General features: G+C 33.9%; 1 protein-coding gene across 1 annotated transcript; it reads right to left on the bottom strand.

Moving 5' to 3' along the window:
• Nucleotides 1-36414: 36414 nt before the first annotated feature.
• On the bottom strand, nt 36415-55872 carry LOC121126277 (uncharacterized). The gene is made up of 3 exons (XM_040721613.2): nt 55666-55872; nt 37577-37749; nt 36415-37516 (listed from the first exon to the last, which is right to left on the bottom strand). Exons 2-3 carry the CDS (start codon nt 37738-37740, stop codon nt 36721-36723), a joined length of 960 nt encoding a protein of 319 aa, XP_040577547.1. The 5' UTR covers nt 37741-37749; nt 55666-55872; the 3' UTR covers nt 36415-36720.
• Nucleotides 55873-72089: the final 16217 nt, after the last annotated feature.

The raw sequence follows: 72089 nt of genomic DNA, 5'->3' as shown, positions 1-72089 counted from the left end.
CAGTGATGATGAAATGCCTCCATCTAACGATACTTCTGAAGATTTTGCCAACTTTAAATTTCCTTTGACTACTAATTTGGACGTCTTTTTGTATGTTTAAACCCACCAATACTGATCAAAAGTAAAAATTAACGAAATAAGATCGTTCTAAAATATTGATTGTCGATATAATATAATAAAATTTATGTTTGAATTATGAGACGTTCAAGATTTTTCTCATACTCATAAGAATATTTTGTTAAATGACTAAATGCAGATGTAATAATCATTATTCATATATTGACATAATCTAAAGAAAAAAACCTTTGCTATTGTTGGTCTATGAGATTTAATTTGATGCCATTTGAATTTGTAAAGACATTTATTTTTAATAGAACGACGGATTTATTATGTAATGATTCTCATAATATGTCAATGAACAGAAAGATAGACAAAAAACAAAGCCTCCATGGCGAAAAATTTACATTAAAAAGTATATGTATATTATATATAAAATTGCCAAATAATGACTACGAGATGTACTCAAGCGAAAATATAATTCAATAGCTCCGTGAGTGTATGTACATCGATTGTAGGGCTATATTTCCGGGCCTGTTGAAGTAATCCCCTTATTCATTAGTGTTAATAGTATTTCAATCATGGAAGTACCTACGTAATTAATCAATTTATTAATACTTATGTTTGGCATTCCACTTTTAGGAGTGGCAAACTTGAATTCTACAAATGGTTCCATACAATCTATTTGAAATAATAGATTAAAAAGACTAGGCACCTTCATTGTCAGATAATATAGATTTGAGCTGCACATGTTTGGATTTCTGTACAAGTTGTAACTTGTATGTAGAGGGTGGATATTATCTACTGTTACACACATGATTATTTTTAAAATATCAAGAGTAAAAGCTATATGAGAAGTTTCGTGAGGATATTTATTTTACTAAATCATGATAAAATAGTGAATGGCACTACTTTTATTCAATATGTGGACCCTTGCCTCTAATAATAGCCTCAAAACTAGGACTATTTCCATCGCAGGGCTTGCATTCAAGTTGGACTAGAGCTTGGTCCACTCCTTCTTGATAGAAGGCTCTAGAGAATCGATACTCCCGTGAGAAGAAGGGAACACCTTCTCCTCTAGACACGACTAGATAAAGTTGTCTAAGGTGCTCATGTCTGGAGGGTGGCCACATGTTGAGGTCCCAAAAGTCCGTAAAGTTGTCAATCAGGAACGACTGGAGCTTAGCGGTACAATGACACAGAGCTCCGTCTTCACTGAAAACCATGTTTTCACGAACTTTTCTCTAGCCAAAGGTGTAGCGCTTTCTCATCCAAAAGTTTAATTTAAGCAGCTGCATGGAGCCACTCCTTCCTCCCCAAAAAATGGAGGGCAGACGTCGCCTGTACTGGACAATACACCCAAAACCATGATGGTGGGGAATACATCCTTTGCACGATAAACAGTTGTACAGCTGTACATGAGCTCTTTGGATACGCCCATGGGACATGCCGTGTGAGAAGAGCTTCAATATTTCACTCATTTGTTGCTCCATTGTACTTTTTTTCGTTTGTTTTCCTTTTCATTGAGTCACATCTGTCCATGAGGAATCTTTAATCACAAAACCTATCATTCAGAGAGTTTACAGACAATTGACGAATAAATTTTGGATTTATTAAAATTTAAATTAAGTGTACCATTAGATAAGATCAACCTTGTATAGAAGTGGGGTTTGCTGAGCAAATTTTTTCACATTTTGATTAAGGCTAGTCCAGAAAAGTTGTAATACGGTAGGCAAACAACAATTGCAAAATTTCAATTCCTCACTATGTCATTTAATCTTTAGATAGCACATCTAGGTCAAAGTTAAGAAGGATGCAAAAGTTTTTAAAATTATCGATAAACATACGAATGCATGATTAATCAAATTATTTGATAATTGATTATGATAGGTACTATTCTGACCTATAAAAATATTTTTTTTTTTAATTACCCTATGGAGCTAAAAGAAATAATAACATGAGACAATTTTGATCTTTCCATTTGAAAATATTTATATATATAAAAAAGGTAAAATTTTACTGACTTTTTCTTCTTTTTTTGATCCGTAAGAGAATAAAAAAAAAAAAAATACTTTCAAACACTTTAAATAGCTTCATAAAAGATACATTAAAATTGGATATCTTCTTAGTTTATAAAGAGTTTTTTTTTTTTTCATAATTTGATCGAGATGTGTAAACTAAAGATGATCTGATAAAACAATGGAATTTTGCATTGGATGTTTACATACTATATCACAACTTTTTTGCATTAGCCATAATCTAAATTAGAAGAAAGTTTTAAAACAAGTTATAATTTTCAGAATGGGTATATTAGATACGGAAAATTACGGATAATGTATATTACAATAATTTCCCCACAATTAAATAAGCCATTCACAAATCTTATACTCTAACATGACAAGGGTTCATAGTGGAAAAAACCCAACCATCTCCAGCTTCAGCCAGAACTTCCAACCTGGCACAAGCCTTGATAAGGAATTCATTGTCCATGTTGGGCACTGCCTCGTGAATAGAAGCTCCAAGGAGTTAAGAGTTGTACGTTTAATTGACTCTCTTTCTTTAGTAGTCCAAGGAGTTCCGATTCGGGTAGGTAGGAGGCCCCATTTCCTTTCCAAAGAATAAAATAAATAAAGGTCTTAAAAATATTTGTTTTTCCGGAATATATACGGTTCCCATTACCCGATCTGGATAAACCTCTCCAATTTATAACTCTATCATCATACCAGAATTGATATCCTCAACTTAAAAACCGTAGCGTAATCATCTATGGATTTATTAGCGTCCTTGGGATTGTTCCCTGGACGGAGACACACATTCATAGCAGTGCGGCGTTTGTATTGAGAGGACCTCTAAAGGATTTTGGAGTTTTCCGTAAATATTTTTGTTAGATGAATTTGATGAGCACACTTTCATAGGCATAAATTTCACAAATGCAATGATGTTGAGGTGTAAACTTGTTCCATATTTAAAAGCCTCACCCTCTATAAGTAGATGCTACAAATTTATATTTCTTTGTCTCATTACACTTGATTTAATTAGTACATCCGTCATCTTAGTTACGGACCATTAGTCTATAATTACCTACTACGTCGTATTAGCATTTGAGGTGATGTACCATAACCTTGTTTATTTGAGGGTGCTAGTGTCACGTAAGATTATACCAGCTTTGGTTTGTCTCCCTCCTCCTCTTCCTAGGGGCGTTCATGAGGAGGAGGGACTGTAGCTGACGTTCTCAATTCTCCCGCAGAATGTGTGACAGGCTTTTATGATTTCCACAGAGAGGATAATTTGTAGATGTTCCCTTTATGGCGCCATTGAGAGAATTCAAGCTGATGTCTGATGTGGTGCAAGCGTACCTTTCCAGCCCCTTTCAGGCATATAAGTCCAAGGATTTCAGGGTTTGATCTAGATAGGATAATTTGTAGATGTTCCCTTTATGGCGCCATTGAGAAAATTCAAGCTGATGTCTGATGTGGTGCAGGGGTACCTTTCCAGCCCCTCCCGGGGAGTTCAGGGGTTGGTCTAGATGGATTTCTTCAGCCATGTCTTGAACGTAGGAGACACATTCTTCACCCAAGACACAGTGATATTACCAGAGGTCTCCAGCTTCTTAACGAACTTGCGAAATGTGTTTCTGGGGTAGGCAGTGAGTTTGTTGATGGTTTTTGTCTCGTGGCCCGCGTGAAATAATTCGACAATAGTATATTTTTTATGCTGCCCCATCTCGACAACTGAATCAAAATGAAAACAAACCGAAATTTATTTTATTAGTCACTTAACCTCTTGTATGAGATAGGGATACACTCATCAGTGATGCACTCATACGGAACAGGGATGATGTCAAGACTGTTCCAATTGTAGTGCACAATTCTGTACTTATATTTATCTATTCTTTGAAAATCAAGGAAAAAAAAAAAATAAAGATTATTAAAGTGTAAATACCATTACTACATCTTACCCCATCTTGTGTTGATAACAAACTTCTCGCTCTGTATACCCTCTATGCTTCCTTCAAAGAGAAAACATACTTGATGTTTTTATTAAGGATGCATTTGGCTAGAACGTAGATTACTCAAGTGTTATAAGTTTATTCTATCATTCATAATTATCTTCAATCCTAGGCTTAGAGTGAAGATAACAAAAATATAGCGAGCCCCTTAGGACCAACTAATCGGGCCTTATGACTCTTAAATGTTTAAAAAGATTGTACTAATAAAAGAAAATGCCGAAAGGATTGACTTCTTAGTGAATATAATATATGTCCTTGGACCAATACAACAACTACAAACAGCTGTAGTGAAGGGTAAGGGGAAAGAGAGTTTGAGAAATAAATAAACAATGTCATTGGCAATAATGACTCCAATGTTATTGATACTCTGATCCCAAGAAGGACATATATGTATAACTTCAAAACAAATCTTCAAGGTTAATCCCCGTCTTTTATGAGGTGACAATAATATACTATAAGGAGTTTTCCCCCTTAATTGGTCAGATGGAGTTGCGCTGATCAAGTATATGTAAACATTATGGTATTTCATTTACTCCTTTTGCATAGGAATTGTATTTGAAGTCCATATACATTAGGTATATTTTCTAGGAAGGATTGAGACGTGAACCTACGTGCATTGAATTTAAGGGAATTTATTTCTCCCAAGGGCATTGTCGTTTGAGCTCCATCAGGTTTTAAATATAATTGAGTATAGTAGAATATGAAGTTCAAAGACAGTTCATACTTCAGATTACCAATTAAAAAAACAACAACATAAGCCATCTAAAGAATCTGATATATTTAAGGGCTATCATTTTACTGCAAAGTAGCTTCCAAGTTTTGCTCCAAGAAATGGATCCATTAAAAACGTCACTCGCTTCATATGCATTGGAACACATTAACTTGGTGCCATAGAGTAACTTCATTGACGTCATCATGGATCTATTCTACCTTCTTTAAGGACTATACCCTCCATAAAAAAATGGGAATACAACAAAACGGAACAACAATTCTTGAAGATTCCTAAATTCGATTATGGTCTTCAATTGATTTGTTCACCCCACCCCCGTATTGTTTCCCTGTGTCACACAACAGCTTTTTGATCATATTTTTCCGGGGAAAAGATACGTTCCAAATCCCTCCTTCCTTAAGCTCTCTTTTTGGAGGTTAAGTATGTTTATAATGAAATCAGGGTTATAATTACATGATTGGATGAGTGAGTGAGCCATATTCCGAAAGATCCAATTAAAAGAAGGATAAACTTGGGCCCCAACTCCCTGTGAAATAATTCCCCTGAAATCTTGTAACAAATGAGAGATATATTTGCGCCAAATAGATCTTCCATTTACGTGTTTCATTTTAATACAAAGTAGACTTCAAGTTTTGCTCCAAGAAATGAATCTATTAAAAACTTCACTGGCTTCATCTTCCTTGGAACAGATTAACTTAGTGTCATGGGTATAGATATGTACTCCATTTTGAAGATTAAGAGCCACATTGTTTACATAGATTGCAAACAAATTAGGGCCCACAACACTCCCTTGAGGAACACAAGAGATACTTGAAGAGAGGGGGTGCTTCGCAGAGTCTATTACGATTTACGACATATTGAGTCCTGTATTCCAGTCATGATTTAATCCACCTGAGGAGACCCTCATCTAATCCTTATTCTATTGAGATAAATCATATATCCATATACATTTTGCTTATACAAGTTACAACTTGTACAATACCGTAACTTGTACACGAGACCTTTATACAAAAGACCCCATGGAGTTAGTATACTTATTGTGTGCACTTTCACCAACTAATGGGTGGGGTTTGGCCTCCTAACCCATCACGTGTTATTTGCTATTGACCTTTGGGGATCAACAACCACAAAAGGCGTGCATACATAGCAACAAAGATACATAAAGATACATTTTAAGAGGCAACATGCCTCTTAAAATATGTTAATAATAAATCAAAAAACAGGTAATTAAAATATGTCACTAATACACACACCTCAATTAAAATAAAACTAGGGATAAATCAAAGCACAAAAATGTAAAATCGAAAATTAGTATGGTCAACCTAACAATTTGAATAGTGTTATAGAGAAAAGATCAGCTTTGTCGTGATTACATTTTAGTACGTCAGTTGTAAGGAGCTGTGAGAGAAAGTATATACACATAAATTCAACTCCTTATCACTAATAGTTCCTTTATCCTCTCTCAACCTCGACTGTCGAAACGGAGAGGAAACATTTGAAAAAAATAAAATATTGTAGCCACACTTTTTTATTTTACTTCTAGTCAACTGTTAATTATTATTCAGATAATATATAATCAGCAAAGAGTAGCAAACGTCAATTCCATCCTATAGGTTTTTTTACGTCAATTCGCGTGTATCACCCGTACATCGATATTTTTTTATCGAAATTTATGCAAATGGTTCCAAACAATTTTTCGGCTAACTTTTAGTTCCTGGGCAATGAGATAATTGCTCGCATGCGGGTCCTACTCGATGATTTCCATTATTTTATCGATATTTTCGATGATTGGCCTACCAGAGCGTCCCTCATCCGCTTGGGGGGGGGGGGCATATGATACTGTATTGGGTCCATAAACAGCAATTTTTTTTCTTCCCCCAACTGCTCCGCCTTTTCTCTCTTCTTTACTTCCTTTTTGGAACTCCGTAACACACAATCGGTTACACCGAACAAAAATCTGTTAGAACTACTGAATCTGAACCGTGGACAACCATGAATATGGACTGAAAATTCCCGGGCATAACAAAGAAAACACGTTTTCTTTTCGTTCAAAATTGGGTCTTTTTAAATTTTTATTTTTTTATTCGCTTGTTAGAGTATAGTTCCCATAACACTTTTCAAGCCATTGCTTAGCTACAACAGGGTTTTTTCTCATCAAGAAGCAGAGTAAAGTTATAACATGAATTTGCATTGGATCCATGGTTTTGATAGTGACAATAGTAGCGTCACAAATTTAGCACAATCACCAACAAACTAAAAAACAGAGTATGATGAAACATTGAAAGCTGTCTTTTGAAGGTTGGTAGTTAATTGAAAATGAAGTGATCTTAAAAAATAGTGCCATCTATTTGTGAGCACTTGGACTTTTCAACCCATTTCTTACATTGAATTGATAATCCTATCAATGACTGAATATGAAATAATACAATTTTTTAACGCAGGCCCTTGATTGATATGAATTAATATAAGTATACCTGTTTTGACTTCATAATAGCCAGAGTCAGCTGTTTTAAATACATCAAAAGTCAAACAGCTGCAAGCAATGTACACTACATCTTTGTTTATTTCAAAAAGGGATCCATGTACAAAGATTGGCCAAATAGCCAAATAGTTAGGGGTTTTAACAATAAATAAATAATTATTCTTATGTTAAAATAATCAATTTTTATAGTGTATACCAATTTTTAAGAAATATTTATGACTTTATTCGAATTTTGGGAATCAAATTAGAACCTATCAATTTTTGTCAATGTATTAGAAAATATATAATAGGCCCAACATTTGTGTGGCTACCGTTGTACGTCTTAGTCCTCACAATGAAAAAAGAGGAATCCTAGAAATCAATAGGAAGATTTAAGCATAAAGGTTAATCAAATTCACCATGTTGGATATAAAATAATTAAATATATGAATAAATTATAAACTAGGTAGTTTTAAGATAAATAACAAAAATTGCATTTAATCAAAAACTTGATGGATATCTGAGGAATTTTGTGAATACACGTCCAAAACAAATATGTTGTATCCATTCATGGACTCCGGCAAAAAACTTGTTCCGATAATGAATTTCCACCTCCTGGGATCCAACAACGAGGTCTTTCTCCTTCTGAGGATTAGAAACCGGGACAAGCAGACACATGATCTAGGAGGTTTCAAGGATTCAAACTAATAGGTAGATCGAGGAGAGTATCATTCCTTCAGAGTAAAGGGTGAGACATGACGTCCTGTGGAGGCTCATAACGACTTTGAGCTAGTACTCAAACTGTAAAAAATTGAAAGTTTGGTTATGAGCGTCCTCTCAATCTTCTACGCGATCCCATGTGGGTTTGATAAATTTATAAAACGGTCAATTTATGTTCTCGGATATTTCTAAGATGAGGAAGTCCGGGTTGGACCTAGAAAATGGACAGACGTGTGTATAGAGGGAAAAAAGGATGAATAGGAAGAAAATATTAAAAAAATACGTCATGTGTATGTATTTTTTCGTTAAAAAGAGGCCACAACACAACACGACCATAGAGAATAAGACGGCTCTAAAAAAAACCCCATCATTAATGCAGATGCCCTCAAGGACCCCATGATCTCGTTCCCGTAACATTACAGGCCCACAGTAGGGGTTTAGATCGACTTTTTCAAGGCCAATCTGCTCCCCTGGGCCCAGGCAAATTTACCTAACGTCAACGTCGTCTTTCAGCTAGATGGAACCCCCACTCACACTACAAAAATTATTCGTACCTTCTAAGCAAACACAATCCCTTTCTGGTTCAAGAGAATGTGACCACCATTCAATCTGGATGTCAATTTCATCAACTTTTCTTTCTGGCCACAAACCTTGTGCCCTTGGAACACAATTAGGACAAATTGTATCAACTTAAAGATTACTCAAATTCTACATCACGGTTATATTATTAAATGCTCTAATTCCCTTAATGGAACCTCCTTTTAGATTGAAGGAAGCAAGAGTTGATGTTAATATAAAAACCCAGTAGTGCAATTTTGTTTCATTAATGGAAATGAGCAAGGGAGTACTTCAGTCTCTAGAGGGCACCCTCGGTGGGCCTTAGCTACACACTCAAAAAGTATACAATATACATCAGGGATCACTATTGACAGAGCGCCCTATATACACACTCGATAATAAATGCAAAACGCCTGCGAGATTTTATTGATATGATTACATTGCTATTTCTTAGATCAAAAATGGGTACAAGGTTATGCAGAAAAACTTGGATTTTTCATTAATGTTTATTTAATCATTACAATCAAAAGGTTTAGTAATTATTTTGGGATCTTCTGTTTCCCCTGTCCTTTTTGCATAAATAAAATATACTAATCATTTAGTAACAAACAGAAAGGCAGCGCATCTCAGATCTCCTAAGATGCTGGAGTTGATGTGATGAAGATTAAAGACATGGTTAAGTGTTCTAGGAGCCTGATTTATAAATTGGCCAAGATGAAAAAAAAATGGATAAAACCTCTCCAGGAAGTCAGGAAGAGGACGTTATAATTTAAAAGGTATACGAAGTACTTGTTGAGTTTGAAGAAGAATACAAAGGAGGATCCCACTTAGTCAATGAATTGCCTCGTCAACGACTTCTCTGTGGCTCCTCGTACCCTCAAGGAGGTCTATAAAGCACAAATTGGGATTATTTCCTTTCACAAGGACCCCACTTCACCTGCTGGAAAAGAACATGACAGCAAGGAGGCCCGAGAGGTGCAAGTGCCAGAAAATCTTCACATAAATCGAGGTAAATGGGTTAGCTGTGAAAATTCTCTCAAATAGGAAGATTTTTACAGTTGATCAATTCCTCAACCGCCTAAATGACACCTGGCTTGCAGAAACAAAAGAAGAGCTCCAAGGGGTTTACCACACTAAATATCCGCCCCAAACAATGGTTTTAGGCAATGTTGCCTCGAATGAAATGAAAATGCCTCCATTCTTTTTAAGGCTGGACAGAAAATCGGCCAGGTGCCCTACTATAAGGTTCTTAGGTACACCAGCTGAAGACCAACTGCTGGGAGGGTAACTACCTGTGGAATCAGGACGGCTCACCCTCTCACACGTCCATCAAGTGCGAAAAGTTCTGCCTCGATTCTGTGCCAAAGAGATATGGCCCCTTCCTCACCAGATTTGAACCCATTGGACTTTTCTATTTGATGCACTTTAAAAGGGAAACCAACCGGACCTCACATCCAAAAATGGACTCAATGAAGTCTTCCATAGTAGCTGCATGGGACAACTTGTCAGAGGAGTTTGTCATCAGCTCCTTTATTATTTTCAGGGGACGCGTTAAGGCTGTGATTGATAATGAAGATGACCATATTAATTTAAAAAAAGGTTTTGCTAAAACATTGTCAACATGTTTTGTTAACATTATTTTTCTGCCTTTTATTGAAAATATTTAATTGTTGATGTATTTCCAAATCCTTCTCTCGAGTCCATGTTTTGCTGTCCTACCCTGTATATGAATATGATATATTTTCATTCGAGCATACCTTATTTATTAATTACAAAATGGCTCTTTAAGTTAAATAAATGCTACTTATTAAAGACTTTGTTAAAAATTATCTTTTTTGAAGAAATAAGACATTATCTTGTGTCTACATCGTACTTCAATTAATATAGTGAGGATTTCGAATTGGAACGAGATGAAGAGTACCTATGTCCGACCACCTTTGTCAAGTTATTCTAATTTTGATGCCTATGCTGAAGTTTTTGACAAGCCTGATGGTATGTAATTTTGTTAAATGCCATTATTAGTTTTTTTGTAGATGCTATTTGTATTTATTTACAATGAATTCGCGTATTTAAGATTTCTAAAAAATGCCAGGATGCAATCAAATGACTCAACTCCCACTTAATAAGAAACATAAGTTTACCGACTGATTACATGTATACAATCTGGGACTAACAAATAGAAATAGAGAGAGTTCAGTCTGTTTTAGCCAAGAACACAATTCGAATCAAGTACAAAGTCCATCATTATTAACAAAACTTAACATAATTACAGATACAAATATTAAAAAATAAATGGCTATCATTTTTGATTCCACCGTTGTTTAAGGGGGATCGTTACCATCTGTCGAGTTAATCAAAGTTCAGAACCGTGATAAGGAGGAATGAGCAAAAGCATGTGCCGTTAACAACAAATTAAGCCGCATATTTATGTGCTTGCAAAGTAACATTATGTTAAGGGTTATTGTATATTTTTATATAGATTAATCATTTTCACAAAATTTCAAAAATAATTGTATAAGTGGACTATAATCCAAATTTACCTTTATATCTTCTAATCACATTCCTTCAGATAACATTATATAATGTTCAATGGAAACCATTTTTTATAGGGCCAAGGCAATATACGATATTCATGAAGTGGTTCCTAGCTACAAACACGTACCTACAAATTATTTAAAAATTGTAATGATACACATGCTCTATTCTAACCTCGTAGCAAGTGCAATAAAATGAAAAAAAAGTGATAATCCTTTAAAGCAATTATATATTATTATAAGTGAGCCATTACATAATAATATTCAGTCACGACGTAATCAAAATATAAGATTGATTGGGTTGGAACCCTTACAAATTAATTCTAAAACACTCCACCATTTTTAGATATGGTAATGTTTGCATCAGCTATGCTCGTGAAAAAAAGAACATGTGTTGACAAAAATTTTATTGAATTGTATAACAAGAAATAATTATTTGCTTTACCAATACGAAAACAAACTATAATCATTCTGCTCTCAACGGAGTATTCGTACTCAGGGACGCAGTAACGATTATCATTAGTCTTGAGGAGAGAACATCGAAGTATAAAGTGTAACCACGAGTGCTTTTGCTATTGAATGTCAGGGAGTAAGACTGATGATTTTTTAGGGTGTTATACGTTCAAGTCCCTGTTAAACTCAGTGTAGAAATGAGGATGAAAAACGGAGACGTTCCCACCTATTGAGTAGAGACCCAAAATTTGCAGTGACTTGACTAAATTACGGAAACCTGCTTGATATGGAATCAAGACAAGACAATTTAAAACTAATCTGTGACGTATAAAAAAGAGGACTATATGTTCTCCTTCATAAGCAACAACAGCCTAGATACGGGAGAGAACAGATTGATAGCGTTTGACGATGAATAGAAAAAAATATGAGAAATTAATTTTTTTGGAAAAAAAAAAAAAATCAAATTTTTTGAAAAAAAAGAAGAAAAATTCATACTTTTTTTTTGTAAATAATACGATAAATTAAATTTTTTGGCAAAATATAAAAAAATTAAATTTCCTATTATTAAATTTTTGGAAAAAAATTTCAATTTCCACAACTGTTCACAATAAAATTAAATTGCTGCTCAACAGAGACCTTGAATTCATCCCATCTTTGGTAATGGATAGCACAAGTTCTCTTTTCAGCAATGCCCTAAATGCCATAGTCGAAGATGGACCATTCTTGAGAGGAGGGTAAAGTCAACAATTTATGGCCTCTCCTGACCTGGTTGACCTTGGTTGCTATTGAAAGCAGTTGCCGATTTTGTATTACATAAGGGGCTTTCCAAAAATCCTTCCCATACCTAATCCACAGTCCCATCACTGACATTGATAGCCTGGGGATGCTGCCTCATCGAAATGGCTGGACTTCTGGTGGTCGTGGTGTACACCGTCCTTCCTGATTGCGATTTAACGGCCTCCACTCCTTCCATGTGTGCTGTCAAGGCTCTGAACTAATGCCACCATTTGTTCCATCTTGTAAGCATGACTCCGGGAGTACACTATGATCTCCTGGATACTCACTTGGGGAAGACCAGATCTTTGTAATTTATTATTAACCAAAATGGTCCCTACTTAGTAACGCAACCAAGTATTATATGTAGAATACTCACCCTAAAGTCATCCGGATTGATTGAAAGTCAAGTTCATTATGTTTCCTTGCACACTGTCACCATTGGACATTGAACCACGAAGAGTCATTTTTCGTTTTCTTTGTTTTTAGTATATCGACAGATCATACATATTTTTTACATTTCTATCGATATCACAGATCTGTCTAAACTAATGAAACTTTCAAACGTAGCTTTTTTAAAAGTATTGCATTGCATGTATATTTATAGACGGAGTTTCTAAAAGCCATTACTTATCCAAGATGTGTAAACACAAACGTGTCTTTAAATCCATGTTATTGTCATTTAAAATATATTTAGTAAATATAAATTATGCAATTTGCAAAGGGGATTTAAAATGAATTAGAATTCTTAGAATTAACAAATTATTTATATAAATTTATTTAAGTGGATTATTCTTTAATATGATACTTTTTTAAAAGTTACTTTTTTTTTAGAGTTTTTAAAGAAAATGAATTAACTATTCTATATATTATGGTGTATATATTTATTGCATATTTTATAACTAGTTAATTAAATTGAATAATTTATGATGTGCGTCAACATAAAAACAATCTAGAACAAATATCAAGAAAGGAGAAAATCCGAATTAATTTTTATACTTCATGTAAAGGGAAGTTCGGACGTTTCTCTGAAGTCCGGTACGAATGTAAATCGATTTGTCCAAAAAATCAGAAAAAAACGTGTAGAGAAAGATAGTAAGTACCCACTTACGATGATTTTCCGTAGGCATTTTGAACCGGAAGTGGCCAGAATCGTCCGAAATCCTGCATTGACGAGGAAAATAAACACAAAAATGATGAAGAATGTAGGCATATCGATGAATGGCAGACAAAATCAGCGTAGCATCCTGTTCAACTATATATCGTGCCATCAATGAAGACCCACGGTACTACAGCTATTTACGTTGCAAGGGATAGCTTCTAATACCATCAAACAGGGAAAAATAATTGGAGATCCAATTTTTTTAAATGGATTTTTTAAAACTTATACGTTGAATATTTTTCTATAATATTCTATACTGTTCCTCATCCCTATGTATTATGAATAAGTTATAAGGGTCTAAAGAAAAGTATCGTTTTTTATCGATTTATATGTCGAGTTCAGAACTAGATAAATAATCAATAAAACACTCTTATTTTCGTTTTTTAATCCTACTTTTGATTTAGGGATTATTTTAAGGGTAAAATGACTCTGAACGATAACAGTGCCGAATTTTCTATAATCACAGATAAATTAGAACTCATATGACTGAGAGAGAAAAACTGGGATCCTTTTTGGATTCTGCACTCATAGATGAATTCGATTATTTTCTTCAATTCATTTGTACTAAATTTCCTCCCCCCCCCTCCCTAATTGTTCCCCTCTATTATCAATAAAAATGGAAGCGAAAAGTTTAGAGACTGCCACATCGGTTTGCGCTGGACTGAGCAACTATGATGTTATTAAGATGCTGAAGGTTAACCGCCATACAGAGCAGAAGGTCAAAGAGGTTGTGGAGGATGGAAAAGGGTTCAAGGATCGTCCTAAAAGTGGTATACCAATATAATTAAATGAGAGAAAACATGAATTTACAGCCCAATGAATTTGCCTCCCCAGTATCCTGACCTTAATCCTTTGTACTTTTCAATATGGGGACATATTGAGTCCGCCACTGCAATATCACTAATTTCAAATCCTCTTTAATGTCTCATAGAAGGACAATGTCAAAAACTTATATTGTTAATGTATGTACTGCATTCATACCCTGTCTAGAGGGTGTTACTGAAGATTTGCGAAATCAAATTGATAAATAATAATCGTGACAATGTTTTTTAAGTTAAGATTAGACTTATATATAGATAAACATTTAAGTGTAAACGTATTTATACATAACCATGTTTTTGAAGGAGCTTCATATTAGGATTTAACATATTTTAATTATTGTTCAGGAGGGATATTATCGTCCATTAAGATCTTTGTTGCTGAAGAGTAAGTAATTTTGTATCTTTGAAGCTATACATTATGTGGTAATTACCATGGAGGGATGAACCCAAAATAGATCATGCACCTCTTTTTTAAGTAGACCTCATTATCATAAAAAAAGAGCAAACCCTCAATTTGAGGGAAGGGTTCATCCTTTACACATACAAAAAACACAATATTATATCAATATTAATTAGTTGAAAGGAAAAAAAAACAACTATCATAAATTGTATAATTCGGTCTTAGAATAGGACAGGCATTATACTGTAATTATCAAAAATTAGCACGTAATTTTCACAGCCCACAATTCTTTTTTAAGAGTTTATTAAGCAATTATAGGGTCATAAATATGGGACATGCCAAGCGTAGGTTCCATCAACTTACTAAAATAAAGGGTTTGTTAAATAATAGGTTGGGGAATATGTAATTTCGTATTTTTTGCTTTATTTAAATACTTTATAAGAAATGTTACACTCTTCCGATTTAAGCCGAGTATCCCCTGTTCTGTTCGATAACTTGCTGCCAACGAAAATTCAAGTTCATAATGCTCTTTTTGTAAAATCCCTAGTCGCTTTTGTCAAAAAAACTAAACAAATAATTTTTACAGGCCTTTATTAAGGCCAAACTTGTACCCCCAGCGCGTTGGCTATAGACAGGAACAAGTGCTAGTCACTTGGTATCATGTCTAGACCGTAGGTTGGATATACAATAAGATAACATCCGAGCTCCTGACGCATCATCAAAATTGTGTGCGCCCTGGCATTGTCTTGATGATACCACGTTATCTCCTATTCAACTTTGTTGGCCGCTTTTGTTCGATCGCTAGCTTCAAACGGTATAGTTGCTCTCCGTAGAGGCCAGAATTGAGCCCGGGGAAAAAATTGATCGAACCACTTTTCTGTAACACGAACCGATAGATTAAAGGCCCTATATACATCCAAAATTTTCTTGCTTGGCGTTTGACGTGTTTTATCCTTTTCAGATAGTAAAAATGCTACCAATGGCGAATTTACTCCTATGAGACATACATATTCGACACAGGATAATTGACGACTGAAGTAGCCAAGCGCTATATTGTTCAAAAAGAATGTCTGTAACATATACTCTCACATTTATAACACTTCATCCTTTGATCTGACACATACCAATATTGAACAAGACATACTTGGTTAAAAAAAGGGGTAGAAAATACGAAATTACTTTTTCCCCGCATCTAAGGTAAATTCATAAGTTCAATAGTTTTACATAATATTGAAATGAGTTTGTGACCTGTCAACACAAAAACAAGCTATAATGATTAGTCGTAAAATTGAGCTTGGATTACCTTTGCATTTTTAAACAAACTAATGTTAACTTTTAGCAATAAATTTAATATCCTCTTGATATGCACCAAATTGCACTTAAAATAGCAAAAATTAAAAGCCACAATAAAAGAATGTGAAAAGTATTTATAATTAATTTGGGAGGGGTCATATTGGGTCAAGTATCAGTATCTTCAATCAAATAAAGGGTTTCAACTATAGCTATAAGTAATGGGTATCATTACTCATCCTGCAACCTTTTATAATAGGCCTATAATTGGCTAAAATATGTCTATGACATATTGTGTAGTATTTATACTGGGTTCTGCAAAAGCTTTGAAACTAAAATGAGGGAGTTAAACCATGATGTATAGATTTGTATTCATTGAATAACCAAAGTAGTTTTATTAATATAATTATAATAATAAGGATGACTAATTTTAAAAATGACCACTTTAGGTAGCCCAATGCTCAATGACAGAGTTATTTACACTCTCAACATTTTGATGTCGATTTCTGAAGGTGTACTATGTATTTTCAACAGGACTAACTGGTGGGTTCTCTGACTCATATCCGAAAAACATAGCATCTTTATACTTTTATGTTTGAATAGCAAAGGTTTATTATGGATTCCTAGGACAAAGAGCGGGAAGTCACATTGATAATGGTCAATATTGAAAGTACTATATCGAAATTTTTCTGTCCCATACGCATAGTTTTGTGCCATTTTTACTAAAAAATTGAAAATTGACGTTTGATAAAAAAAAAAAAAAAAAAAAAAAGCGGAGAAAAAAACGAAAAAAATAAAAAATTATCCAAAAAAGTACAAATTGTTTAATTAAATGTCTATTTTTTTTGGTCAAATTTACATACACACGAATCTTCAGAATCTACACGAAATTCCAATTTTCACCGATTTCTTTTTTTAGCACAACTTTTTTGATTTTGAATAAATATAAAAGAGTGGTTATACATATGGTGTTTTTTTTAGACTTTATTTATTTTTGGATTTGTAATTGAAACCCTTATTTGGTCCCCTGAAAATAATGGTTATTGTGTTTTGAGTATATAATGAGTCCCCTTATATGACCTCCCTTAAAAAATCGACACCCCTGTCTTAGTGGTCCAAAAGAAGTACCTATGCAAAGTGTCGGCTTTCTAGGTCCAACGGTGCGTCCACCCATAAAGACACACATACAAACAAAAACTATATTTTATATACTTACAGATTAAAGATGTGCTTAAAGCTGAACTACATAGTATGACAATTAAAAATTTGGCTTTGAAACAGTATCAATACTAATACAGAAAAGTTTGTCTGTATGTATGAAAATGTATCATATAATAATACAGCAGAAAATAAATAAGGAGCACTTTATAAAACGAATTAAAAATCGTAGGTTTTTAATTCAACTTATATTAAAGAAGAAGAAAAAAAAGGAAGTACTTTATATATATAAAAAAGGAATGTTACTTATGATGAGGTTAATCAACGACCTTAAGTATTCCCAGGCTCATCGTATCATATCATTTAAGAAAAAAGTCTTTAACATTATTATTATATTCTTGAGGAGATAACGTCTGAGTCTTGAGGGAGTAGCTATGTCTGAGTTTGATCATGGAAAACAAAAAATATCATAAAGGATTGGTTGGTGACTTACCTTTTTTTTTTTAATGCAAAATTTGTCAAATAGCCGAAGTCTTATTACTCCGTAGAATATCAGGTACCACTGTTAGCTATGAATATAGACAAATTAAGGAAAAGGAAATAAAACATTAAAAAATTAAAAAAATTTAAATTGTCAGGGTCACCCTGTTAATTTTCCGTTTCTTTTTTTATACCTTATTTAGAGAAAATGCCTACAATACACAAGACTATGTACATAAAAGTCCTTGTACGACTCACAGAAAAATTATGGTTAGTCATCAGAGTAACAACAAACAATTGAAGACCTAGATATGGAGTAGGATTATCATTTATTTGCTTCCTCTCATAGCTGTTTGTAGCTAATGTAATAAAATCATTGCAACTAAGCTTCTCTACTTCAAATCCTTCTTCCAATTGTCAAAGTTATCATGTTGATTTTCATTTGGAATTTTTTTCATAACAAAAGTATGCAACAGGAATCAAGATTGAAGATAGGGATAAATTATGTTAATATATTATAAAGCTGAATGTTAAAAAATTCTAAAGCTACATATTTTTAAAATGTCTGCATCATACTAACAACTCTTGTTATCTTTATTTAAAGTGGATAATAGGTACTTTTAATTCAGATAGCTTCATAGCTTCAAGATAAAAATAGATACCATAAGTTTAAAAGTATCTCATTGTATAGTTGAAAGTATGACCTTTAATTTAAAAAAAGAAAGAAAGAAAGAGTCTCCTTAAAAATGCTACTAAATTGTTTTCAATTGGAGATAAGGCCACAACAATATTTCAAGGATAAAACTCATTTTTGAATTGATCTCATAATAAAAGTCCATATATATCGCTATGCTCTAGCTAGAAGAAATAGAAGAAGAAACGAGATATAAACAAAGAGAGAATAAACAAAAAAGTAGGGGGAAAATTTAAAAAAAATGTAATCCATTCTGAGAGTATAATTCCGAATTCGGTATCGGTGTTCATCAAAGGAGAAAAGTGCATATACGGAAGGAATCCTTGATGAACTATCCCCGCTACTATTTGCTGCGAGGACTTCCTTGAATGTCCGTTTTTTGGAATCACTGGCTCACTACCGAGGTAGCTCCGATGAGTTTTAATCCCGTCGTCTCTCGTGGAATAAGAGTTCTGAATTCGAGCATCTCTTGAGAATGATGATCAATTTAGAAAAATCTTCTTTCTAAGCCCTCTATTTTCCTTTATTCCTAACTCTTGGTGAACATACAAGTCCACCTATTTATAAAACTAACCAATGTGCAAGGAAAGAGATTTTTAATTCTTATTTCTTATAATATGACTTATTACGTATTACACAACTCAACTGCTTGTAATAATCGAAATGAATAAATTTATATTATATTTGTACTTGTTCCAGAAAATATCTTGTACTTTTGAGAATTTTTTGAAAAAATCAATGACGGTTAATCTAGAAAAAAAAGAAAGAAATTTGGTCTCATACTATATGAGACCGAGAAAAATTGGTCTATAACGAAAACTGAACTGTATTTCATTACATTATACATATATGCAATATTATAGCCCTTAATAAGTTAAACAAGTTCTTATTTTAGATGATATTGATTGATTGATTATAAAAGTTATTATTTTATTAACCAAATTGCTTTTTGACGTTACATCTATATATATAAATTTTAAGATAAATCGAAAGGATAATTCACTGTCTCTTAAGTAGGTCACAGAAAGTTTATAGTTGATCCATTTGTACGTATAACTTTGACCATTTGTTAACAAAACAAAAAAAAACTTGAGTTATTTGTTTCAATTGGATATGTTGTACCTCAAGATAAACTCAGTTTTAAACAAAAATCTTGAAAATGTGAAAATCACAATTATTTTTTTTATTTAATATATACAGCGTGCATCAGCAAATTGCAGAAAAAAAAGGTAGATCCAATGCCTCATGGAGGCTGTCGTATTGGTGGTAAACATATGTAAAGATTTACATCTTTAACTTTCATTTCACAAACTGTTCATCTTCTGCCTCAACCATATAAAAAAAGTGAGTTCTACAAGTTCCTCCGACTCGGTCTAGAAAGTTTGCATGATGTTGATTTGGAAATTTGACTACTAATAGTTGATTATTTTATAAATGACATCATTAGATTAAGGTCATTGTAAGGAGCGTCCGAGGAATTAGATGCATTGATTCAAAGTTTTATGCATATTCGTACCATAAAAAACACATGAATTTCGAAATCTTCGCTCTTTTCTAGGAGTTAATTTAAATTCACATTTAATCATCCAGATTTTAAGACTATATATTTTGATAGCCAAGGGGCATGGTTTTAGGCACCAGATTTCATTAGTTTAACTACAGCCATAGGAGCATCCCCAAGTAATATTATGAATAAACTAATTATTCCCTATTACCGCCCCTGGTAAATGTATTTTTGAGATGTTTGTTATCAAAGTCAATGGTGTCTTGTCGTATGTTTTCATTAACCCTAGTCACCACTTTATCTACAATTCAGTATTCATACACAAATACTCTGAGAAAACAGTGCCAATAACTAATTCCATGATATGGTGCCTATATGCAAAGGGTAAGAGTTTTTTAAGTAATTTTTCAAGCATCCCACAAGTTCCAGTTTTCCTACCTGTGTTTGAACTTGATATCGATAATAATGCCCCATTCTTTCATTGTTTTGAAAATATATGTTTCATGTGCCTTCCCTGTCCCTAAAGGAAGTTTGGGAGTAGATATCACCTTTGAAATAGATATCCTAAATTTTTGAAACATTGTACGTGTTTGCCTTCGGCGTCAAATGGCCTTGGAGGTCATTTATTTATAAAATTAGCTCATACTAAATTTTCATTGGAATATATTTTTATTTTACACAATTTTTTTATTTATTTAATAAAATTTGGTATAGATGTTTTTCCTAAAAAAGGTCATAAAAAGATCATCATGGTTCAGGTCATCCAAATTGGCACTTTTTTTTTGTTAATCTAAGTAAAAAAACGTATTTGCAATTTTTTTAGATACACAGGTGAACTGACAGATAGGCAAAAGGGCTTCATTTCATTTAAATATTTTTATCGTTCTTTCAGACACACACAAAAAAAAAAAAAGATTTATCATACACATTTATAATTTTTTTAAATAGAAGTTTAACTTAATTTAATTTGTTAACTTTAGTAATTAGCTGTAATGTGTAGTGTACGAATGATATTAAAACAAAATCACGTTTTTCCCCCAAAATATGTAAAATTTCAAAATTTTAGTGTCGTTGAGATACCTCTAAATATTCATAGAAAATGTTCAAACTTTGTGAATCGTATTTTTTATCAAAAGGAACACATTTGAACCCTCAATTTTTCCCTTTTTCAAAAAAAGTGATGAAATTTGCACCTTAATATAGAGGTCAGATACATTCTACTTTTCTTGTTGCCAAATATCTTGGTTTGATGTCTTGAACTTTTGGACTTAGCTCAATGTAGTTTTTGGGCACATTGTATCAGGTCAAAAATTCTGAAAAGGACGCGATTAAAGATAAGAAAAGTTCCAATAATCCCGTTGTCCCTGGAGTTGTTTCATTGAATGATGGGTCACCGAGTGAAGCAGTTAATTGTATTGGACCTCCTTCATTTATCGAAACAAAATGTGTAGGTACACCACATGTTCGTAAGGAATGTTCTATTGATTATAATCAATCAATAGAGAGTGGCATCACGATGGCGAAAATACATAAGTAATTCATTTTCTACCCCCTAAATTAATTATTAGGCAGCTGATATTAACAAATTTATTTATGCAGTTGTACCAAATTTGTTGCTCAAACCTTCTTCGTGTACATTTTTTCCTTAGAATAATTTCAACTTAAGCTATAATATAATTATACTCTTTTATTAGACGCCCAACTCGACGATGTATATACATTATCGTTTGTAAATCGTCGAGTTTGACCGGCATGTAAGAACTTATTCCATTGCTCAGGAATGGAAAATTAGCCTGACCACCGTTTGGGAAAAATTTAAGTCAGATAATCCTATAAATGTTCATTTTATTGTCAAAATTAAGTGAAACCCCCCCTCAGAACTCTTTACTTAACCTATTAATGCTATGAAGAAAATTAGTCAATCATATACGAATACAAATGTATATCTATACTCTTAATCAAATATTAGCAAGCAATAACAACGTAAAGTGTCAAGTAAAATACTTTGTTGGATTTAATTAAATTCATCATAAAAGAAACGATATGAACATGTTCGTTTTGAATAACTTAACTGATAAATAGCAGTTGGTATAATTGACTTATTTGGCTAACTACTAAATGATTTCGGGCCTTTTTTCTATTTCTGTTTGGAGGAAAGGTTGCGTGATAAAATCAAGGTAACGATCTGTTCTTTCATTCCAGAGTAGAGAATATCAAAGGATATGTTGTAAGCACGAGTGTGTGTGCTCATGAGGGACAAAGATGAGAACGAATGAGCTGTTTGGGAGTTGTAAGATTTAGTCCTTGTTGGACTCAGAGTCGTAATGAGGATCTTGCTGAATACGGAGTGGGATTTATGTTTATTTAATTCATCCGACAAGTAGCAGCTAATTTAATTAAATGTCATGATAGTTAATCTGCTCTCCTTCAAAACATTCTACAAATCGTAAGGATTATCATGTTGATTTTCGTTTTTTTTTTTTTTTCATACCAAAAATGCTTACAATTTACAACCTTAGGTAGCATGTTATTATTTTTTTTTACTTTTTTGTCTCAAGAAACTCTAGTGTACATATAATTAAATACGATTGGTAAACAATTCCTTACTCTTAGATTATCCCTTTATGAGTCAAAATATTTATTATTTTTAAGTACGGATTAAATTTGTTAAACAAGTATACCAGGATTTTTATAACTACCTGTATTTAATCTTCAAAATAAACCTTTTTTTAAATCAAATTAAAAACTCGCAAGGTTGAAGATTATGAAGGATAAATCTTATTAGAGAATCATATTTACTATATATTTATTGATGATGAGTATAATTACAAAGCGATTAAATCTAATAAGATTTGTGTGTAAATGCATTTAATCTTTAGTGAAATTCTGGTCTTGAGGAAATTAAACATATACATATTTAGCTTACAATAAAATAAATTATGGAAGTTCCAGCATAGTTTACCTTGAAAACACTGGGCCTAATAAAGTAAGTGTAACACTTTGGCTTATTTGATTTGATTTAATTATATTTTGACTCATTTGTCTAGTTTTTTGCTGAAACTTTCTGAAAATCTTTCAATGAGCGTCCTCCAATCAATCATCAATGCCTCTTGCAGCTGTTTCTTAAAGGCTCTACGCCTGTAGATGATTATCTCCTCGGCCACTGCGGTCTATTGTTGCTCAAAAGAAGCATTCAAGTATGTTATATTTGGGTGCCGAACACGACAGGACTTAAACTTAACGTGTTGCCACACAGCAAAGTCCAAGGGATAGGGTACGGAGCAGTATGACGATCAAAACATCTTCCATCAAAAGGGCAAAGTTTCTGGAAGGAAGTTTTTCGTAGATTGGAAGTATGAGCAGATACTCAATCCTGCTTGAGCAATACATCAAAGAATGAAATTGAACTTGATCCCGCCCATGTAGTCGTCCACTGTGAGTTGGTAACCGACTGGGAACCATTGGAGAAGCTGGGAAATTCTAAAAGAGGCTTCACAGCCAAGACTCATAATTGAGGTTAGATGTTTAATCGGTGGGATTATGTCAACCCCTTCCTTGTGGTTTCCAATTGAAATGAAATGGTCATTCTGGCGATTAAAGTTCCGCATCTACAGTACAATTTTTTCATCGCTGAAGATGATGAGGTGACCAGAAAAGATGGACTTCAAGTGGTTCAGGAGGGCCAAGCAACAATGGAAATGTTCCTGCTTTATTCCAGGGATGATCAATGGGTTTTTTTATATCATAAGACTTTTCCTGTTCTCATTTTTTAAGTCCCTGGAAACCGCCATGGCCGAGTTTTCGAAGTTTTCAGTATGGCGTTGCATAGACTTCTTTAGATAGTTCTCCACCCTCCTTTCGATGTCATTTGAGTTGACATTGGGCTTACAACCGCCTAAAGTTTTCCTGTCAAAACTGTTGCAATTATTTCGTTGGACACGGTAGGCTGAAATATTTTGGTATTTATTTAAAATCGGTATAAAAAGTGTAGTCATTTACGAAATAATATTTAGGGACCTTAAGCCCGACTAAGTACATAAATCTACGTCCAGTGCATAAGGACCGCTTCCTACTTTTCAATAAATTTAAAATCTCCATGTTTCGAAGGATGAACTACTTCCAAACCCCTTTTGATTTTATAGTCGTAAGTAAAATTTGTGATATAAATGATTAAGGGGTAGAATTGGACCAAGAGGTGTATTTTAATTCAAAATTTCCAAGAAGAAGTCAAATCTGAATCTTCCTAGTATTGAGTCCGCATGATAATGAGTTCAAGTCCCTTCCGAGTTTATAAAATAATGACTCAAGTCCAGTCTGTATTACAGCTCATGGGATCCCTCAAACAACGACATATTTTTCATGAATGATTATTTATAGTAATGAAAATCGCGTGTATTTTGTAGCTTGCTGGTTCTTTGGAGTTGGGTAGTGGAAGAATACATTTTTTTTCACTAATTTGCTGTCATTATTATTTAATTATTGTAAAATATACTTCTTTTCGTCTACATACAGCAGCCCAGTGATGAATACGAAACCGGATTCAACATTTGCGTGAGACTTTAAAATCTAAACACTTTGAACTTTAAACTTCAAAAAGATTTAGTTTATTAATTAACATTAGAATTTCAACAAAATTAATACTTTCATTAGATGTGTGTGTAGCCTATCTTAATCATTAATGAAGCTGCCCTTAACGGCAATGATGGCTTCCAGGGGAGAGTGGAAGGCCTGGCATTCGCTGCAGATATAGTCATCTGTCATGGCTTCCCAGTACTGGTTGAAAGTGGCTTTAAGGGCCTTGGTGTTTGGATATCGGACGCTGCAGGCCTTCTCCTGGATATGCACCCAAAAGGTCTAGTTGATGGGTTGGCATCACGGTTGTAGGGGCTAAAAGTGTCGAAAAACAGTTCAAAAGAACTCAAAAGACTAATTTAAAAGAGTCCTGTTTTGCTGGTTACAAAAGTGGCCTCTCCTATTTCACAAGGCTCCTTCCACCAAATTTTTTAATAGCTTTCCAGACACTCTGGTGTGAAACACCGACATCTCGTGCATGGCCCAGCATGGACATGAGGTGATTGCCCTCGGCTGTTTTCTTTAACTCCTTCCGATCCAATTTGGTCTCCTTGATAGAGCCCTCACTCCTCTCCAATGTTTCAAACTAGCTGATGGCGTAGATGGTGGTACTGGAGAAGAATTGAAATTCGTTGATCATTTTCAAGTGCCATTTTCTTGGCTTGTACGTAAGCTAGAGACCTCATGTGTAATTTGTTTTGTAACTAATCGGTTATGCTTTAATATATTTAAATATGAATCTATTTCAATCACTAAGCCTTCAACAAATATTGAATTAGTAAGTGGTCGGATTTCAATGTACCACTCAGTATATACAAATTACACTCATCTGTCACCGTTTTGAGGTCTGTATCAATGAGAATGGTGGAATCTGTGAATAATAAATCAATGATACAACTTTTTTATTTTTATTTCAAAATACTGTTGTAGCAAATCGTGAAAAAGTTGTGTGTACACCTGGTATTTAATTCATGAAATCAGTCAGTCATGCTTCATTAATTCTTGCAAACTTGCATGATGTGTGAATCTGTATACGAATCATGATGGTCCATTTATGCGTTATTAGGACATCCTTTTAATTATTTTGTTTCTCATATTGGTAATATCTTTTAAGTAAATATGTACAGGGTACAGCTGTGAAATATGAACACTTCGTTAGTGGATAATTGAAATGTTCTTGGGAGTGTTCAGCGACAGACAAAAATAAAGTTTGGTACTTTTTCATAACGTTATGCAGTAGAAATTACATTTAATTATCTTTTTTAAGTGATCAAGAAAATGACACTCGAGTGAAGGTCCGCATATTTCTTGATACAGGAAATAAAATGAGGAGACTCATTTCCCCTGTAGGATCGGGCTAACTTCCCGGATGATATTGTGGTCCTGCAACATAACAGCACCCTTGCACACACTGCCAAAGCTGCTCAAATATGTTTGAGTAATAAAATCATTTTCTGGGCAAAATAAATATAGCCTCCGATTGACTATGCCTTCTTGTCGTGTGTAGAGTCCAGAGCTTGTATAACAAAAAGATCATGGACATGAAGGCCACCGTAAACATAGTCTGGAACAATATGTATATTGTATACATAAGAAAGACGTTTCCACCCTCCATCATGCCTTTTGAGGGCATTGTGGACTCCAGAGGGCGTCTTTGAAGAATAGAAGAGACAATACAGGGTGTCCACGATAAATTGGAACTACTTTAAACTTCATTCAGATCCATAATGTAGATATTCGGGGTTAAATCATACTAATATAAAAGGTTGCGTGAACAATACACTATAACTTCCACCACAATTGTTTAGACAACAAACAATATTCATCATGGAACAAGCAAGGAGAGACACCATCCTCGAATTAGCTCGCGCAGGACACAAGCCCTCTGCTATCTACAAGCTTCTTAACTACCCCAAAACCACGGCGTACCGCGTCTTCAATGCCTGGGAGGTCGAGGGGAAGGTCTGCCGCAAGGCCCGCAACATGAGAAGTGACCGAATCCATACTCCCCGCTTCCTTGAAGGCCTCCAGAAGTCCATCATGCCGGGGACTTCCTTGTTCAGGTTGGCCAAGAACCGTGGAGTGAGCAAGCAGCTGGTCTCCAAGGCTGTGTTGAGGACCTCGGGTACAGGTCATACCGAATGGCCAAACAACACATCCTCACGGCATCCATGAGGCCACCAGGCTCACCAACGGTGAGCGTCTCCTCAATGACCTGAAGAGCCATGGAGGAAGAATCATTTTCATCTCCGACGAGAAGAACTGGACTGTCAACAGAAGCTACAACGTCCAGAATGACAGGTGGCTTGGCAAGGAGAGAGAAGAGGCCCCAGCGGTGTTCACCACAAAGTTCCCGGCTTCCGTGATGACCCTGGGTGTCATCTGCAGCACTGGTGAGGTGATGCCTCCTTTCTTCTTCAATCCCAATGAAAGAGTTAACGCGAAAAGGTACTGCGAAGTCATGGAGGAGTTCGCCATCCCGTGGATAAAGGATACGGCCGCTGGGAGGGAGTTCATATTCCAACAAGACTCAGCGCCCACACACATAACCATGAGGACCACTAACCTCTTCAACTCCCACGACATCACTTTCTGGGATCGCAACACCTGGCCCTCCAACTCACCCGACCTCATTCCATGTGATTACTAGTGGTAGGAGAAGTTGGAGAGAGAGGTGTGCAAGGTCCGCCACAAGAGCATTGCGGCCCTGAAGGGCTCCATTACGAGGGAGTGGAATACTGTCGATTCCGCGAAAATCATCAGGGCATGTAAATCTTTTAGGGGCAGGATGGAGAAGATGGTGGCTGCTGAGGGAGGACATGTTGAATAAATTTATTGTTTAATATCATGTCTAACTTTTTCATATTAACAAATACACTACAAATTCCATTATTCAAGCAGGTTGAATTTTAAGATAGTTCCACTTTATCGTGGACACCCTGTATAGTGTTACACCTGGTCTTTAAATATGTTTTGATCATGTTTGTTGGCTCTAGAAATATATTAAGTCAAAGTTAAAAGCATTGATTGTTCAAATTTCACCGTCACACCCCGTAGTTTTCGAGTAATGACAGGAACATTCTGCTAATGCCTAAGTAATAATAATTTACAACAAACAAAAAATAATAATTTTAATGTCATTTTTCTTTTAGTAAATCCGTGAGGATTATTAGCTTTAGAATAATATATCTTATTATCTTAAAGAGTTCCTCCTACATCCACACACACAAACAAACGTACAAAAATGAAGTTTGTCGAAGAATGGACTAATGGTAATAGTTTAAAACCTTTAAAAGTCAAATTTTTAATAGGTGAAGTTTCCACAATTGATCATCATGAATGATACAAGTGTTTGTACAACATCGGAAGATAAAGATTGTTCTACGTATAATGAAGTTAAACATATTATCAAACTGATTGGCAATTATAGAATAGTATTCAGTGGAAATACAGGGTGGGAATTTAAGAAACGGAAAATTTATTGAAAATCTATATTACAATTATATGACCATTTCATAAAATTAATTAAATAATTCGCAGATCTTCTTTTGCTCTTCTATGTATGGGTCCATGGTGAAATCAATCACTCACTCTAACCACTTTCTTCTTCAAACACGGCCTCAGACCTAGCCCTAAACCTAGCACAGACCTTTAAAAACAAAATATTGTCCATATTTGTCACTGCCTAAAAATGGAAACCTCCAAGTAGTCAAAAGTGTTATGTGCTCTGTAATGCCTTTGAGCTTCAGAGAGATTAGGAGTCTTCCATGCAGTTGTTCCCAATCCATCAGACTCCATGAAAGCGAATTATTATGTGCCTCCGTGTCGGGCACACGCCCAAGGACGCAAATAACTTCATACTTATAAATGATGGAGATCTTTAGTTTATTTTAACAACAATCGTGCCCTGCCATAAATTTAAACTAATATTTTTAAAAGGTTTATGTTTCTAGTAAAAGAAATGTGGTCTCCTAGGTTCCTGGATATGTAGCTCTTGGACTATTATGTGTGGAATCTCTTGGATAGAGAGACCAATTGAAATCTCATATACAGTTGGAATTAGAAAACAAATGTGATTTGTTCATAACCTGCCACCGCCACTTGTCTGACCATCAAGATCCCCTTAAAAAATCCTATAAAATACCCGACCTATGGGCTGTGCAAGAAAACCACTGGTCCAACAGGCGGGTCAAGCCCCATTTCCGCTACTTTCCTGAGTATCAAAGACGCTCGTTTATTCTACACAACTCAAGGGATTGAACTATTTTTGGTATCATACTTAGAGGGCTCTGTAAAGGTACTTGAAACTTTGTTGCTGGTTAATGCCCCTCTATGGCTCCTCTACAATCGAAAGGATCAGGTGTTTTTTAGTTCAGAAATGTATTACAAACAGGGGAGGAATTTGAATGAACCTGATAAAATTGGGGGCATATCAGGATGGCTAAAACAAAAGTAATTGATATAATAAAAATCTATATTAAAATCGTTGATCCTATTTAATAATATTCGAGCTACACGGTTGTATATTTCATTTGAATATCGATAGTTTCTTCAAAATAGACAAATGCAAGAAATTTTTTTTAGAAGGGTTTGGGGAACAGAAAATGGTTGACCAGTTTAACCTCCTCTTTTGTCTGTGGTTTCACTCTGAGGATTCTGTAAGTTTGGCAATCATAGAAACAGGGATGGGGATTGATCCCCATGGGGACCAGTCATCCACTTGCATAAAGTGTAGGCCGGGGTGTATTATGGTATATTAGAAGGTGGCCTACATACTTATGATAAAGGAGAACGGCAGCGATTGGTTTCTGGGAACTACTGTCTACCTACACAACCTGTCGTCCAAGCTATATTTTGCAAAAAAAAAAGAAAAAAAAGATGGCGTCTCACGTGACAATTTCTAATCATTCAATAATTTGATTGTCGTAATATACTATATAATTCAATGACATTTGTACACGATTATTAAATGGGTTGATATGAATTTGTATACTAATCAAATCCTAGAAAATCAAATTGCTTTTAATTAATTGTTTAACAATCAAATTGTTCACAATCATTTAACCTGACAATATAAATGAACGTAAAATGATTACTCTAGGTATTGGAAATTTTATAGATTGCCCTGGTATTTTGCACTTTTCTTTTATGAGAAAAGTTTATGTGATACAATAAAGGTAACCTCTTGATAAACATAGATCTCAGGGATGTTAAGATATTTAAGTATAAACTTGTTTCGCCTTTAAAAGGCTGTACCAGCCTGTAGGAAATGAAATGACTGATTGAAGTACATAATATAAAGTGTTTATTCTTTAAATATATAGATAAAAATGAGATGACGGATTTATTTTGTAATTATACTTTTGTCAGCAAATTACATTTCTTACACTTTACAAAAACGACGTTACTCACTTAGAAGGGATCTTGATTTGCATAGTGCTCTGAAGCCTCATGTATGCATAATTTATATACATATAAAGCACATGTCGGAATTTTCTCAAGGAAGTACGTCTTGTATTATATTCACAATCATGAAAGAGATGAATTAGTTAGATGTTGATGAAACGTCTATTAATTTTCATGTCTTTTTGTAGGATTATATATCCATTTCCTAGAATTGAATTAGTGATATTTGTAAGAACATCTATGTAGAGTTTATTCAACTTCACTTATTTAATTATATATTTTTGGTTCATCAACATACAAACAATCTGCAAATAAAATCAAGAAAAGGAATAGATCCCAATTTATAAAACTATTCAAAAACAGGCTTCGAATTTTAAATCAAGGACATGTTTATACCTCAATATCCTGGTAATCCTGAGAGATTTATTTATGAAAGTGTGTTGATCCCTACACGTGAGCTGGTGTCAAAATATTTTGGGATCTGATATTTTATACATCATTTGACTTGTATTGTTGTGTCACAATATGAATGAAGGTTGTTTAATTTACGTTAGTTTGTTAATTAGGTGACATAGAGTGGCACCGTATTGCAACAAACTGATACAACTCCCGTAATGATCATTCTATTAATCACATAGAGCAGGCAACAGCACCTTCAAGCAATTTATACATATATTAGCCCAGGCTATAGAAAGTCACACTACCTTGCAGATTGTATATATTTTTTTAGTTTGCTCGTTTTAGATTGGTTCATTTCACTTACGAACAGATTAACATCTTAAGGATACCAGGTGGTCCATTGAAGTCTCTACGCCTTCTAGTTCAATAATTAATTAATCTGGAGAGATTTAAATTAATTCATGTTTCGATATATTAAAGTATAAATAAATTGTTACAAAACCAAACTAACCAAAGCTCTTTAACTTACGTACAACTAGAAAAATGATACTTGAACGTGAATTTCCATTCGTGCACTACAAGCAGTTTGGCGTATCCAGAACAACTTTCTACGCCGTCAGCATGTCATAAACGTTGGAGAGGAAAAAGTCCTCTGTTAAAAAGGCCAAACTAGATCTGGAAGAGTTAAAGAAGGTAGCTCTTGTTTTTATTAAGGATTCCATGAGGACAAATGTAAGAGATCCCGGAGTTTTGTGAGGGCGGAGAGGCCACATTCGGCCCAGCAATGAAAGAAACCACTCTCTCCGTTGGAAGAGTCTTTTGAGGTTTTTATACCTTTTTTTCGACAGTTTGACCACCCAAAGCACTGATGCCAATCCCTTCGACTACCCCCCTTATAGATGCATGTCGAGGAGAAGGCCTGCTGTGTCCGTCATCTAAACACAAAGGCCATCAAAATCACTGTCACCATTCACTGGGGTCCTATGACAGAGGACTACATGCATAGAGGCGCTAGTTTTCTATCGGAACCTGGATTTCATCATGGCTACATTAATGATTGAGGGACCTCAGATAGTCATCTACTTATAGTATTAATTTTGTTGAAATTCTATTGTTGATTTATATATTATATTTTGTTGAAATTTAAACTCAAAGTGGTCAGATAATCATGGACCACTCGGTAAATCGTAAAGAATAATCTTATTTTGGTTTTTTACCTAATGTAATAACCAGGGAATCAAAATTTGCGTTGCGCTATTTTTAAGAAGTACATAAGTCTCTCCTTGTATGAAGCATTATCCGCCTACATAAGTTGAACTAGAATTATTTTCTATGCTTTCCTTTTTCTGAATTCCTCATATAAATTATTGGAGAAAATATCGAAATTTCCAAGTCTTTATTCCAATACATATAAAATTGGTAATTTTACCCGATAGATCGTTTTTTCGATTTTGATACGATATATCAGTCCACGTCTACCTATAACATATAGCACACAAAACTGTATCAGAAAAAATACAAAAAAAATTCCGATTACAAACAGCGTGCGGCCAATATTGTGTGGGTATGTACCAGGTCAGGCCCAAGGACGCAAATAAAACAACAGATAATGGTGCTAGAGAGCTTAAATTGATGTTAACAGATCCGATATCATGTTTGGATTTTAAATTGATGTTAACAACTCAAGTGTTTTGCAAATTTTAAATTGTTGGGGTTTGTCTAAATCGGGTATTGAAAACCAAATTTATTCCGGCATAACACACCATAATGTTTTGAGGAAAGGAAATGTGTACTCCTAGCTATCCAGATATGAACACTTTGGACTACTAAATGTTAGAGAGAGAGTCCAATAAACGTGCAAATACCACACTGTTGACTCATTGCAGGCTTCCATTCTCAAGGAATTGACCAATATGTCCAAGGAGTTCTTCATCAATGCCTGTACCAGGTTGGAGGCTGTGGTTGAAGCTGGAGGGAGTTGTTTTGAGTGAAGTGCTTCACTGTAGGCCCCATCATGTATGATCAAAAGATTTGTGACTTGTTAATTTTGGGACAATATTTGTACGATACATTAACCTTGAATTTTCCTTTATCAAAATCCCCACTGTAAATACAGAGGGATCGACTGTAGTTGAAATTAGTTACAAGACAACATGACTTGTGATTTGTTTATTTACTAGACCAGAATACCAAAAACATTGGATTAATTTTTATACTAGTATAGAAGACCTTTTTTTTAACATACGGTAAGTTTTGGGAGGACACAAGAAAGTAATATTGTGATACACAATTATACCTTATAAAAAGTACGCCCAAAAATAGAGGCAGTAATATTATAGTTAATAATTATTATTCATTTTGCAAAGAAAGTAAGTCTGCCTTCAAACGAGTCAGTGGTGTCCGCAGGATTTTTTTAGGGGTGGGGCTTTGTTTTTGGAATTTTTTTCGAAAAAAATTCAAATTTTGGGTCAAAAATTTTAATAATCCACAACTATTCCCAAAAAATTAATTTTTTAAAAGAAATTTATAAATTCCAACGCTGTTTACAAAATATGAATTTTTTCCGAAAAAGTTTATGAAATTAAATATTTAGGGAGAAAAATTTCAAAAATCCATAGTTTCTCACAAAAGTTAATTTTTATGGGATTTTTTTTAAAACCCATCGTCATTCTCAAAAATTGAATTTTTGGAAAAAGGTTTCAAAAATCCAGAGCTGCTCTGAAAAAAATTAAATTTTTGGGAAAGAAAAATTTGTAAATTAAGTTATAAAAATAAGATTTAAAAAAAAAAGAAATTTAAATATTACATTTTTCAAAGAAAATATCGATATTTATCTAGGGAAAATCAAATATTTTATAAAAAAATAATTCAAATATTAAGTCCGCCTGCGGACGCCTCTGCTAGTAATCCCTTTATTAACTTAGTTTTGAAGTATGTAGACTGTTTTGTTTGCCTCATTTTCATTAGAATAGTAATCTGAATTATCTGAAATTGGTTCCTTTAGCAATATTGGCAATAAGATTAATTTTTACTTACAAGTCACCCACCATATTTTTTTTTTTCATTGTCTATTTGACGTATGAGACGTTTGCACAAGATAAAACACTCATGATTTGAACAAAATTAATTTTGTATACGGTGTATTTTAGGTATATAATTACATAGCCAAACAGACGAAATACAGGCCAACCTGGGTTAGTACGGTTGGTGTGTTACTAGCCACGGGCTAACGTGGCTTTTGATTCCTGTATACCTATACTGATATCCTTACATGTCATAGACATATTAGAGTCAATTATAGGCTATGTTTAAAAAAGATTATTAAGATATTTATACAGGCCTCGAAACGGTCCCTATTATTTTATTGTCAACATCAATTTTAGCTACTCTAAGTGCACGTTGCAGCACACAAAATACGATTAACTTGAATCAGCACTCAATTTTAAGAATAGTCATGCAGTTTGATTTTGTGTTGACGGGTCACATACGTAGTTGTGTAATATCCTTGAATGTTCTATTACGGAAAATGAATGTTGTTTCAATGAGGGAGTAAACAAAATGACTTGTCAAAATCATATATATTTCTATGATGCAATAAATAAATAAATCATTCTACTGCAGGTCTCAATCTCAATGGTATACCTACAACATCAACAGCTTCTATACATGTATGTATGTTTTGTCAGTGTTTTATTTTCTACTTTTATATGCTCGTGTTATTATTCTGAAGGTTGAGTAGTGGTTCAACTCCAATCAGTACTGTTTAGTCAGAAATGTACTGCTAATTATTGAAGAAGAATACATATTATAGTTCGAAGACAAACTACACGTTGTTGCATTTTTTTGTATCTTGCAACCTTTCTACTTCCAATAAGAAATATATTTGAGCGGACCAAAATCAATTGGGAGCAATTAGATAATTCTTTTTAGGTAGTCATACACATATGACCTTAGAGAAAAAGTAATATTTTTGACCCCCTCCCCTATATCTGTTTGTACAAAACTTGATACCCTCTCCGATTGGACGTGCTTGAGTTTAAAATCCCCCCCCCCCTTCTTGTACGTATTTATAATTAAAATATATTGGTTATCTTAAAGACCACTGATATAGGGCGTCTGAAGGATTCTATTTTATTTTGGAATATTTAGAAAAAATTTCAAAAATTGAAATTTTGCTCTGTTGCATAATTTTGTCGAATGATTCACTTTATCTTATTCTTAAGATTACCAATTTAAAATAAACCAAAAAAAACACTGCCAAGCTACAAAATTCAACTGATTTACATCAGAACTGTAATGCCCGTTGGTATCTCAATTCAGATTGCCTACACCATCAATAAGTCCCGATACGACCAAAAATAATTAAAACTTTTGCAGCATCAGTATGGCTAACATTTGGTCAGTCTTCATATGGCCCTTTTCCAGCCCTGATTTTCACCCCCTATACTTTGATGTTTGAGATGTCTTGGATAATATTATATGCCGCACCTCTTGTTCAAATTTGGATTCGCTACGAGCTGCCATCATGACAGCGTGGTACAGAATGGACACATCCTTCATTGTCAAGAGCTGTCAATCTGTTCACTAGCATGTCTATGCTGTGTTTCCTTGTAGAGAAGACCATATTGAGTAAATAATTTAGATAAATATAATACTTAAACATATTATGAATTAGTTTTGAGTTGTTTGTTCTTAATTAAATCCCACTCTGTAGAGTAAACAGCTGATTTAATCACAGGGCGATAGCTCAAAAATGATAAAATTTTAAAAGTATTTTTCCCTGCCATAAATTTTTATTTCGTGACATTTTTAAAGTAAACTTTTGAAGGAAAAAATGGTATCTTAACAACTTTCTACACTTGTTATTCAATATGCCCCACTCCATTCTGAATGATGGCTCAATACAGTGACGAACTGAAGCAGAGCTGGCCTGGATGAAGTCCGAGGACAAGTTTTTTCACTCCTACGTAATCACGGGCTTCAGGGCATTAATATTCGGAAACGTAGTCTTGCCCGTCAAGACGCTCCAACCCCAAGGGCTTCATATCGGGTGAGGAGAAGTCCTGAAGGCAACAATATCCTCCCTGTAGTTATTGTTAACATTTATCCAACACTTTTTTGTTTTAAATTAATTTTATCCTAAACTAATTTTCTGATAAAAAATAAAAACTAAATGAAATGCCAATAAAAAATATCAATATTATTCATATAATCGCCTTGGACGAGAACGAGGCCATCGACCGACTCTGGAAACAGAAGCAGGACTTGATGACAGTCCCCTTCTGCTGATACATATTATAGAATTCCTTCTTGAACATTAAGTCGGATTTGTGTAGGAGGACGATCTGTTTAGTCAGTCGCTCAAATGCGACTGGCACAAAAAAGTAAATGGGTTTGAGGTCCGACAAGAAATAAAATTGACAACCACGTTAACTTTTTAATTTCAGTGTTACACTGAACAGAATTTAACCAGTCACTTTCAGACTCTACCATTTTCTTCTTTACTCTCCAGACAAAGGACCTGCTCATGTTTAACCCTCGATTAGTTAACATACTTTTTTTTGACGTAGTTATTGAACATGGAGTAAACGTTATTTCTTGATACACAGTTGACTCAAAGTTACATTAGATTTGGACATCAATGAGCTATAATTTCTGATGATTATATTTGAAATATGATTATGTCATATTCAATAAAAACTTTGATGAGATTGGGTGGATAGATGGAAAACAGCTGAAATTACTGCGCGTATAATTAAAAAAAATGAAGGAAATAGACAAAGCAAAAGAACTACTAAAAAGTGATCAAATGAATCAAATTTACCAATCCTTGATTAAATATTACAAAATTTATGAATAGAGACAAGAAAATACATTTTTGCAACAACAAAAAATTACTTTTAATCTGAAAAATGTGTCAGGACCATATTTAAAACAATTTTTTTCGAAATTGAGCTGCAGAGAATCCCAGTTCACAAATGAAAGGTTAAGAAGCTACAATCACAAAATTGTGTCGTAAGGGGTGGATTGCAAGAGGAACACTCTGCCTTTTCCACAATGCTGGAATAAATACTTTGTTGATCTATTACATATATTTATAACTAAACCCAAACATTTTTGGCGATCCCTCAATAACACGAACCAACGTCTTACCTACGCGGTCATAGCACCTCAATGTTTGTTGTTTAAAAATGGCTGTACATTGAGATAAAGAAATAAAATAATGCGTTGGTTTTTTTTTTAATTATAAGGGTTTTATTGGATTATATATAGATATTTAAAATCTTTATATTATATAATATATGAATTTGTCTAAATGGTATCTATCATAAATATATTTGTATATTTATTATGTTAAGAATTATTATGAGTTAACACAGTGGAATGAATGAGAAAGATTGGCCAAGAAACAAAACATTTACCATATGTAAATGATTAAAAATTTGCCTATAGAGAAACTAATGTTTTTATTACTAATATTCTTTAATTATTTTGGACTAGTGTTTGTATGTTAGTTAGAGATTCTGCAACGTCTGAGCTATTCACAGATCTCCAACCACTTTTGTACTGACTCAAACTCATCTCCAAAGGGTGAAGAGTTTGTTGACGAAGAAAATGAAGGGAAATGGGTGGCTGAGGCTCCCCCATAGGACCGCAGAATGTTTCCATCATTCAAGCACGGATCCTCACTCTCATCCAGGAGGGCTTCTTCCACAGGGGATGATGAAGAAGAAAAGAAATGGGAATTTGTAGACTCATCATCGCCCTCAAACGATGGCATTCTGAGCAGGGATGAGGTTGTCGACGAAGAAGAGGCGGATGAGTGTGATGAGCTGAGCACTGAAGAGAACAAAGATATGGAGGACTCTTCAAAGAGCGAGTCGTTAAGGATAGGAAGGGCGGCTGGAGGAGGGGTGGATAGAAAAATGCTTGAGGGGAACTCCTTCTCGATTTGCAAAACTTTTCTAATATCTAATGGACTATGAAGACTCCGTGTATTAACGCTGCTATCTAGAGATACAAGGAACGTTTTCGTCTTTTTTCTCCGTCGTTGCTGGATCGTATTTGTTGGGGGTGTTAATTGAGGTCCTTTTGCTGAGGAGAGGGCGCTGATTTGAGGATTGTCGATTACTTTTTTCTTCTTAAGGAACGAGGGGGGTTTGAGTGCGTTGTTAAGTCGGTCACGGATATGCTTCTCCCATACGGGGATGACCACGTCCGGATTCGGACATGAACGAGAGGGACAACCCGTGGAAAAATGTTTGTAGCAGACATTGATATAATATCCAGGGTCCTTCAGACCAATTGCAGAACACCAGGAAGTGAATTTTGTTCTGGAAAATTAAAATTTATTCTTATTGGATAATTGATTTTTTTTGCTGTTTTTTGCTTACCTTGTTTCCTTTCGCGTAGTATAGATGTCAGGAGCGGGGCATCGACAGGGCCGACCTATACAGCATCTTTCACAGAAGGCGGAGAGAAAGGACTCTTGTTCTCGTTTGATGAGCTCTGTAGTTGAAAGACAACCCGGTACTGAGCAAAACTTTTGTCGAGGCATTTTTGACTACTGTAAATATATATAAAAATACATTAGCACACTTTTATCAACCAATCAAGGTATTTGTTTGACAAGATACACAGGTGTTATTTCACAGACATATAAGCTTACATCCTTATTATTTTTTTTTTATTTGTGTGTCGCCAATTTTTCTACTTCTTATTAGAGTAATAAAATTGTTGATTGTCAGAATTCGAATTTACTCTTGTTAAGCAGTGAATCTTTTCTAACAACGATTACTGTATAATTATTCCCCCCCCAGGAGGTCCCCTACATTCAGTGGTTTCAAACACCGCGGATTTCACATAATGAGGTGTTTTTAATTATTTTTACTCCCGTATAGTGTGGTAAATTCTCCTCAAATCTGCAATTTTTTATATCATCATAATAAATTATGAAAAACTATTTATTCAGCTAAACAAAGAACTTTTGTAAGTTGTTGATAAGTTCATTGATAATTTGCCTATATATTTATATAATACCGAAACTTGTTTTTAAAAAGGTTGTAAATCCCCTATTATTTAAATTGTACAGTACCACTGAAGTTATCCAATTGAAAATTAAGAAAATACCCCATTAAGATTATATATCACATTTATTTTACAAGTAACTTGTCTGCCATACATTATCTTAATATCTGATGATGAATTAAATGTTCTTATTGCCGTTACAACTCCAAAAAAAACAAAAAAACAAAGGAAAAATAGTAAAGAGGATAATTTTTTAATAATTTCTCCCATTTTACGGATTTTATTATTAAAAAAGTCCCCCAACAACATAAATTTCTTAGATTGCGGATTTTTCTGTGACCCAAAAAATGTGATAAGCGGAGACGATATTAGTTTTAAAGAATAGGCTAGCTATTTTTGTTGAGACACGGTCTACGAGCAAACTTATTTCCCCGGTTTACGAGCGAATTTATTTCCCTCTCCGCCTGATTTATGAGTTGAACATCCATGTTTTATGCAAGGCATTTAACTTCATAAGACAATAATGTAGGTCTATGTTAATTTTTGTTATTTTTGGAACACACATGAAGGTATATTCAACAATTTATTTATGGAATCGGTCTGGATTGAAATTTTTCTTTGGAACCAATCAAGAGCGAATTTTTAAGTAAGATCATTCCAGACTGAACTTTTTGCAACCCTCTGATGTGAAGTTGGGATATTATTCACCCCAATTTTTATAAAAAAGGTTTTTTATGCTTTTGAATCGATATTTAATTGTCAATAAATATTCAGCATGCTCATGAGACCTTCAGTCACATTATATTTAATTCTTTTTACATTTTAATAATGCCTTCTTTACGATTTATTCGAATAATTAGTCTTTTTTTTAAATCGAGGTTTAGTTAGTTTCTTAAATTCTTTATTTTGGTATGTTCCTTTCATTTCTCCGGTTGAGTTCCTCTGAATAAGTATAAGTAAATATTTTGCTATTACAATTTCTCCATATGATGCAGGAATCTTCTTTGATGTCCATATACAAAGTGTATATTTCCTTCTCTAGAAATGACTGGGTCTGTAACCTACGCACATTAAGTTTAAGAGAATAATTTCTTCCAAACGCGTTGTCCAATATGCTACGTAATTCTATTAGATTCTTCTTGATTTCAATGTGAAGACTGAGTGTACAATGTAATTTTGTAACTATTTTTTTTTCTTTATAAAATAGTCAACCTCATCAAATCTGATGGTTACTAATTTGATTTCAAAAATTTGGATAAAGTAATGAATATTTCAAAGACATATTTTTACAATTTGAATAACAAATTATATCTTGTTACATTATCAAACTCATGTTCTAAACATTATTTTAAAGGCAAGAATGATTTTTTCTCAAAATCTTATCTTCTTACAAGTAATTTTTAGCATTATGATTTATTTTTACATGCATAAAATGGATGGGATAGTTACTAAAATGATACATATTTAAATGACTGTTTGTCATGTAATTAAATACGTCTAATTTTTAAATTTTTACGTAGTTAACTAACCGCGCTATGAAAAGTATGTTTTCTAACAGAGGGGCAGGATTAAATTGTTTAATTCGCTAAAAGTCGTTGAAGTCTCTGACTCAACTGCCACATAATTAACTTTCAACGGAAATTTGCAAATGATTTTTTTAAAGGAAAAATTGGAGGATACAATAAAGGTAACGACGTTGGGAGGAATATAGCTTCATTGTAGGTACGTTATGCTCAGAAAAATATAATCAAGGGCCTTAACATCTGACAAAAGCAACATAGATAGCTCGAAAATTAATTTATAGCCACTTTTCAGTCGTGCCATTTAAAAATGAATTGAAAATAAAACATAAATTGGAACAATGATGTAAATATGTGTTGACATTTTGATTTTTAAAGGTCAATTATCATTGTATTGCAATGATAGTAATTTATTATTTTTTAAATCTTTATTTATTCATATCATATTGTATATCTATAAATTCTGATAATATATTTTTTTTTTACAATTTCCGAGAAAATATCAAAATGTAAATGAAAAGGTATTACCTGGCTTTCTCTCTTTCTAAATGGCAAATGCTTTCACTTGCAAATATGGCCCGTCAACAGAAAAGAAAGTTAGAATTTTTTCCCTTCAAAATATGAGTGGATTACATTTGTATTATTACTCGACGATTTATTGTCTATTTATACAAGCAAATTATTCTTAATAACCCTTTATGTGTCTTGCAAATTGCACTTAAAGTAGATAAAATTGATTACCATGAATAAAGAATAAGATATTCATATATTTTATAGTTAAAAGGGACTATTTTGGGGTCATTAAGTCTCTCAAATCAAACAAATTTTCTAAGATATAGTTAAAATTTTGGAGTTTCATCATAATTCATTCACAAATTTGAATACAAGTAATTTTGGAACTACTTTAAACTTCATCCAGATCCATAATGTGGATATTTGGGGTTAAATCATACTAATATAAAAGGTTGGGTGAACAATACAGTATAACTTCCACCACAATTGTTTTGACAACAAACAATAGTCATCATGGAACAAGCAAGGAGGGACGCCATCCTCGAATTAGCTCGCGCGGGACACAAGCCCTCTGCTAACTACAAGCTCCTTAACTACCCCGAGACCACGGTCTACCGGGTCTTCAATGCCTGGGAGGTTGAGGGGAAGGTCTGCCTCAAGGCCCACAACATGAGAAGTGACCGAATCCGCACTCCCTGCTTCCTTCAAGGCCTCCGGAATTCCATCAAGGCTTCGCCGGGGACTTCCTTGCCCAGGTTGGCCAATAACCGTGGAGTGAACAAGCAGTGAATGAGGACCTCGGGTACAGGTCATACCCAATGGCCAAACAACACATCCTCACGGCATCCATGAAGATCACCAGGGACAACCACGGTAAGTGTCTCCTCAATGACCTGAAGAGCCATGGAGGAAGAATCATCTTCTCCTCCGACGAGACGAACTGGACTGTCGACAGAAGCTACAACGTCCAGAATGACAGGTGGCTTGCGAAGGAGAGAGAAGAGGTCCCTGCAGTATTTACCACAAAGTTCCCGGCCACCGTGATGACCCTGGGTGTCATCTGCAGCACCGGTGAGGTGATACCTCCTTTCTTCTTCAATCCCAAGGAAAGGGTTAACGCAATAAGGTACTACGAAGTCATGGAGGAGTTCGTCATCCCCTGGATGAAAGATACGGCCGCTGGGAAGGAGTTCTTCTTCCAACATGACTCATTGCCTGGACACATCGTCATTAACCACTAACCTCATCAACTCCCACGATATCACTTTCTGGGATCGCAACACATGGCCCTCCAACTCACCCGACCTCAATATGTGTGATTACTACTGGTAGGGGAAGTTGGTGAGGGAGGTGTGCAAGGTAAGCCACAAGACCATCGCGGCCCTAAAGGGCTTTTACGAGGGAGTGGAATGCTGTCGATTCTGCAGAAGTCATCAGGGCATGCAAATCCTTTAGGGCAGGATGCAGAAGATGGTGGCTGCTGAGGGAGGACATGTTGAATAGATTTATTGTTTAATATCATGTCTAACTTTTTCATATTAACAAATACACTCCAAATTCCATTTTTATTAAGCAGGTTGAATTTGAAGATAGTTCCAATTTATCGTGGACACCCTGTATTGGGCTCTGTGTAAACAGCGTGTACCAGCAAATCGTAAATGAAACTTTGTCAAAGTGATAATTTACAGTTTTTTGTCCTTTAATATCAAAAAGTAGAATAATAAACAAATATGTCTTGTAAAACAATTTTCTTTATAAAAGTTAGAGTATAAAAAAAGTGTTTTTTGAAAGAAGATTTGTCATGGAGGAAATTTTGATTTGAGGTCCATCAAAATATAAGCAAACTATAATGACTATTTCAAAATTGAGTGAATTACATTTGTACACTTTGACGAATCATCGTCAATTTCTGTCAAAAAACTATGCTTAAATAGACTCATTCAGTGTGCCACAAATTGAACTAAAAAAAGTTTAAGTTGATTGTCACAAATAAAGGATTAAAAAATTGATAGATTTTGTTTAAAGATCATATTGGACTCAAAATAAGTACCTTAAATCAAATTTAATGGTTTGAAGCTATAGTTAAAATACTTGGCTGTCCTAACCTATCCCAGAAATTTGAATACAAGGCTTTATTTTGACTCAACTATAGCTTTAAAATATTGCCTTGTAAGTACTCATGAAGTAAGAAAATTAAAAAAAATATATCTATTTTTTTTTTCAACATTGTTTCTATGTTCACACAGCGGATTTGTCACAAATCATAAAAAGTTTCTTTTTATCTTTTATTATTTTGCTGGACTATTTACTGACGTCATATTATCATTACGTATAGTATGTAAATAATACTTTTTGCATTTCATGTTGTATCAATAATTTATTTATATACAATGACGTCATTAAATTAACGTGTAGTAACAAAGAGAACTATTAATAGAAGTTGTCTATTTATAGAAATGAGAGAGATATTTTATTTTGTAATTAATCCATGCAAATTGAGGAATTAAATGCATTGTGTATAGATGTATCTTAACTATACCAGTAAATAAGCACATCCTAGGGATTGGTTTGACTTATGAAGGGCTTACTATAGAAAATATTCTAAAGCTGTATCAAATAATTTTAAAAACTTGGTCCTGGGAATTAAAGATATCACTTGGTTTTCAAGTGTATTTTCAAGGTTGTGCCCGGTTCAGGTTCAGTGGTTCTATCAGTACCGATCTCGGTTCTTTCATTTCAACTTTGTCGGTCTCGATACTTTCTCGATATACTGGCTCAGTTTGGCAGCAGGCACTTCAAACAAGGGGCGTGACTAGAAAATTTGTGCCCAGGTAATGATACTAGGTACAAATAGGGCCACAGATACCTTATACGTAGAACCCCAAGTTCCAGTAGTGGGATCGTGAGTGGAGGCTAGGGAGGGGGCACGATGATGGAGAATTCGGTATTGCTTTCGGTATAATGTTTCATATAAAGGGGGACTCAGCTAAGAATGTATTAGGGTAGGTGTTTTTTGGCAATGTAAAGTTTGGGAACCCCTGGATGAAGAAATATTATGGTTATCATATTATAAGCCCCAACAAGCTTAGTATCGGACCTAGATTCATAATCTAAGCCACCCCTTCCCTCATATATTTACACCGTCTCGTCCCTAAAACCATTTTCCAGATCCATAAGAAGCCTTTAGCTATTTGAAACTTAGATACAACTGTATCACCCTGGGAGCGTAAAAAAATCATTGGAAAATAATGCAATTGCACACACACAAAAAAAAAACCCGCAGAAAATTGACTATTTGATTAAAGCCAATTTATTTGCCTGGGACATTTAGAAATCAAATTAATTATAGAACTCTACTGATGTTCAACTTAAAGTAGTATCATTGAGTAGATAATAATTTTTTTTTAATTCACCTCATTTTCAGTTAGTACCAACGTTCAAAAGACAGCTGTCACAATTTCATGGCAATCTATTCCTTAGTTTGTGAGTTATTCTGCTAAGATTAATGCTACTTTCAATATTTTCGAAACAATTTCGTGTTTTTATTTTGAACTGCTTATTGATTGAAAAATTACTTTCAAGCTAAACTATGGCTTGAAAAGTGTTATGGGGACTCCACTCACTAAAGCAAATATATATATATAAATGAAATATTAATTTAATAACAAACAATTTTGAACAGAATTTTTTTTTCTTTCTTTGTCAAACCCAGGGCTTTTCAGCCCACATGTTAGTTCATCTTTAAAGATTGGTTTCATACATACTGGAAAGATATGAGGTGATTACTGGGTATTTTTATTTGAACTACTTCTAATTTTCAAGAACGGTACTCCACAAGGAAAAGTACAAATTGGCCGTTCAGACGCTACGCACTATCCAATGTGAAAGTCATTACAAATCAAAGTATACAATTTTCCCATAAAGCAAAACTTTTTCAAAAATGTTAATTAGCATTCACGGGGACACATTGTATGTTTAACTACGTGTCCAAGTGAATTGTAAATAAAACATTGGAAAAGGTTTCATTGACTTACTGAATAATTCACTGATTTTTTTTCTTTTCTTAATAAAAACAAAAACATCTTGTAAAAGGTCCTTCGTCATCAGACAGAGGACAACTGAGATTGAGGCTGAAAGCTAACGCGTGTCAGCGCTTTATGACGCAGGAAGGAATAATAATGAGTTGTACTGTATCGTATCCTGCTTTAATTACTAAAGTTAAAAATCGGAAAGACGACAACAAGAGCCTTGAGAGGAAGCCACAAGGTAAAAGAAAAATCAAAATTGGTGCCAAGACAACTTGTTGAATTTCTGGCTGGGTCAATGGGGCCTCCGTCCTCATAAGATGGCAACCCTCTTGACTATGCAATAATATGAATATGGGTGTCATACTGACTGGTCTTTTAAAGTTTTTGAGTTTTATACTTCAGCGAGATATAACATATATTTTACACAATAAATAGATGTGTGTATGAGCTATCTAAATCATTAATGTAGCCACCCTTAGCGGAAATGATGGCTTCCAGGGGGCGGTGGAAGGGCTGGCACACGTAGTCTTCTATCATGGCTTACCAATGCTGGCTGACAGTGGCTTTGAGGACCTTAGTGTTTGGATGACGGACACCTCAGGCCTTCTCCTCAAAATTGATCCCCCAAAGGTGTAGTCCAGGGGTTTGGCATCAGGGATGTAGGGGAGTCAAAAGTGTCCTCTTCATCCTCACAAGGCGCTTTCCCGTAATTTTTTATAGCTCTACGGACAGTTTGGTGTGAAACCCTAGATCTCTCGCATGAGCCCTCATGGAATTGACCTGGGCTGTTTTCTCTAACTCCTACACGTCCAATTTTACCTTTTTGACAGAGCCTTTCTTCCTCTTCAACGTTTCGGACTTGCTGAGAGTGTAAACGGTGGTCCTGAAGACGACAAGCTGCTTGGAGTGAGCGAATATAAATTCGTCAATCACGTTTAAGTTTCATTTTCTCGACTTGAACGTAAGGTAAAAACTCAAGTTTGTTTTTGTTTTGGAACTAATTGTTTATGCTTTAAATCATATCGGTATATAAATTAATTTCAATCACTCAACTTTCATTAATTACATATTGCATTTGTATTTGTAAATTTTCAGACTTCAATAGAACACATTGCATAAGCTGATGGGGGAAAGGCGTGGGGCAACAAGTGGGAAGAATACGTGAAAAATACTGCAAGCCCTATAATCAAGCCTAATTTGGGAGTTGTCCAAGTGTGGGAACTTTGAAATTTGCTTTATTATTTAAAGCCTAATTGTATTTTTGATAATCTTGATCAAGTTGAGCCTGTGTAAATTTTTTCGCTATATACAAGAACACACTGCACATAAAGATCGCAAATAGTTCGACCGGAACGATTTACACCATTATTCTTTATGTCATTTTGTATGAGAAATAATGATTTTACAGGAAAACTATATTTTGACTTGTGAAAGACTGTGTATTTATCTTAAATAGTTTTATTATTAGAAAATTCTCCATTTTGACGAACAACTACTTTTTTTTTAGTTTATAACTATATTTTTTTCATAAAATTGTGAATTTTACAACTTTTTTATTTATTTCGACCAGCGGTGTTAAACAAAGCTTATAAAGGTCGACTTACTTTATAAAATATAAAAATTACTGTTAATAATAATAGTGATGTATTTATAATACAAATATTAAAGTATAAAAGCCTCCCTTCCCTGGCAAAAGCAAAAAGGTATTGTGTTCCAAAGAATAATAGATCTGTAATAGAAAATATGCTTAAAAATATCAATCTTTGACTTGGGTTGGTAGATGGTGTTTTGAGTGGAGAGTCTCTTTTTGTGGAACAGATAGGCTGTATTTAGTATCCAGGTTAGGGGAGAAAGGTTAATCTTTTTGCTTAAAATTCCGTATGGTGTACTCATATCTTCAATTGCACGTCTATGAGACAAAGTGATTAGGCATAGTCCTTTGATTTTGCATTCGCAGTTCTTGTTATCTCCCAATGAAGGAAAAAACGACATAAATCTGGCTTGCACCTTTTCTAAGGAATCAATCAATTACTTTCTTGGAGGGTCACGAGTTTTGAAACTTATTTTAATAATGCCCTGGTTACGATTGGCCTTCTTTATAATGTACTGAATCTATGTTTAACTTCGAAACATTGATAAATATCCCTCAAATTAAATGGTTTTTCATTTTTTAGCCAGTTTTTTTTAATTGATGCCTTCACAAAAACATTGCAAAAAAATCTGGTTTGTTTTTTATTGGCCTTTATTGGCACGTATCTAAACATTTACAATCATTTTATAATATAATACAATATACTCAAAAAATAATTCGTTAAAACATATTGACAAACGAAAATTAAAAAGACCATCATAAAATATGGAACAATCAAGAGTAAAAAAATAAAAGAGTTTAAATCTTCAATAAAACATTCGTATAAAGATTAGCAATATGTAAAATTCCATTGAGGTTGTCCTCTTTTACTATCCGTAATTTATAGGCTATATATTGCAATTTAATAATAATTGCATCATCTCTCTCATTATTTGAAGTAGAGATGAAATCTTCTTAACCCAGTTGTTTATTGAAGAATGTACTAAACATTTTATTAATGTCCCCATAAATTTTAGATAAAGATTTACATACCCCACAAAATATGATCAGATGTCTCTTTTGGGTGATTGACAGAAGAAGCAAATTCCCCTTTCGTCATTAAAATACTTAGAAGCAATCTTGAGAGTTCCAGTCAATATTCTGTATTTAAACCATCTTCCACTCGAACTAAAAAACTTATTGGGTATTGCCTTAAGGCTTTTTTGGCTACGTTTTTTTAATGCAGCGTCGTTCCAAATATGCATTGAATGGTGTTAAGGTTGGTTTCTACATACGTTTTCTCAAGTAAAAAGTACTTGTATAACATGATTTCAGTCTAAAAGGCACGAGAGGACGTTTTACTGAAATGTTTGTTCCAAAAATAGATGAATAAAAGACAAAAGCCATTTGACTCCTTAGACAATCTATCAAATTAACATCTACAGCAATATCGGAGTTTATGGCACACACAGCATTTTGATTAATTATTTGATAACTTGAAGACGACATTATCAAATAAAAAACCGGTTACCAAATAGGAAAGCTATTTTCGTCAGCTGACGATACGTAGTTCAGTTAGCATCATGCCGTCATCATATGAGGAGATAAAGAGCTATAAGTGGAACGAGGAGCTTTCGAGGTCCGCTGTAGTCATGGCATTACTTAATAATGGAGGTGAAATCTCCAATTCAACGATTGCTTCAACCTTAGGAGTGAATTTACGGACTGTTCAGCGTATCTGTAAGAAGCTAGAGGACACCTGGGATGTTGATGCCACCATAAAGAGGGCACCCAAGGAGGAGGGCGCCGACAGGAAGGTCAGGGACACCAACTTTGTCGACAAGGTGAAGAAGATGGTTGAGGATGACCCTACCAGGTCCATGAAGGCCGGAGGCAGGCCCTGGATGTGGCAACAGGACTCAGCACCCTGCAATGTGTCCAAAATCTCCATGCAGTGGTTAACCGAGAACTGTTATGACGTCGTAACCAAGGATTTGTGGCCTTCTAACTCTTCCGACCTTAATCCTTAGGACTATTTTGTCGAGGGTTATCTCGAGAGACATACCAACAGACATCCCCATAGCACCAATGCCAGCCTGATGGACTCCATCAAGGAGATATTCGGCAACATGGACAATGGGATGGTCAGAAGAGCCTGCGGCCGGTTCAGAGGCCGTTATTGATGCCAAAGGTAATTATATCGAATGAATGGCTACTCTATACCTATATGCTCGTCATAGTTTTGATTTTCAAAAAAAAAGTTAAAAAATGTATATTTTGTGTTGTTTTTTGTAGAAAAATATTTTGGCGACAATTTGATCCCCGTTCCCTTTACTTCAGTAGCACCATCACAAAAAATTTTAAAACTCTCTGAGCATAATGACAACACTTTAAAAACATATAAAAGTCTAAAATGTGGGCTTAGCTGAAATTCCACGTGGTTTAGCTGTAAGAATTCATTTAAATGAATTTTCCAATAGTTGTCATGTTCCCATAACTTTCTAATCCAATATAAGTTCAGAGTGTTCCACAGATAAACGAAATCCACCACGCCCATGCCCCCAAAGTTCAATGGCTTATGGACTCTTTGGTGGTTTATGCTTTTTTTTGTCAATAATTTCAAGTAGGAATCTTCTAAACATAATATTTCCCTAGCCATACCGTTGTTGAAAGGTGTAACACGGAAGAGTTACGTCACTTTAGGAATAATATAAATATTCCATGCCTCATCCTATCCCATACTTTTAAATTGAAAGAAGAGAAATGAGAAGCCGTCTTCTTAATTCTCTTGCAACTCTCTTCATCATTCATTTTGCAACTTCCTTTGCCTATTTATGATTCCAAGAGTGTTAACTTATATTTCAATATAAAATGAGGCTAAGCCTTTCCGAGTAATCCGTTATAAGGACTGATAATTTCAGTTTTCTCTTCATTCAACAACAGACCAGATAATTTAGAAAATGAAGATAGGACCCCAAACGTGTTTTTGATTGATTTTATTGTCTTATACGGACTCCCGCAAAATAACATTGTTAAGTCGTCTGCATAACATAGACATTTTAAATTTGAGTGTGGCTACTAAAATCCTTTTAATTCCATCTCTATTATATATTTCTTGTATACAGTGTTTTAATTATGTACTCATGAGACAAAGTATCAAAGGCCTTGGCAAAATCCACTGCTATTACTGTTAAGCCACTCTTAGACTCGACAAAAGTCTCTAGTGTAAAAGGGATACTATCCATGGTCTTGTTTTTTACAAAACCATATTGTGATCCATGTAAAATTTTGCTTAAAACTTTGTGTATACAATTAGAGACTACGAATAAAAAAAATTTATACAAGCAATCTGGCATAACAAGAGGTCTTAAATTTTTAAGATATCTACTATCTTTTTTTTGTTTCGGAAGCAAGACGATGTGTCCCTCTGACGCAAATTCCGGGAAAAAACCATCACTAAGAACTTTTTCATAAACCAAGAGTAAAATCGGTGAAAGATAGGAGATATATTTCTTATAAAATTCAAAGCTAAATCCCGAGGGACAAGGAACTTTATTTAATTTTGCATTTTTATTAATTTTTTTAAATTAATTTTAATAATTTCTTCTATTGAAAGGTGAGCCTCAACCATGTTGTTATCTTCATTTGATAGTGAAAGCTCTTTATCAGACCTGCATCTGAGGTCTTCACAGAAGAAAGCATTTCTTAAATTGCATCTCATACATTTTGATGTATGCTTGCAGTTGATAAAATTATACATATTGGAGTAAAAAAACACAACACATCTCCTTGGAAACTAATTCAGGATCATTCGATTCCATACGATTTTTAAGTATAATTGATAAGTTATTATAATGGTTATTTTTCTTTTCAAACTGTAAACATTGTAATCTTGATTTCGATAAATCATCGATGCTCGTTATTTTCACTTTAACTCTATGAAAAAGGTCTGCTTCTTGATAAAGTTGACCAGGATATATTTTTTAACATTTTCAGGTACTTATTTTTTTTTTTTTCTACATTTTCTATTTCATTCAGTTGTCTGCTTCTTTTCTCGGCACGACTTGCAACACCTTTTATTTGGAGAAACATTTTTTTCAATTCAGTGAAAACGTCATTACCATTCTTAACGCATAATTTTGCATTTTCAATTTTCTCAATTATTCCGTCATTCACATCAATCTCCCCCAAGTAGTAAAGAATTCAGCTTCCAAAGACCTCTAATTCTTGAACTCCTTGAAATGGGGCTCATTTCAATAAATAAACTACGATGGTCAGATATATAAGTGTATATCACTTTGTACGACTTTAATGTGTCAGTTGGATAACCTTTAAAGGGGAAAAAAATCTATTTGCGAGAACACAGGTCTGGAAAATCTATCCACAGAAAAAAAAGTATGACTCTAATCGTTTACCATGTCAGCACAGTCATAAAACCCGTGGGTCTTTAAAATAGATTAGAGATAGCGCGAGGATGAGGAGTCCTTGTACGCTGAATACCCCTTTTTGGATGTAAGAGGGACCTATCAAACGCGGAAAATGAAGAGTAGGATTCTGGAAAGTAAAAGTGATTCTCTAAAATGCACCTCGTATCAGATAATATCAACATATCAGGAGTTTCTAAAAATTTTAATAGTCTAATCAAATCGTATTTTCTTCTCAAACTCTGAAGGGAATTGTAGTTTAAAGATAAAAAGGAGATCATGATTCTCTAAATAACTTTTGGGGTTGGTCATTACCTTCTGTGGCCATTTGAGATTCTAAAGCAAATCTTTTTGTATTGGAGGCAGATCTTGAACTACACAGAATAATATTTTCTTCAGACCCATCACCATTGGGGTTTCTTGATGAAATATCACTTTTGATTGTGTCTTTTGCTTGGTTTATCAATACTTACATTTATTCATTCATTTCTAATTCCCCAGATAAACACGTACTGAATTTCTCTACACGTGTAGACACCAAATTTCTACTTTAGGACTTATTAATTGTAATAAGTTGTTCCTTCTCCTTGATACTACCCTGAGATGATAATTCCCCTTCATGCTCATCTTGAGTCACAGTTTCGTGATCATTAGTCCCAACTGCTTTATGAGGTGATTCAGTGAGAACATCTGACACCTAAGATAACTGAGCCTCAGCTTCGTCATCAATAGCACTAACACAGTTGCTGTCAATCTCCTGGAGTGATTTTAAGGATATAGGAACACTTTCATTTGTACTATTAGCATCTTTATTTGTCGTTGTAGTAATATGCTTATTGGCAGTAAATTTATTTTTCTACATTGTAGCTCTAGACAACTCTATTTCCCGAAGAAGAGTAGATTTTTGTATGAAAACAGATCTATATTCAATAATCGCAAGTATTTCTAACACTGCTGATGGACTCCATTAAACCTTAAGTGAACCAAGCTGCCATCAACAGTAATAATTTGAGGGATATTCGACGGGTCTCCAATAACCTCAAAGGTATAGTTTGATGATCTCCAAACAGACTTGTAGTTTTTGAATTTTTTTTCAGCCTCACTGGGCTAGGTTCTGGGTATGAGTTAATAACTTCAAAAAATCTCCCTATCCAATCCCCAAGTTGTTGTTTTTCATCCTCAACCCGCTTAAAGGTGTTGGCAGGTAATTTTATATTTTTTCCAAACATTCAGTTAAATGTTTGCAAAGTCTTTGATCCTCATGCATACCCATTTCATTTGACCATTAGAGCCTTCAATTTTTGTGACAAAGCTTTTTTTTAAGCACTTACAAACGTGGACACGCGTCCCTTGAAGTTTTTGTATAGAAAGAAGCGTACCCAAAGGCATAGTGTGCTTGAGCACCGGCGATTTCATCCTCCGTAAAGCCAAAATGAAGTGCAGCATTCTACACTTCAAGACGTTTCATGTTTACAATATTAAATACACGATCGTTATCTTCTTCAGTTAAAGAGATAATAAACGTTTCCCACTTAAACGTAGAGATTAGATTAATTCTTTTAACGGCATCGTATATATTTTTACCACTTTTCGATAAAGCCTTTACATAAGACATTTTAGTCTTAATTAAGGAGTGGTTGTAGTCAGGAGGACGATCAGTCGGATTCTCATTCATAATAAATGCCTATCCTACTTTCCTCCGGAATATATAGAAAAAAATATAATAATGATATTAATATCAGAAAAGAAAAACCCTCACTGACTATATACGAACGGAACTAATTGTGCATAATTTTTTTATTATATATGATGCCTTCTCAAAAAACGTTCGGAAAAAATCTGGTTTACAAATGAAAAAAAAGTTTGAGAATAATTCCTTGTTTTTATTAGGATTTTTTTTTTTTTTTTTTTGAATAAGTAGTGGTAGATTTTTGCATAAAGAATTTTCTGTTTCAAAGCTTTCATTTGACTAGGGATTATTATTTCATCACTCCTTAAATAACAAAACGGATCAAATGCTTTTTCTATTTACATACATAAAAATGTTATAAAATATTATATGTATAATATACAATAATAATAAACTATTTTAAACTTTTCTCTTTTAACAATCTAAAAAAGGGAAATGAAAAAAAAAAGTTATATATATTATACTACAGAGTTTCTTTCAAATGAGTTTAAATCTGTTATCACCAGGGATGTGAACATATTCGAAAATTTCTTGAGTACATGTTTAAAAATGTATGCTCAAGAAAGAAAAACTAAAGAGGGGCTAATGCACAGTCTAATAGATACAATAAAGCACAGATCAAATGGAATCATTTATCCCTAAAATGAAGCTATGATTGTTGTTATAAGATGATATTTGAGGGTTTGCAAAAAGGGATAAGATTAGACTTTGTGCTTTTTGTCCTTTGCTGCCAAAATAATGTCCATAACATAGTTAAACATAATATGACCTAATATGGTAAATGAACAGAAAATGAAAGTGGTCAGTCTGACAATTTGAATAATGTTTGAGAAAAGAGACGATTAGATGTCATAACGAGTCATTAAATTTAGTTGTGTGCAGCTAAGAGAGTAGATAAATAAACGCAAATCCCACCCTGTTTATTGGGCATAAATAAAATGTGTGACGATTTCAAGGTCGTGACTAAGATTTTTCTCCTATACGCAGGTGGGGGGTAATGATAGAGTTGTATAAAATATGACCTAGAACACGCGCCTCCAATAAAGTATATAGTTAAACACTGATCATTAGTGATGAAAGTCGTATGTATTATTTTGGGTAAGCTATTAAAAAAGAAACCGAAAATCAATTTGGTAACCCTGACAATTGAAAGAATGCCTTGGAGAAGAGAAGATTTGCTGTCATGACCTTTCAATAGATTAGCTCTAACGAGGGTGAAGATGGAGAAGGGATTTAATATTGACATTGGCAGAATTACTTTGATGTCGATCATCAATTCATCTCTGAGTGCCACAAAGACTTACAATTATAATTCCATAACAAATTTTCAGGGTTACTTCCTGTGTAATTTTTTTTTTTTTTAGTAAATATCAATCAGGTTTGAATATAAATGAAAGTTTTAGAAAAAATTAGGTTGATTACTCAGAACTTAAATAATAAGGAAAACGGCTAAGGAAAAGAAAATTTATTGTTTTGATTACACTGAGGAACATTCATTTTATGCAAATGAATACAAACTGATAAAAGAATTTATTAGTTTTATTATTTACAAAATACACCAGATTTACATCACTACTTATAATATTTTTTTATCTCTTGAAGATAAAAATTGTTATTATAAAATGTAACCCCGAATGGGCCTGCTTATGAATGCGAGTAACATTAAGGATGTATTGTGGAGTTTAACAAAGGATTGTGATAATTATAGTCGAAATTCTCTTGAGTATAAATTTAAAAAAAAGTATCTATTGATAATCTGCAAAATATTATCGCTCTTCTTATTTTTTTTTCTCCATATTATGAAAATTCAAACCCATTAGTGAAGAAGCAGCACTATATTTTCTATAGTGATCATCACTGTTGTAAATATCATGAGTTTTTTTTTATGTTTCGAGAGGGATAAGTTTGAGACCCGATTTCAAGATGAAGGATGGCACGAAATTTTGAAAGTAATATATTTTTAATTTGTTCAAGATATCCATCTTCCACTAAGAAATATGTATTTATGTTTGTTACTTCCTTGGACTTTAATTCAACCATGCAAATTTAATATATAAACATTGAAAATCATTGTTTTTCCTTAGTTTTACACGATTATACCATCAAATTCAAGCCGTTTACCCCGAAAAACATATGATTTGATACCAAATTCATACTTTTTTCTAAGAAAAAATTAAAAAATTTCACCCTTTTTTGGAAAAAAATTCAAAAATTCACAGCTATTCACAAAAAATTTCAAAAATTAAACTTCATATAATAAACTTTTTGTTAAAAAAAGTCAAAAATTTATAGTTATTCACAAAAATTAAAATTAACATTAGCAAGCAAGGAACACCATTTTAATTTATATGCTGATCTCTGTCTACAAAAATGTTGTCTATCGAAATTGACAACACGTAGTTTTCTAATTGATTTACACTCACAAAGATTGACACAATTTTCATAAGCCTAGGTACAAACATAGATTAAAATAATTTTGAAAGTTGTCACCCTGTCAATTTGAAGAATGTTTCCGAGAAAAACAGCTTAGTTGTCATAACGAGTCATTGAATGTGCTGCGAGCAGCTAGGATATCTTTCACTCACTAGTGATTACTTTAAACTTATGTGTTCTTTCTTCAAATGTAAAATCAGAATAAATTATTCTTTCGAATTCAATTTGCATAGGTTCGCGCCCCGGTTGTTCCTAGAGAAGGAAATATAGACCATGTATAAGGACTTAAAAGAAGATTCCTTAGTCAGATGGAGTAAATGTCGCACTATAATGTTTCCTGATACTTAATTAGTGTAACTCCATCTGACGAATTAAAGGAACTTTAAAAAAAGAAAAAGAAGCACATTGATACCAGCTTTGGAAAATCTCCCTTTTATCATCATTTCATACATTGTCATGAGATTTGGAACTCATGGAATAAAAAAAACGAAGAAGCCTTTTTTTATTTATTAAAGTTTTTTTCCGTCATAAAGTATAATTGATGCACACCAACATAAAAATAATTTCAAAAATCAGGAGAACGAAACAATCCACTATATTTTTTAATTCATATATCTGTTTATACAGTCAATTTTAGGTTTGATAACCAAACTACTGGGATGATTTAAGATGTACACAAATTTTAACTACAGTTTAGGACCATTATATGACATTAAATACTTAGATTCGACCCGATTTGACTTTCCAAATCAAAATCTATCAATCCCTCATTTATTTACTGTGACAATGAACTTTCGCAACTTTAAGTTTCATTGGTTGATAGAAATTAACAATGATTTGCTCAAAAAATAACAATATATCCAATCACAACTCAATTTTGAAAACAAAAATCCTTCTAGCTTGCTTTAATGTTGACGGGCCACAAAATCAAAATTTAACCTATTAAACCTTCTATTATTAATTTACATTATTTCTTGTCAAACTTTGTACAGCCCATTACTCAAGCAAAGTATCACGTGATGATATAACAAACCTATAAGAAAAAAAAAAGATACCACGAGTCATGCAATATGAAAGGACTGCATTTTTTTGATTGGACTACAACTTTTTCAATCTATGGACCCTACAAAGTACTGATCACACAGTGTCACGAGATGATTCAAAATATATATTCAGTCTTCTGGATTTTTTTTTCGTATTAAGAGAAATTGTTATATAAATTTGTCGACTCTCTTTCATCTCCCCCCCCTTTCAATCATTCAATTCAAAATACTCACATTTTTTATATATATATAATATATTTCTTCTCTTCTTTTTCTTCTCCTTTGCTGACTTTTTTTTTTTTTTTTTTGAATTATATTTGTTACAAAAAGTGGGATGTTATAAAAGACATGGACTTTTACCACAGAGGTGAACGCACATTTGAGGCTTTATTTATTTTATTATCTGTTCCTTCAACGGAGCTCAGTCACGCACTGGTTGTGAGACGTTGTTTTTCCCTCGTTGTCTAAGTATGTATATATGGTCTTGAATATATAATAATTATAAATATAAATGGCTGTGTTTTTGGCAGATTTTGCTTTCATTTATGGTATGAAAGGAAAGGAGAGGGGGGGGAGGTAGACGGAAGAAAAAAAAAAGAGAGAAAAGAAAAGGAGAGAAAAAAAAAAAAAAAGGAGAGGAGAAGGAAAATGAAATGAAATTCGGGAATATGTAGAAGTTTTGTGCGACAATAAAGTATATATATGCTAAGTTCTGCTTCGAGAGCTGAAGCGCATTGACGTTCAAATATACTCTATTTTTTCTCTTCTTCTTGTCAAAAAACCCTTTTACTTTCGTTATTCCTCCGATGTAAAGGTCAATTTAAATGAATATTTGGGTACATTGTAAAAGTTTACCCGTACCTCATATTTTCTCTTTCTCGAATAATTGAAATTCAATTATTGCAACCTCTTAACCTCCTGCAGGCAAAAAAATCTTTACACTTTCAATCTAGAAACTTTCTCAATATGTATTTCAGCAACCAGTTGTATAATAGGGCATACCAATAAAATAAGAATAACTAATAAATGTCTTGGCTGCCCTAATCATCGATGTAGCCCCCCTTGGTAGCAATGATGGGTTCCAAGCAGGCATGGATTGCATTGCACCCATTGTGGATGTAGTCCTCGGACATGACATCCCAGTGCTGGTTGAAAGTGGACTTGAGGTTGTTGATATTTGAGTAAAGGACAGTGCAGGCCTTATGATGGATAGGACACGGATATAAAGGATTTATGGTGTTTTTGAATAATAAATGACGTCATCATAGTCTAAAATAGTGAGTAGGACTGGAAACCCGATCTGTGGATATATTGTTCAGACCTAAGGAAGAAGAAATAAATGACGTCATTACTCTTACCTGTGATCGTCTATAATTACTAATACCCCTCACTTCAGTTTTACCATCCCTGTTTCTCTTCGCACCTTGTATAAGGAATATATATTATTTCGACTTTTTCAAGATATTTGGACAATTAGCACCTTGAAGGATTATGAAAATAAATGGAAGGTCTAAAGGGTGTCCACGATAAATTGAAACTACTTTAAACTTCATCCAGATCCATAATGTGGATATTCGGGGTTAAATCCTACTAATTTAAAAAGTTGGGTGAACAATACAGTATAACTTCCACCATAATTGTTTTGATAACAAACAATAGTCATCATGGAACAAGCAAGGAGAGACGCCATCCTCGAATTGGCTCGCGCGCGACACAAGCCCTCAACTATCTACAAGCTTCTTAAATACCCCAAGACCAAGGGGTGCCGGGTCTTCAATGCCTGGGAGGTTGAGGGGAACGTCTGCAGCAAGGTTAACAACATGAGAAGTGACCGAATCCGCACTCCTGCTTCCTTGAAGGCCTCCGAAAGTCCATCAATGCTTCGACGGGACTTCCTTGTCTAGGTTGGCCAAGAACCGTGGAGTGAGCAAGCAGCTGGTCTCCAAGGCTGTGAATGAGGACCTCTGGTACAGGTCATACCAAATGGCCAAACAACACATGCTCACGGCATCCATGGAGGCCACCAGGCTCACCAACGGTAAGCGTCTCCTCAATGACCTGAAGAGCCATGGAGGAAGAATCATCTTACTCTCCGACGAGAAGAACTGGACTGTTGACAGAAACTACAACGTCCAGAATGACAGATGGCTTGCCAAGGAGAGAGAAAAGGCCCCAGCGGTCTTCCCCACAAAGTTCCCGTCCTGGTATCATCTGCAGCACCGGTGAGGTGATGCCTCCTTTCTTCTTCAATCCCAAGGAAAGGGTTAACGCGATAAGGTACTGCCAAGTCATGGAGGAGTTCGTCATCCCCTGGATGAAGGATACGGCAGCTGGGAGGGAGTTCATATTCCAACAAGACTCAGTGCCTGCACACATCGCCATGAGGACCACTGACCTCTTCAACTCCCACGACATCACTTTCTAGGATCGCAACACCTGGCCCTCCAACTCACCCGACCTCAATCCGTGTGATTACTACTGGTAGGAGATGTTGGAGAGGGAGGGGTGTAAGGTCAGCCACAAAAGCATCGCGGCCCTGAAGGGCTCCATTACGAGGGAGTGGAATGCTGTCGATTTCGCGGAAGTCATCAGGGCATGCAAATCCTTTAGGGGCAGGATGGAGAAGATGGTGGCTTCTGAGGGAGGACATGTTGAATAAATTTATTGTTTAATATCATGTCTAACTTTTTCATATTAACAAATCACTCCAAATTCCATTTCCATCAAGCAGGTTGAATCTTAAGATAGTTCCAATTTGTTCGTGGACACCCTGTAACTATATGAAGGAGGTTCATAAGTTTGTATCTTATGAAGTATTTCGAGGCAGGGGGAGTCGTAGTCGATCCATGAACTGAGGGATGAGACATTTAGAAGGTTTTCTTTATGGGAATTTATAATGACTTATAAAAAAGTTAACCCTCTCTCACTCGATCCATACACGTTGATTAAAAAGAATTCTAATGTTGCTGAAGTAATTAAGATATTATGCCATTTACTTTTTCCGTAAAATTCTTGCGCATCAATTTGAACGGTCAACAATCTTGAAACGACAGTAAAGAGTCCACATTTTATACGAGAGTCAGTGTAAAATAGCAAAAACGACTTTGGAAGTATGAAGTCCACTTTTTTTTTACATGGAGAAGAAACTAGACGTTTAATGTACTGTAGACAAATAGTATCTGGATTAAAGGTTATTAGTCTTTTCATAAGAGTATGTATGACTTTGTGTGACTTTTTTCCACGGATATTGAGAGAAATTATGTAATTGATTCCTAAATTTTCTTTGAACTCAGATAGCCTTATGCGTGTATTTTTTTCAAAAGTTGATTGGATAGTTGATAAAAGTATAAATATTTTCAACTATAAAGTCGTTTTTTGCCTAATATATAACAGTTATTCAGATAAACTAATATCTTTCTATCTCTTCTCCACTGAATCCTCTCCAGGACAGGAAGATCTTTTGGAAATATTTAAAGAATTCCGGGGCTCACATAACAAAGAAAGCTTCCGAAGTACCTGATGACGTTTCCTTAAAACATCTTTCCAGTAAGGCTGTACTGAACTGGACATAATCAATAAGAACCAAAATATTTCTACTTGCATCCACTTATTTAATTTAATTTACTCAGCGATAACAAACATTAAAAAAACAACACTTATTGCAAATTCTCCAAATCCTTCCCTTTAGGATTTTTATAGAGTGAAGATGCAAAAAAGAGTCAAACACCTTTTCAAAAATCAATCTTGACTATCGTACAATTAACAAAATGATGGAAAGCTATTTGCAACAATGTCTTCCATTAGTTGACCGGCAAAAATAAATTCTCGCTGATGTTTATGTATTGTATCCTACAGGGTTTGCAACAATTATATGTCAAAATCTTTGTATATATAAAGTCTTTTTGAAAGAGATGACATTACCTAACTCAATTCCTTTACATAATCCGTATTCCTTTGAGTCTACACGTCCTCCAAGAAAAGGACCCTTTATATGTTACCTCGGATATGTCTAATATTTGTCCTACAGAATAATTATCTGAAAATAACTTAATTTTGTTTTGCTCTAATCTATTTGTATTTTAATTTATTTTGAATTATTGTAATGGGCGAAGACTCTTTGGGGACTATTGTTGGACCCTTCAAACAGACAGGTTTAAAAATCCCTTTAATATACTTCAAAGATTTCTTTGAAATATTTCAGGGTATCTGTTGGTATTTCTACGTACTTTCTGCATAGTCCTTTATGTATACATATACAGGCTGTCCACGATAAATTGGAACTATCTTAAAATTCAACCTGCTTGATAAATATGGAATTTGGAGTGTATTTGTTAATATGAAAAAGTTAGACATGATATCAAACAATAAATTTATTCGACATGTTCTCCCTCAACAGCCACCATCTTCTCCATCCTGCCCCTAAAGGATTTGCATGCCCTGATGACTTCCGCAAAATCGACAGCATTCCACTCCCTCGTAATGGAGCCCTTCAGAGCCGCGATGCTCTTGTGGCTGATCTTGCACACCTCCCTCTCCAACTTCCCCTATCAGTAGTAATCACACAGATTGAGGTCGGGTGAGGTGGAGGGCCAGGTGTTGCGATCCCAGAAAGTGATGTCGTGGGAGTTGAAGAGGTTAGTGGTCCTCATGGCGATGTGCGGGCGCTGAGTCTTGTTGGAAGAAGAACTCCCTCCCAGCGGTCGTATCCTTCATCCAGGGGATGACAAACTCCTCCATGACTTCGCAGTACCTTAGCGCGTTAACCCTTTCCTTGGGATTGAAGAAGAAAGGAGACCCAGGGTCATCACGGAGGCCAGGAACTTTGTAGTGAAGACGGCAGGGACCTCTTCTCTCTCCTTGGCAAGCCACTTGTCATTCTGGACGTTGTAGCTTCTGTCGACAGTCCAGTTCTTCTCGTCGGAGAAGAAGATTCTTCCTCCATGGCTCTTCAGGTCATTGAGGAGACGCTTACCGTTGGTGAACCTGGTGGCCTTCATGGATGCTGTGAGGATGTGTTGTTTGGCCATTGGGTATGACCTGTACCCGAAGTCCTCATTCACAGCATTGGAGACCAGCTGCTTGCTCACTCCTTGGTTCTTGGCCAACCTGGACAACGAAGTCCCCGGCGAAGCCTTGATGGACTTCCGGAGGCCTTCAAGGAAGCGGGGAGTGCGGATTTGGTCACTTCTCATGTTGCGGGCCTTGGGGCAGACTTTCCCCTCAACCTTCCAGGCATTGAATACCCGGTGCACCGTGATCTTGGGGTAGTTAAGAAGCTTGTAGATAGCAGAGGGCTTGTGTCCTGCACGAGCCAATTCGAGGATGGTGTCTCTCCTTGCTTGTTCCATGATGACTATTGTTTTTTGTCAAAACAATTGTGGTGGAAGTTATAGTGTATTGCTCATGCAACCTTTTATATTAGTATGATTTACCCCGAATATCGACATTATGGATCTGGATGAAGTTTAAAGTAGTTCCAATTTATCGTGGACACCCTGTATATAATATTCCAATTGTTAGTTGTTAAGTCCAGGTCCATTACCATATAAAATAAAACTATATATGCAATTCTCTGATAATATTTGCATGATACGAGTATAATTTTCTTCTAGAACTTGGTTGATCATACTTGAGTCGAACCGAGTTGTGTAGTTAAGTACGTCGATGAATTAGAAAGGGAATAGAGTCTTGTCACTAGCAACCCATCACTTCATATCTTTAAAAAAACAACCTCATAGTTTAAGGACACTCGTATCTCAAGGTATTACTTTCTACTAAAGTGTTTGCTATTTGTAAAGTTGACAAAATTCAAAATTAGTATGGATAACGATATTTTTTTTTGACTTTATTATGTAATCGGTTTTGTAAGTTAAAAATCATGAAGTAACTATTGACGGCATACAAATTAAATTATGATAAAAACTATGGATATTCCATTTATTCAGCAATTAATATTATTAAATTTTTTCAAGATCAAGATAAAAAGGGGTAAAGAAATTCAAAGTTTTTCAACTTTAAATACTCAGTAAATTAATTATTTGAATAAGAATGGTGAAAGTTTTGGAGCGACAGTTGGATAATTCCTGTAAATCTTGAGAAGGTATCCTTAGTGATTTTATGGGCGGCGTTGTTGACCTTGGAGAAATGAAGAATGTGAGTGGCTTTAAGGCTATTGGAGTGCTGACATCTCAAAATATGAAATTCAGCACTCATTTTACAATATTATTAGCGAAGGAAACATAGCGCTTGGGTTTAAAACGAGAAATATGAAGTTGACAGAGAAACTTTTTGAAGCATATATTATGCTTATTTTAAACTACGCTTCTCAGTTCTGGAATACAATCTATAGAAAAGGAAATCAAAGCTCTTGAAAATGTACAAAAACGCTTTATTAAGATGGTATGCGGCTATGTATTTCTATGAGGCGGGTTTACATCTAGTGAGACTGTTGTCGCTTGAAAAGAGGAAGAAAACTTCAAGATTTGGTTATGATGTTTAAAGTTATTCATTGTCTTACTAGTTGTAACATCCAGCACAAAGTATGTAGTAAGTTGTACATCACTAGGTCGTCTTCCGATTTTTACTTAGTTCAGCCATTTGAACATACTAATTACCTCCAACATAGTTTTTCCAATAGAACTATTCGGATAGGAAATTGCCTCCCCGAAGAGGTGAGAGAAACGTCTTCACTTTATAGTTTTAAGAGACTTTTAAAAAATAATCCACACCTACTTTAATTCCACACTAGGAATCACAGATGTAATTTTGTTTTCGTTTTTTATTTTGTGCATTTATGATTAAATTCTATCAAATAGTTTTACTAATTAATTTTAAATCACAATTCCTCCTTATTATTATATTTAATTTTATTCATATTATCTCATTTTATTATATCACATTATATCATTTCATTTTACCATATTCTGTTCAAAGATTTTATCATATTATATTTTATCATGAGTCGACAATAAATCGAACAAATAAATAAATATATCTAATCCAGTTACCACATACGAAAATCTGGTGAGGATGTGTTTTTGCAAGACATCTTCACTAAGTGATAATTACTTCAATATTTTTTATAGTTTTTTAATGCTGGATGGAATCCTTTTAAGCTTTTTTGTTTACAAAATCTATTTAATCTAAATAAATTATTTCCCAGATGGGATCCCTACGAATGGTACGATTACTTTGAATACCTCTTTTTATTAGGTGTTAAAATCAAATTCAATCTTAGCCCATGCTTAAAACAATGGTTATATATTATTTTGACATTTTAAAGTACAGTTTTAAGGACATATAAAAGGTCAAAGGTTACAAAAAAGGTCAACTTCTGCCAAATTTTTATTTTAACGTGTGTACTAGGGTGTCCAATGTTTAGGGTGACCTGTCAATTCGATCTTTTGTGGTATTATGATAAAAAAGTAATGCCTGTAAAGTTTCAGTCTTCAAAGGGAATTTTTTGACATCTATCACCATTTGAAAATGATTTTTTTTTAATACAACATTCTCTATTTTTAAAGAGATTCAGAAGTTTCAATTTTAAAGTAATCTTGCTGAGTTAAAATAATTCCATTGAAGTCCCTTTTCTTAAGTGATACATAAAATTATATTCTTTATTGTTTATTTTGAAGAAAACAAACTGAAGCCCACCAAAATACTTCAGCTACTTAAACGATCAGAACCCCTGTAATTTCCTCTGATTAGCAACATTTACAAATGTTTGTTACCAAAAATTAGTACTTGATCTGAAAATGATAAATACTTGAGATTTCGTAGATATTTTCCAACCTTTCAATTAATTTAGAACGAAATGTTTACTGGAAAATGTTTCTAGCGTGCTTAAAATATGCTCTTTCATACGAAAATTTCGGATAAAATTAATTTGCTCATTTATTGTTCGAAATTATTTCAAAGCTAGAAAAAATAGGAATAAAAAAATACTTAATTTTTTTCTGACATGGGGACGAAAAATCAAAGATTGTGGAAAGAGTTGGGGATAACAGTTGATCAAATTTCAGTCGTAAATCCGGCGGATTCCAGTCGCTCAAATTACTTTTTGCAGATGTTCCTTAGTTAATCAAGCTATTAAGAAATCACTTTATCGATGATGGCTTCAAACTACGAACTGGCACAGTCATAAACCAGAATCTCTGAAAAGAATTCTACAAATTGACAATAATGAGTTACGAATGAATTATCAATTGACCTCTAAACATTGCCATCGGGTAAATAATGCAAGACAACACACAACTGTTTAGCAAGAGCTCTGCCATGAGTCTTCGTTTATTATTTCCCAATGAAGAAGACTCTCAAAATGTTGCTAATTTTGTGGATTTAATCAATTCTTGGTCTGATGTTATGTTCAGTCATGGTCCTTACGATACAGAGAATGATGCTGGAAGCGGAATTGGAAAGTGCCTTGAAAAGCAAAAGAAGTTTCTCGTTGACAACATCAAGATCATTTTATCCATGAGGCAACTACCGGTTACGAGAAACAAGAAAACTAAATTATAACCGTATCAAAAGGTAATTACCATATCATCCTAGTCTCTCATGAATTTGCATGGTGATCTTACGTGCCAAATACTACCACTGAATATATTTTGCCAGCTCGATGTAATCAAGATATCATTGAAAAAAAATTCTTACGTATCCAAAGAATTGGTGGATTTCACCAGCATCTTAACTCTGTGAAATTTATGGGTTGATTTCGTATGTTAGTTATATCCAATTCATCACAATTTGCTATTTCAACCGCCGTTGTTAAATGTCAATTAGAAACTGAATAATATGATTCCTCTATTTTGAATCAGATAAAAAGTACTCTTGATAAAATTTCTCTGTAAGATGAACCAGAAGAAAATAACTATAATCAAGATGATATTGACATACGAAATAATATAATACAATTGCTGCTTGAAGAAGGTGAAAGGATAGCTGAATATCTTAATACTTATGAGTATGAAAAATGAAATCATGAAGATAAGGATATTGATTATTATCCTAGAAGATGAAGGTAAAAAAATCAAGGATGATCAACTACTGGATCGCTCAAAGTAATGAGAAAAACAAGTATTCACTTACGTCACTGGATTTGTTGCAAATAAGCTTGGTTGTTCAAAATCATGTAAGGTAAACAACAAAAAAAGACACTATCTTCTAGATCTTTTGGGTTTGGTAGATTTCGGAAGAAAAACTTTTGCCCAAGATTTTTTTTAATCACATCAATCGTGGTATCACTCACATAAACCGGAACGCAATTCCAAAGAATTTTTTGTTGGAATATCCTGGAAGTAGTATTGTTTGTCAAGTCCGACCTAAACATGATCCACCAATAGATCTCACTATGAGTCACAGTTCGGCGGCATTCAATTACAGGGATTCTTGTAAGATTGATCAAAATTCCAATATAAATTTTTGGAATCACAATGGAAAGTCTAGTAATGTCACCGACAAGTTGACTTTTTGTTCTTTAATCACTGGAATGTAACTTTTATGAAAAAAAGTTATGTACAATCTTTCTTCTTCAATAATTTCTCTTTCACCTATAAAAGGGCAAGATGTGGCTTTATATAGAACCCACCCTAGATAACACGAATGTCTTGTACAGATCTATTCGTGTCGGAAGATTGAAGGATCTCCATTTACATAATCTTGGACGAACAATTGAGCAACTATCCCTCGAGGTGTTTTTTTTTTTCACCCTCACCGTCGCTATTCCAAACGATACCTAAGATCTCAATCTTCCTTTTTATTTCAAAAGGAGACAACTATTCGACTTTGAGAAGGATTCCACAGTCCCATGGGTAAGATGTCATTTTTTTTGTCTGTTGATAAAAAGGCCCAACACCTTCTTAAACCTTTCAATAAAATTTAGTTAGACTTCAATTCCTTTCACAAGTTGTGGTATAAAGGAATATACCTTTCTCAAATTGCTTCTCATTATCTTCGTGAATCCGTCATCCTCTATAATCCATCCTGGAATCCTTAGTTGCAGAGAGATAAGAGCAAAATCAATCCTCGACTTTTGCTCTCCTCTTGACCAAGAGTAGTTCCTGGGTCAAAATTTATTCATTATATCAGCCAAATTCAGTTTGTGAATGGTCTCTTTTAAGATACAACTGTTAGGTTTATCTTTTAAGCCTTTTGTAATCGTCATTGCCAATCAAATTAAGAGGTATATAACTATCCACGTGGTCAACGATAATTTTTTGATACAAGAGAATTCATTTTTCATAGGGCGAACACACATTACGAAGTTACTCTAAGAACACAAATTCACAAATTTGTATACCTAAGACCGTGAATCAATACTTCCAATGGATATCAATTCAAGTTATGAGAACCACAGCATTGGACTATTAGGCTCTTTCAACGAATTTTTATTAGTAATTTTTTAGTATGATACAATGAAATTTGAACATATAACTACGTTGGTAGCAATGGTCTTCAGTGATGTGAATGTTACTATATATACTAATTCAACTTTATTAACTTGTAAAACAAATATATTGTGAATTCTTTTGTCAATGTTTAACTCTATCAATTAATTTATTATTGAATAAGTGTAAATACATTTATAATTACAACTGAAACGGCGTGAAACACATTTATTCGACACTTATATATGTAATTAAATAATTTGGTTAATTGCAGTGAGTATATGTTTGTTCATAATTCTTATTTTACCTTATTATAAATTATAATTGTATTAGGTATAATAACAGCTAAAAGTTATTTCCCATTTTTGCCACTTGGCCAATTTTTCTTTTGATTTTTTTAAAACTATGTTTTTATATTCGTTTTATTCGTGGGAGTGAATTCCACAGCTTAAGTATATATACATGTATCTTGGAGACTAGGTCAAAAACTTTCTCGAATTTATATAGCCCTGCCTTTATTGTCTAAACATCAAATTCCTTTTATCACTTTTGTTCTGATTTGATCATAAGTCGATTGAAATTGATCTGCAATATCTAATCTATTCTAAGCGATTTGAAGCTCAAAGTGATTGAAAAAGAAAAATGAGGTATGAATCGTTACTAAACTTTAATCTCAATCCAGTTGCGATACCATCTTATGGACGATTCCGATACCAATCCACAAGAATCCTTAAGAAATAACAAAATATTTTTTAATGTTTGACTTTTAATTAATTACGGATAGGGAAAAAGACGCATAAATTTATCAAGAGTTTTAAATAAATTTTAATTTAAAAAAGTTAATCATTCTCTGTGCTCAGGTGTTAATTAATTTCTGATTGGCTCATATTAAGTAGTTTGATGCCCCTCTTTAGTTACATATTTAAAGTCAGCCTCCTTGGCCTCAAATCTAATTTCAACTGCCCTACTGCTAAGAAAATACTAGCAACCCTAACAAAATGCTATTTTCTATTATTTTACGGGTTCGGCCCACATGAGATCCAATGGTCTTGAACCTGTGTCCACTTCTTAACTGAGTTATATATGCTTACCCAGGAATCGATAAATATATAAACTAGTGCTCGAGTCCGGAGTCTTGCCTTTTTTTTGATGGATCTCAGACAGATACTGATAACTCGAACTTGAATAAGAAAATATGGACTCGACTTTAATCCTCTTATAAGAAATATTATTGAACAAAAATATTTAGTAAAAAAAGTTACTTAATTCTTTCAGAGTAAACCGATCAACCCAACTCTTACCGTTACGAACTTTTTGAAGGACTCATGATACAATTCAAATGTACGGGTCACTCAAAATAGGATTATTTAAAAATTCGTATTTGAAGTAAATTTCCTGTGCATAGCTGCAAATTTTTATAATCTTTTTCAGTACTTTTCCCATCCTCCTCTTTTCTTTTTCAGAATTTGTCTGAACAATGTCGTATATTCTAGCTATTTTATTGATTTGAAACCGAAATTTTGTCACCATAAATCAGCACAAATAAGTCATGATATCCATATGAATATTTATGCCTAAATATTGGTGGAATCGGAAGTATTGAGCCGATTCCGATAACCAATTCCGATACTTGATTAAAAGCCAATTTCGATACAGATACGTTTGTACACCCCTACCAAAAATACAGACAAGTCTTATTAATCTTTTAGGTCTGCTACTAAAACCACAATGCTTGTAAAGTTAACTTATCATTAGAATGGAGTTGTTTGTCATAAAAAAAACTACCTCTAAAAATTAGAAAAGGAAAAACTCTTTTTGTGCGTGCTCGTTTTTCCTTTTAATTTATTATTTAATCGGTCGTCAAAGTGCTAGCATTTCCCTCTGAAAGAAGAATTATCACCTATCTTTGATGTAAATTGTTTTAAAAATCCATAATGAAATATAAATACATATATAATTGAATTTACAAATAATTCTAATATTTTCCCTAGACTAATGCCATTTTAAATATAGAAGATTATCTTCTTTAGAGTTGGACTTCCTTTTCTCCCTCCCAAATCATATCACAGGCAGCTGGTATTCACAAAGTTCTACATTCAGTAGTTCAATATGTGTTGCTCCTGCCTTTTTTTCGTGTTCTTTTTTTTCGATAAAAGATATCGACTCTAAATATATATCATATACAGTTCAGTCTAAAACTTATAATTTTTAATTGAAATAAAAAAACAAAAAAATCCCAGAAAGATATAGAGTATATGATAAATCATATTTATTTATTTATAGAAACTATTACTTTTGATACAATTAATTTATTTCAGAAGACCGATGTCCTAGAACTGCGTTCAGGAAAATTGTTTCTGATGAACATGTAATCACTGAGCAACGGGAGATCTTAAAACTTTTTCACACGGTCTTCAAAGGATATTTAATTTAGGAACTAATTTTCCTAAAATATGTTTTAGGCATTTGAGAGTCGGATAGCTGTTGGAACTATCCTTGATTTCCTCAGTACCAATAAACTGTTTCATGTTGGATATTTAAGAAATTTTCACCACTGATTGGAAAATGAATTTTTGTGGACTCTTCGATAAATTATTTTACAAGTCATGATAATGTCTCCTTTTGTTTTAATTATATACTTATACAGCAAAATAACAAAAATTGATATTACATGGCTTCTGAAGCCTCTTTCAATGCATAATTATCTAGGTGTACACAAACATTACACCACTTCTAGAGTATATTCAGAGAATTTTATGGAAATGAAGGCATACTTATTATTCAGATTCTACTATTCATAAAATAAGACTAAAATGCCTTTTGTTACTAAGTTTGGGAATCCGTTTTTATAAGAGAAGATTGCTCTACATCATAAAATTTTAATTTATCATGTCTTAAGCCGTGAATCTATCTTTTGGGGAGGTAGATTCCGTCTTCCTCTTGAGACGTCTCTTAAATATGTTACTCTTTCAAAACCATAGGTTTTAAAAATGAGTTTTTACCAAAATTTGTCGGAGGAAGTCAAGTCTGTGTCAGATAAATTTACGGTACTACTCGATCTTCCTCCGTCATGGGAACGAAGAATCTATTTACCGATCTATTTATAGAATTTCAGACGGGACTAAATTTCAAATTTCCACTGATAATATCAAATTTTATTATCGTGCAAAGACTGCAATTTTATATTCAACTCTCCCTGCATGCTTTTGCGGATTGTCCTATTTTGAGAGATGTTATTTTTTTATGCAATTCAACATTTGTGTGACACAAGATATTTCTTCAAACTTAACAGAGACACATATATTATTTGGAGCTTCTAAGACAAATGAAAATACTTCTCTTAGCCACAAAGCCCTGGAGTTTGCCTTATTAACTATAAAATCATTGATTGCTAAAAGATTAAATCTTGACTCTCCATTACATGCGGAAGAATTAAGAGCTTTAACGATGAGCGCAGCTGCTCGAGATTCATCACTTTCTATCGAAATCCCTCTGCCATCATCTTTGTCATGGGCCTGGGCCGGAAATATCATCAAATTTGTTCCTTCCATAGCCACTCTACTCTGGAAGATCAAGAAAGAATTCGAATCCATTATATATTTAACCGATTTCTAAGGATAATTGTAGTAAATGTCCGTGTTGACTTTCTCGTTGGCCTTAAAGAAGTAGCAAGGCATCTTGCTACCGTCGGACGCCACTGTGCCGATGACCATGACTTGAACGGGATGTTTGGTCATGAAAGTAACTTCGATCAGAGCTCATAATTCCTAATATAATAAACTACGAATCAAATCATTTAATGAATATGATTGATTGGTCTAAGACAATAATTTCAGTTCCTCTAATCTTACATATTGGTCAGATAAAGACCTTATGAAAGCAAAGAATAAGCCTTTGAAATTAGAGAAATATCCAAGCCATTCTCAATCTGTAGAAAGGGCAGTGAAACTCGTATCAAAAGCTTCCTGTAAGGCTTACAGATATAACCAAAGACACGGATACATTTTGTCAACTTTAAAATCAAGAGATAAACTAAGGAAATTTAAAACTAAGTGTCAGTACCCAGTTTGATATATTTACATATAATATGTTTAAAAAAAGCATTCAGCAAAGATTAAGGATAGTTATCCACATTATTATATATTAACTATTATAGAATAAAAATAATATGATATTGGCAGAAATTTCTCCTTTCCATAAGTAATTTTTATCTTTTTCGTCTATTTTCGCACTAAATCCGGGGGCAGCACAACGTTTATCTCGCTGTAGAAGTAAGGGATTTAACTTTAGCAAAAAATTACAAATTGTGGAATGCCATTTTTTAAAGCACATAAAGGTTTTTATAAATAAGAAAAAAAAAGTTTATTTCATAATTAATTTTTTTTAGTTCATACAAAAACCTTTCCAGACAAAAAAAAGGGGGGTAATTTTTTTTTCCCGGATTTTTTAAATATTGAAACGGGTTTCTAATTACCATTTGCAACTTTTGAAGAGTCAGAATGCATGATAGCTCAATTTTGGGCTCCCGTGATACTCCCTATGGTGCAGTATATCCTCAGGATCTCGAGGAAGATGAGAAACCATCATCGCCACTTCTCATCATATCAATTTTCTAATGACAACATTCCTGAGGAAACTCATTACAGAACCTTATTTAACTACTTAGTTAAGGCCTCCTACAATTTTAGTAATTTTTTCAAAACATCATTTAAAAACATACAATCAGTACAGGTATATATATGTTCGTGGGGAGTGTATGTACATATTATTATTTTTTTAAATCCAGCATAGTAAATGTACATTACTTTTTGAATACACTTTGTATATGCCTGAGTTTATATACTTGGTTTATATGTGCCCTTTTTTTCTCTAGTACTTCTTGAATACTCACACCTGAGATATTATATATTAAGCATGCTTTCTGAGAGACAGTACATCAGCTGTTGATATTAAATTCTTAATTTTTAAAGAAGGGTGAGGGGGTGAGTCATAAATCGTCATCAAGCTATTGAGAAATATAATAATTATGACGAACTCGAACAGCTAAGGAAGGTTCAATCTGTATACACCTTTCGTCCATCCCAATTAAATTCGTCATGATCATGGAAAACATCAATAAAATAGTGTTTGAAGTTTATGAGCTCCCCTTCTTGTTTGTATATCCGCCCTAATCTAATTTATCAACTTGACATATTGTGGAATACATTTTTCCATTTTCTAATTTTATTTTCAATAAATGACTGTGGTTTTAAATAGAGATGATAGTTGAGGAAGAAACAAAAAATTTTATGGAGATAACCATCTGATTTCTTATTTTAAGTACGCTAAGCTTAGAGAAGTTGTTCCTCTTTTGTAAACGAGTTATCTCGTGTAAAATCCTTTAAGGGATTCTAAATCTCCTTCACTTTCCCTACAAATTCTTGGGTGAATATTTTTTGCTTGCCAATTTTTTGTTATTGGTAATTTAAACAGTAGGGCGACCAGAGTTTTAATTTTGTTGGAAAAGTAAATGGCTTAGATTCAAAAATGATTTTGAATTGTACAAAAAGAAAAAAAATGATAAAAGTTTGAACAGTTTTGAATAAATATTTAGAGGTACTTTAATGGCTCTGAAGTTTCAAGAATTTATATTTTTAAAGAATAAATTAGGATTTCCTTGAATACCCTACATATCCTCTGTGTAAATAATAAAGTGAGCTGAATTGTATTTGTAAGACAAACATTTAATTATTTTTTCGAAAAAAATTGTATTTATATGTCCAAAATAACGAACTTTAAAGTTTATTGAAATTTAGTTTATGACCTTCCTTTATTTTTTTAGGATATTGCAATCCAACTATTGGATTGATTAATGTAAAAATAACAAACTCTGTTTAATTCAGGTAAAAATTTAAATTCTTTTATAACCATAGCCTTAGGGACCTTTTATAACCTTTTTAGGTTAAGAGACTATTACAATTCAATTTTATAACATAAAACCAACAATAAAAATCTGGCTGATCCTAGTGGAAGATGGTAAAAAAAAATATTATATCAATCAGATACATGGTTATTATTTTTTTGATATATCCAATAACTATATTTTTAGTCAATCATATTAATATATTATGAACATAAGATTTATTCAGTTCCAATTATTTCATTTTTGAAAGAAACATATTTTCAAATCTGTGTATTTTTATTTGATTATATTATCCACAATTGATTTACGTTCTGGATAATTCATCAGAAATCCATGTATTTGAATTATAAGACTGATATTGCAGCTGATAT

Source organism: Lepeophtheirus salmonis, chromosome 11 (genome assembly GCF_016086655.4).
Source record: "Lepeophtheirus salmonis chromosome 11, UVic_Lsal_1.4, whole genome shotgun sequence".
Classification (NCBI taxonomy): domain Eukaryota; kingdom Metazoa; phylum Arthropoda; class Copepoda; order Siphonostomatoida; family Caligidae; genus Lepeophtheirus; species Lepeophtheirus salmonis.
This window is presented reverse-complemented; position numbering and strand designations above follow the sequence as displayed.

Bases quoted from the DNA above. Each gene is read 5' to 3' on its own strand.
- LOC121126277 (XM_040721613.2), bottom strand. From the start codon at position 37,740: ATGCCTCGACAAAAGTTTTGCTCAGTACCGGGTTGTCTTTCAACTACA. The intron at 37,517-37,576 runs GTAAGCAAAAAA...TTAATTTTCCAG, and splicing joins ACTACGCGAAAGGAAACAAG to AACAAAATTCACTTCCTGGT.